Here is a 60948-nt window from a genome sequence, read left to right on the forward strand (position 1 = left end):
AGGGCCTAGAACAAGGCAAAGAGCACCTAGGAAAATTCCATACTTTAGCTAAGACTGGCCCTATACACAGTTTAGGCAAAAAGCTTGAATTTTTTTCTGGTATCCAAGGAAACAGAATTAAGGGGACACAGGTGGTAATCCCTCCTAGAATTCACAAAAATTCCTCAAAGCTTTGAATACTAGGTTTGTGTCAAACAAACAAGCTTGGCTAATCAGAGGAAATCAGCAACTCCAATTAGATAAGATGAAATAAATGTTAAAGAACTTTGGGCATGGATGCGAAGTGGAAAGATAAGGGCCATTATTAGATCCTTGTCTCTTCTAAGCCTGAGGAAGAGAGAAGACAGTGATTCTCAAATCCAGGGTCAATATAGAGAAGGTAACATTCTATCTTTGTAATATTTTATGTGACCAGGATTCATTTTGAGCTTATGAATAGTAAACCTTAAGGACAGAGGTAGAGTTATTATTCATAGAAAGGTATAGATTGAAGATAGTTCAGACATGTATTAGGCTATTTCTTTTGATTCTTGAATAGCTGTATTCCCTCAGCAGCTTGCACATAATAGGTGTTGAATAAATAAGTGTTGCATGAACAAATAATGAAAAACATTTTTTTAAAAGATTTTATGTATTTATTTGACAGAGACAGAGACAGCACAAGCAGGGGGAGTGGCAGGGAAAGGGAGAAACAGGCTCCCCGATGAGCAGGGAGCCCTATGAGGCAGGGCTCACATGGGGCTCCATCCCAGGACCCCAGGATCATGACCTGAGCCGAAGGCAGACGCTTAAGTGACTGAGCCACCCAGGCATCCCAATAATGGAAAATTTCTGTGAGTATTAAGCCGTGGGATCATTGAATGCTTTCCTGACCTGAGGCCACCAATAAAGTCTTCTAGGGGGCAGGAGGTGAATCCTTGAGTATACTCACATTGGTGTTAGCTGAACATCATCACTATTATTATATACTTTAATACCCAGAATCAAGGATTCCTTTGTGGAAGGGTTGTGTAGGGATCTCTGTACATCTAAAAATGTGCTAAGCCGCTTGCTAGCAGTGTATATAGAAACCACAGTTTACTTCCAGGGACTAGCTTTTGGGGTGACAGTGTTAAAATTTTCCAATAATTAATTACAAAAATAAACTGAATTTACTGTGGTGGCAATGCAGTGCATTTAAAGTAATTCTAGGAAAACAAAAACAATTGTAATGTAAACAAAGACTTTTCTGGGAAGTAGATCTGGTGTGAAGGCTGAGTTTCTATACATGAAAGAAAAGAAAGCAAGTTTTTATTCCATTTCTTGTCAAAAGATCTTCCTAGTTGGAATTTTTAGACTAGATTGACACAGTCAAGAAGGGCCTACTCTTTCAGAAGATGAACTACTCCTAAATGTTCTAAATTTCTTTCTGCGTAAGTCATGATTTTGTGAAATGGGATATGTTTCTACAAACACAGAATGTTAATTAGAATCATATTTACATGTCTATTCCCAAATCTCATCATTCACTTGTTTAAATAACAATCTCCTTGATGATTACTGCTGAGCCAACTGTTGAATACTTAAAAAAATTATTCCCTTCTTAGTGTTCAACTTTTTTATTATACGGTTGTTATTAATGACAAACCTTGATCATGACAAGCACCCTGTACTTTACTAACAAATTCTTGGTTCATGAGGCTGTGCATATTCCAGAGAAGATGGGATGATTATAAACCCCAAATCCAGCCTTCTAGCCATCCATTCTATTTTTACCTTTATCTACTTTTATTCTATTCTATTAAAAGAGGTGTCAGAATATCTCACTCCTCTGCTCAAAACCCTACAGCAGCCTAAACCCGAAATCCTTACATAGTCTGTACACTCCTGCCTGGCCACATCTTCTATGCCCCTGCACATTGTTCACTCTGCTCCAACCACACTGGCCTTAAATACGCCAGACACACACACACACACACACACACACACACACACACACACACTGCTCAGGACCTTTGCACTTGCTGTTCCCTGTGCATGGAACATTCTTCTCCCAGATATCCTTGTGCTTTGCTCTGCTTTTCCACAACTTCTCTCAAATGTCACCTCCTCAGTATCTAACATCTCCCCTATTTAACACTGTAATATTACTCTCACTCTGGACATTCTGGACCCCTTTCCTCTGTTTTATTTTTTTCTCCTTAGCACTAATCACCATCTAAAATAATATATATTTTACTTTAGTATCTTTCTTATCTGTCCCCTCACTAGAGGATAAGCTCTATGAGAAGAACGATAGTCCTCTGTTTTGTTCCCTGCAGTATCCCCACCATCTAAAAGTGGTAACTAACAAATACACATAGATATTTGTTGAATGAAATGCATGAAGTCAAATAGCACTAATCTCCTGAACCAAGAATAAATAGAAAAAAGGTGAGAAAATATGGAACTTCAATTCATTAGGCTTTACTACTTTGGATCAACTGCTTTTGATACGGTTGGAACACCTGTATAATTTGAAGCTTCTGATTAGCAGATATTTTTCATTTACCCAGAGGTTTCTATCTTCCCACAAAAACTTCCAAAGATGGTGTAATGAGTAGAAAAAATACTGCTTTGTATTTCATCCACTTTCTTTATTCCTTTCTATCACTTTAAAGGCATAATGAGAGAGATTAGAAGTAAAAGCAAAAAAATATAGATAATGTCAAATTGGGCAAACAGTCCCTGAAAAAAAAAAAAAAGGACAGTTGATCTTATCAATGGAAATTATCAAGCATGGCCACAAAGAGGTTTTCTTCAGTGAGGCACCCTACCTGGTTTGGGTTGTTTAAGCCACTTAATTCAAATGAAAATATTTTCCAAAAAAATTATATCGACTAATGGGCTGGAAGGTAATTCTCTTACACAAGGAGGCAGTGTTGCTCAGAAAAACTAAAGATTCTACTTCTTTAGCTAAGTCATGGATATGAATCATCATCATACACCCAAAACCACTACAGAACCAGCATAATTTTCCATATAACTATTTGTTCAACTTCTCCAAAACTCATTACCTTCTGAACGAAAGTTGCTGCAAGAAACCCAACACAAATATATTTATAAAACCCCACTGGAAGGTGCTCTGTTTGAATGTTCACTCAATACAACCTTGTTTCAAATCAGGATTTTGCCTTCCACAGGATCTCTGATAAGATTTTCTTCTGAGAATGCTTTTAAAAGGTAACTTTAAATGAAAAAAGCAGGCCTTTATAGTCTACACATTTTCAAGTGTTAAACTTGTTTCAGCAGGAAGTAGCGTCTTACTTCATTTAAGTTAAGTCTGCACCTAACCGGGGCTTTGTTGTCAGTGCTAGTGTGAGTGCTAAGGATTTCCCTTCTCATGCTCTATCAGTATCTTATTAATTCACTCTTAGAGATAAAGATATTGACAAGGTATGCCATGGAGATTAGAGTTACTGCTGAACAAAGTCACAAATCAACCGGTGTAATGGGTTTTGCTTGTGAAATCAACTCTCAATTATTCCCTATGTGGATTACTATTTGGTACATTTTCTACGTGGAATGTTAATACCAGCCTGGCTTTCTGCTGCTATCAGCATTCTCCCAAATCCACTCAGCCCACTCCCAGCTGATGGGTACTTCTCAAACTAAAGTCATTATAAATACCACCCGCTTAAAGCCAATCATAATTAGGAAGGAAAATCCACTACAGGATAATAATGCAACACATTCCAAGACCAAACAAACTACTCAAAGTTTTAAATAATTAGCACCACAATCACTCCTGTTTCCTATGATACTGGTTGCTAATAGAATTGTACCTTTTTTTTAAGACATGATATTTCTTAGGCATACTCCTTTTATTTTTTTTTCTTTGTTTCATGCTTTTATTTAAATTCCAGTTAGTTAACATAGAGTGTAATATTAGTTTTAGGAGTAGAATTCAGTGATTCATCACTTACATATAACACCCCACACTCATCACAACAAGTGCCCTCCTTAATCCCCATCACCCATTTAGCCCATCCCCCCCCCATTTAGGCCAACCTTCCGTTTGTTCTCTATAGCTAAGAGTCTGTTTTATGATTTGCCTCTCTCTTTTTTCCCCCCATGTTCATCTGTTTTGTTTTTTAATTCCACATATGAGTGAAATCATACGGTATTTATCTTTCTCCGACTGACTTATTTCACCTAGCATAATACACTCTACCTCCATCCACATCATTGCAAATGGCAAGATTTCATTCTTTTTGATGGCTAAGTAATATTCCAGTGTGTGTGTGTGTGTGTGTGTGTGTGTGTATCTCACATTGTCTTTATCCATTCATCAGTCGTTGGACATTTGGGCTCTTTCCATAGTTTGGCTATTGTTGATAAGGCTACTATAAACATCCGGGTGCATGTATCCCTTTGAATTAGTATTTTTGTATCCTTTGGGTAAATTCCTAGTGGTGTGATTGCTGGATCATAGGGTAGTTCTATTTTTAACTTTTTGAGGAACCTCCATACTGTTTTCCAGAGTGACTGCACCAGTTTGCATTCCCACCAACAGTGTAAGAGGGTTCCCCTTTCTCTGCATCCTGGCCAACATCAGCTGTTTCTTGTATTATTAATTTTAGCCATTCTGACAGGTGTGAGGTAATATCACATTGTAGTTTTGATTTGTATTTCCATGATGATCAGTGATGTTGAGCATATTTTCATGTGTCTGTTAGCCATCTGGATGTTTTCTTTAGAAAAGGTATCTATTCATGTCTTCTGCCCATTTTTTAACTGGATTATTTGTTTTTGGGGTGTTGAGTTTTATAAGTTCTTCATAGATTTTGGAAGCTAACCATTTATCAGATATGTCATTTGCAAATATCTTCTCCCATTCTGGTTGCCTTTTAGTTTGTTGATTATTTCCCTCGCTGTGCAGAAGCTTTTTATCCCGATGAAGTCCCGAGAGTTCCTGTTTGCCTTTGTTTCCCTTGTTAGGCATAAACCTGAAGGCTTAATTCAGGACCCTGGATGACCCAATGACTTGCATTTTGACAAGTTGATTCGGAGAAGAACAGATGTGTTTAGAGCTCTCCCTGGATTCTTAGGAATAAATCCAAGGAGCACTCTTCCAATCATTACTTATTTCCTCTTCAATTCTCTCCTCTATTCCAAATCAAGGTTGACATGTGTTTTAATTTGACAAAAAGTTGATTACAGGAAACTTTTCCAATCTCAGGATAATCTGGGCATGCCTTAGTATTAAAAAGCAGGATTTTTCAAAAAATTGAACAGTCAAGAGAGTACAAAATCCATTGGGGCCAGTTATAATATTTTTTTTCTATTACACATGAATAAGAGAGCTTAAATAGGTGCTCTTGAGTAACAATAAAGATAAGGAAATGGGGTGTTTACAAGGAGACCCAATACTTAGTTTCAACATATAAATCACTAGAATTTAAGGAATGAGCCAGTGAGTACAAGAACATCTTAGTGACTATTATATGAGCCCAAGTTGGGCACTCCAGGTTTTGTTAGAGAATATTATCATTGCCCTTTGTGCCACAAACCATCAATAAACGTATATCTGAAAAAAATGTGTTCCTGACCATAACTGCAACATTATTTGCACTCCAGTTTCTTTCCAAAAATATGATTTTATACACGTTGCTGCCAAACTCACTTTGGCAGCTCACCAACCAGAAATATTTAATAAGAGTTGCCTCCCAAATATGCCATGCATTTATTTCTCTAGATCAGTGATTTTTCACTTTTTAAAGGCAAAGATTGCTTTCTTCAAAGTAAATCATATTTAGAACCCCAACTTTTAAATAAATAAAATAGGGTAGTTCTATTGAAATGGGGGTGGAGGCTCAGAGCCCTTTCCCACACACCACTGACAGACCCCCCAGTAAAACCTCTGTGCCACCCTAAAGCCCTGAGTGGTTTGAATCCATTGAATCCAAGATGGATATTCTCAATCTTCTTGTTGTATCAAACCAAACCATCAGAGGGATATACATCTGAACAATGATTTGGGTCTTTATAGAATTAATTTTCCAAAACTGCATCAAATTTATTCAAATTGCATTGAGTTACCTTATTTTCAAATTAATTTGGATATACTTAAAAAGTAAGCCCTACAATAAGAGTCGTGTTTAGTATAATGGTCAAAGGTGTAGATTTCAGAGCTAGACTGACCAGGTTTCAAATCACAGACCTACCATTTATGAATTGCATGATCTCATGCAAATTACTTGACCTCCTTGTGCCTTTGCTTTCTCATCCTTGAAAAGGAGTTGAGGGCAATAACAGTACCTACCAGAGAATGCTGTGAGGACTACATAAAACAATTAGAAAAGCACTATTTTTGAAGCACCATGGAGAATTATTTTCTTTAGCCGTCAGCATTAAGAAAGTGTATCTTTCACCCTAAACTGTATATTTTTATTATGAAAGTATTGCGATTCTTATAAATGACTATGAATTCTTTGTTGTGGCCAAATATAAGGATGTGTCTCCACTTCTCCTTCAGGGCTCATGGGAGGCACAATTAGCCACTCACACACTGAAATCATACAAAGCCTCAGAATATTTTGTGAATAATCTAGGTAACTACTTCTACTCCTACTCCTACTACTACTACTACTACTAAGTCAAAGCTGTCATGTAAGTGAAACGTACTACTCTCCCCATGCTGCAAGTACTCTTTCCATTAAACCACCTTGCATTCCAGGTCAAAGGAAGAGCAACACCAGAGAAATGAATATGGAACATGCTTATGAAATAAAAGAAGTCAGCCTAAGTTTTTATTTTTCAAAAATTAATATTAACATACTATGTACCAGGTACTTTGAAATATGAACTGTTAATACTAAATAATATAAACCTCATGATAGCCCTTTTGAGGTAGATATGATTATCCCTATTTTACGTATAAGAGAAGTGAGGCAGAGAGAAGTTGAGAAACTTCCCAAGATCACACAGCTAGTAAATGGTAACACAGGCAGTCCGACTGCAAAGGACAGCATTTAATCACCTTGTGGTGAAGCCTTTCTTTGGAATAAGGAAGAGAGAATGTCAGAGCTGGACTTTAAGAGGATTAACCGGAGGGCAGAAAGTAGAATGAACTAGGAGAGCTGAGCAGTGACATTTATTATTATGTGCTGAACACTGATTATGTGCCAGGCATTCTACTGAGTACATATATTCTGTCAGCTAATTCTCACAACAAGCCTTTGAGGCCAACACAATTGTGTTCCCCACTTTACAGGGAAGGTAACTAAGGGTCAGGGAGGTTCAGCAATGACACATAGACAGGAAGTGGCAGAGCTAGGACTCAAACCTAGTTCTGCTTGACTCCAAACCTATGTTCTTAACTGCTCACAAAATATGACTTTATGGGGCACCTGGATGGTGCAGTCAGTTGAGCGTCCAACTCTTGGTTTCAGCTCATGTCATAATCTCGGGGTTGTGAGATCGGGCCCCGTGTCAGGCTCCGCTCTCTCTCTCTCTCTCCCTCTGCCCCTCCTGTTCATACACACACTCTCTCTAAAGTAAATAAATAAATCTTTAAAAAAATATGACTTTATATGCCATATGTGAAAAATAATAGGAATTAAGAAGGAAAACTGATGTAAGATATACTGCAAAGGAGGAATCCATAGAGTTTAGACTGTTGTAACATTATCAAAGAAGGAGGAAGGGTTAGAGATGACTAAGGTTTAAAGTGTGAGTAACTTGGAGAAGAGTGACACTGATCAAAGAGATGGAGAAGTCAGGAAGAGCCAGCCTCTGAGAGCCAGGTAAGTTCATACTTAGACAATACTCATTCCAGAGCAGGAAAACCGTGTGTGGGATAGAGTTGTCATTTTCACACTAGCTCACGCTGCTCATCCATCAGATTTTTCTAATACCCATGCAGAGGCTGGACTGGAACTCCTGATTTTTGCTTCTCCAAACAGATTTCTCTGATCTCTTTTACTTTGTGAACAATGAGCATGATTTTAAAAGTCGAGTAAGAAGGAAAAAAATTTTAAGTTGTTGGTTTCTTAAAGAACAGGTTGGTCTATTTCTTCAGGAGTTACTAGTCTGTGTTTAACTTTTTTTTTTTTAAAGATTTTATTTATTTATTTGACAGAGAGAGACACAGCTAGAGAGAGAGCACAAGCAGGGGGAGTGGAAGAGGAGAAGCAGGCTTCCCACCGAGCAGGGAGTCCGATGCGGGGCTCGATCCCAGGACACTGGGATCATGACCTGAGCTGAAGGCAGACGCTTAACGACTGAGCCACCCAGGCGCCCCTGTGTTTAACTTTTAAGTGACCAACAAAACCTCTGCACAACAGTCACCAATATCTTTTTTTAAAGATTTGTTTATTTGAGTGGGAGAGAAAGAGAGAGCGAGCATGCACATGAACAGGGGGAGGGACTGAGGGAAAGGGAGAGAGAATCCCAAGCAGACTCCATGCTGAGCATGGAGCCTGACACAGGGCTCAGATGCTTAATCAACTAAATGACCCAGGTGCCCCAATAGTCACCAATATTTTGGGGTGAGATATACAAGGAACATCTTAATAGGCAATGCCATCTTAGCAGAAATAGGAGTTCCACCTTTTTGTGAAAACTTCTGTTTCTTCTACACACATTATCACCACCACCACCACAAAAAGATAGAAGAATTGTTCTGAGAAAAAAATTCTCAGTTGATAAAAATGTCAGGTTTTGGCTATTAATTAGTTGTGTGACCTAGACAAGTAATGTGACTTTTCTGTTCTCACCTCCTTCTTCTATAAACTAAGGAGGTTGTTTAGATTCAGTTTAGCTCAGACTTAACTAACATTAAGGGACCCGATAGTAGGATTCTTTCCCACACTTTATATTCCTTTATTCAAGAAGGTAGAAAGAGGGACTAAAGGTCTGGAGCCTAAACAGAACATTAGAGCTGAATGTGCTGCTACAGTTCAATTCATGCAATTCCCTTAATTTATAAACCAAGAAAATGAGGCACAGAGTTTGGATCCAGCTCGGTAGCCATGAAGTCCGATCCAGAACCAAAATCCTGATTCCCAGTCTTAAGTTTTTCCCAGTACACCCCAGTGTCTTTTCTAACCAACTGGCTGATTTAGAAATATTTGCCTTGGATCCAAGAACTCAGAATGAGTTGGAAAAAAAAAAAAAAACCCAAAATACAAAGCCTCCCTGACCAGAGAGAGATTTATGTATTAGACTTAAGGTCCTTATAAAATGAAATCCCATAACACTTTAACTGCAATATAAAAGTATGAGACTGTGTTATGTGCTTTTTATAAAGCAGTATAATGGTTCAAGCCTCAGACAGAACTTCTGGTCTTGCGACTACAAACACAGTGTAACCTGGAAAAGTCACTCTGAAGTCTCAACTCCTAAGACCACAAAATGGAGGTGATAGTATCCTCCTACTTAGGGAATGCCCTTGGTCAAGTCTGCATTTGCTCCCCATATTGACTCAGCTGCTGGAGGAGCAAAGAGGAAAAAAGATGTCCTGAATACGATAGACAGGAAAGAAAGTGGGTGACAGAGAGGGTGCCAGCCAAGTCCTCCACCCACATCCCAGATCCCCATCTTCAATTCCCCCTCTCTTTACCACTGGCCCTAAAAGGATACAGAAATAGAGGAACAGCAAATACAAAATCCAAACACAGAAACTGAAGTGAGAGTCAGCTTGTCACTGCCTGAGGAGCTATGGGCAGAAGTACACCCTGCCCACCCCAAGGGCTGGCTCTGCTTACACCTCTGTGGTGGGTTGCCAGGTGTAACACAACCATCTGGGAATTATCTTGGAATTCCTTAGAGATAAGCACTCAATGAACACAGACAAAAAACCCAACAAATAAAACAACTTCATTGTTTTTATAAATCAGAGTCTTTATACCTTCCAAATAAGAGCGAAAATGAAAAGATGAAATTCACCACATGCCTCCTTTGAGGCAAATCCAACCTGGAACATAAAATAGCCACCCCTCTGAACATAAAGGAGCATGCCTCGTCTGACACTGGATCTTCAAGTCTTCTTTGGGGTCCTTTTCTGAATGATGGACCTTCTGCTATTCACAATTCCAGGCCAAACGTGCTTAGAACAACTCTTACTCCAAAATGAATTTCTTTAAAAAAAAAAAACACCACCACACACTAATATTCATTCACTAAGAAGTATTTATGAAGCGGCTCCAATATGCCAGGCAAGTTCTGAGTGCTAGGGAGTGCAGTGGAGGAAACAGACAAAAGTCCTGTGCTCGTGGAGCTTACGTTCTGGTTGGAATCTCTCCCTCTTTGTTTGCAAAGTGCCTAATTTCATAGATGTTTGTTGAATGAATAAATGATAAAGAATATTTGGGGTAACCTGTGAGACTCAAGTAGATTACTGTATAAAGATGAGTAGTGAGCCACATAAAACTTAAAATGTATATATATTTTAATCAATCCTTAAATTTCATCTCCATTCCCCTTCAACTCTCCTTTTTCTTATTGGCTAGACTGTAACAAAATAAAATGGAGGTAATTCCTAGGAAGTGTTTCTCCCAAGGCCCTGAGTTAAAATATCAACAAAGGAAAAAAGAAGCTCTTACAAACAGAAAAGAAGGGAGAGCCTACTAATGATCACCCTCATTCTGTGAAGTCCTACATTTAGACACTCACACTTCTATGCTGAGCATCAATTTTTTTATTGAAGAATAGTTGACATACCATATTATATTAGTTTCAGGTGTCCAATGTACAACATGGTGATTTGATACTCATATACATTATGAGATGACCACCATAACAAGTGTAGTTACCATCTGTCCCAAACAAAGTTGTTGCATATTAGTGACTTTATTTTCTGCTGTACATTAAATCTTCATGTCTTATTTTATAACTAGAAGATTGTACATTTTAATCCCCTTCACCTATTTTGTCTATCCCTCTATCTCCAAGCATCAAATTTTTAGAAATCCAATGACATAGCATCTCAAAACCAATACTAAAATAAGTAATAATCTGGCTGAAAACTTACTTCAAGGAGGTTCGGAGATGACCCTCTACAGGATGGCCTTTGCGGTTCCATGTTGGTTTAGGTTCGTCTGAACCCAGCAGAGTACTGCTGACTTCCAGTCAGTGGCGACTTCATTTTCATAGTGTCCTGGGTGGTGCAACCTATGGAGGGATGGGTCAGACAAACCCAGGTGTCTCATAATATAGTCAGGCACAAAGCGTGTCCTTTGCCTCTGGGCAGTAAAGTTATGAGTTTAAAAGGTTATGAGGGAAATCACCTCCAGCATCAAGGAATGGCAACAAATACGGAAACATAGACATCAAAGCCAAGGTGATTATTAAAACAAATCTCCAAAGAAAGAAATGCCATCATTGGATGAAGCCACCCCTCACCCTCCCCTTCTAAGGTAACTAGATGAAAGAAGAGAGATATTTATTATTATATCAAAAAGTTAAAAAATAACAAAATACCAGAACACCATGATCACATAACGTTTGGTAGCATAACAATGCTACCTTCACCTCAGTGTAGCCTCTCCTTAGAAGGAAAGCCTACAATAAAAGGAACGAACTCGGCTTTCTTTGCCATCCCTCTTGAGCAAAGTACCATTTATATTACTATCAGTTACATCCATATCCAAAGAAAATAGCAGAAGTCAAACAAAAGTTTTCAAATAATTCTAAGGACATACAGGTTAAAAGAAATCATATATATATATTTATATTTGTTATATATGATATATAATTACATATATATAATTACATACATATATATATATATATAACATGAACAAGAATAGAAAATGACATTACAAGGTCAAGAGTACAAGCTACCTCCATCTGATGATGGTAGCAAGAGGTGGATTCAAATCTTGATTCCCCTCTTGGGTCATCCTGTAAGAAGGATAACTTTACTACTGGTAATGAGAAAGCAGTCAGAAGTAGTTCTCTGTTTAGAAGAACGTAAGTAATGATGAGCAATAACTCTAATATGTATATTGAAAGAACATGTTCAAAACCATGGTGACTTTTGTGAAATGTCCCTCGTCAGCTGAAATGTTCTGTGTGAGAAAGGCTTGGGCAGGAGATGGATGGTGGTGGAGATGCAGATGTGAAAGAAGGAGAGAAGGCATGTGTGCTACTTTATGTGTTTCTGTTGACGCCTCCTCTTCACCTCCATCCTCTATGTATGGCAAGGCCCCGAATCTCTGTGTTGAAGGAAGGAACAACATGCAAAGGGAGAATGAGAATATGATCAGGATTAGAGGAAGAACAGTTTCTCCCTTGAGCACTGGTTCTATGAAAAGATCTGTATAAGCTGGTGAGAAATATTGCAGAATGTGGCAGAGATGGACACTTAGGAAAGGAAGTCCACCATTCTAAATTTCAGTCCTGACACGTGATAAAATACAGTCACTGTACCTCCATGCACCCACCCACCTGGATTTTATTCACATAAATGCATACAGGAAGGTTGGAATGGCAGACGTCAGAAGGTGTTCATGAAAAAGATGACTAAGACAACACCTTGCCAGTGACCCGAAAGCCAATGTTTAAGATGGATAGGCTGTGTCCCAAACACTCTGACAGGAAGGAAGAGTGGCTTCCAAGAGTTCTTTCAGATGATTTAGAAAATGCATAAAGATTGTTCACCTTTGGACACAGGCATAATCATCACTGGCATTTTACTGACTAAAAAGAGCCACTATAGACCCAAGAAGACAATCTAATACATCTGGTAATAAATGTACACTCATGAGTAAAATATTAAGTAAAACAAAAGATACAAAAAATACAACAAAGTGATAATAAAGATGTCTTGAAAGGTACCACTATTTTTATATTAAACTACTGGGGTGTTTTAAAGTGTGAACTTTTTTTCTTTTCTTCTTTTGTGTCTTTTCATTTTTCTTCTACCTACCTCCAACCATTTTCCCAATTCAAGGACATAGAAATTTATGTGTTTATTGGCTCTGAGTAGCTTTTAGGCAAAGTGGAAAGTAGAAGAGGCCTTCAAATCTTTCATTACTCTTCTAGGACCTTGGGAGAACATAGTAGTTTTAGGAGGGAGATGAAAGTCTCTATGCTAAACATGAAAAAGTGTCTTGGCCAGAAATAAAAAGGAAAGAGGATTTTCACAGGTAGAGATCTCCCTTGTTCCACATTGGTGGTTGAGGGAAGAAGAGAATGTGAGTGGAGGAGGTCTGCAGGTTCTGAGAGCAAAGCAAACCTAGTCCTACTTCTTGCCAGCATACTAGTCCAGCAGCAAGACCCACAGAGGAAAGGGCTGCCTGCTGTATCTAACCTTGTGGGAATACAACGACCTTAGTACAAAATTTCAAGCTATTTTTCAGTAGGTAAAGGTAAGCAGAGCATCCCCACAAGTGAGGAATAAATCAAGGTTCTTGGCTTGGAAGCAAACTACACCTGGTTTGAGCAAAAAAGAATGTATTACCGTCAAGAAAAATGGAATTCATTGGAAGGTTATGGGGAAGTTCAAAGAATCAAAAGCAATCTGGGAGCACCTCGTTTCAGAAAGCGGAAGACTGAGGTAAATTTGGAGGCCTGGATAACAGGAAGTATGGGCTTCCTCCAGGGTGCTGACAGCGAGTGAGTCAGCTATAATCTTTTCTCATCCTCGAGTCACTCCTCGCAAAATTTAAGCTCCTGGAGAAAATGAAGGAAGCTTCCTCAGATCCTTTGTTCAACTTTCAGCTAAGGAGGGTCTGACAGCGTGTTTGATCATTGTAGGCAATTGTAGGCATTGGGGAAGTGTTAACACCCCAAAGAAAGACAAGGTGTTATTACCAAAAAATGGAAGAAGGAAAGAATGGAGGCTGGGCAGTCATAAACAGTATATTCCCGCTACAGATGGCCCTTAAGATACACAAAAATCTCATATGCTTGATTACTGCTTAAAACATTATTCATGTGTGATAATCAATTGGAAGAAGTTGGAGCTCATTTTGACTGAGCATTCAATACATCCTGTCACTTCCCTGCTTACAACCATTTATTGACTCTGTTCTTTCCAATAAAGTTCCAAATTCCTTCCTGTTCTTCTAGTCCTTGCAACTTCCTCCAGCTTCATCTTTAATTCTCTTCCTTCCCTGAACCTTACGTCCCCGTAATACTATGAGACTTACAGTTCCTTGAACACATTATCCTATTTCATATCTGTGAGTCTTTACATGTTCCACACCCTCTGCTCTGAATTGCCTTCCCTATTCCTTGTCTGCCTGGAGAACTCGCTCACCTTATTCAAACATTTCCTCTTTAGGAATGCCTCTCTGATGCCTTCTTATTCCTATCACCCTTCCCCCCCACTACTTCTCTTCTTCATTTTGGTACTCCTACTATACATCTTGCACATGTTTCTATTTTTAAATTTATTCTCCTGTGTTGTAATTCTTTGTGTATGTGTTTATCTCCCCTACAGATCTATGAGCTTTTTGGGGGGTAGGCTCTGAATAGATGGTTGTTGAATGAACTAATGAACTTTCCAATCAGACACCAATATTCACCAAGGACCCACTCTGCCACAGAAGGCATTAACAGAGAGTCATGCAGCATATCACCTAAAGGAGTAAGTCTCTAGTAGGTGTATGCCGACCATCAGTAGGCAGAGAAAAGTGGTCTAGGTAGGACAAAAGGTTTTTATTAGAATCTCCAAATATTCATTCTTCCTTAATCCCCATGTCCACTTGCAAGCATAGGACACCACTTTCTGCCTACTTTATTTGCTTTATTTACTTTTGCAAATTTTTACTTATCTTCATTTCACATTGGTAGTGGTAAAGTGTATACTCCAAAATATTATCATCTTTTTACTTAATTAGTGAAACACTTGGTTTCATATAGTGGATCGTTTTATAGTGTAGCCCCTAAGAATATGGGTACAGGAGCCAGATTGCCTGCATGTGGATCCTGGTTCTGGTCCAATGACTCTGGGCAAGAGATTTAATTTCTCTGTGCCTCAAATGTCTAATCTATAAAAATGAGGCTTACTATAGTACCCAACGCATGGAACTGTTGAGAGGATTAAATGAGTCATAGATGTAAAGCACTTAGAACACTGCTTGGCATGTGAACAGTGCTAAATAAATGTTAGCTGCCATTATTATTGCAATAAAATGTACTTCCTACCATATTACCACAATTTTTTGGTCAGTAAAATAATATAGTAAATGAGAAGTATAATAACAGAATGCACGTAACCATGAGTTTGTTTTCATCATCGTAAGATTCAGGTTCTTGGTGAAGTAATTATCAGGACATAAGAAACAATTCAAAACCACTGTAATTGAGAATGACCCTTAAGGAATTGATAAATAAGTGGGGGCAGAGAATAAACACAAATCCAAATCCACTCAGGGATAGTTGAATATGCTTTCTTGCATAAGAGCTTAGTAATTGGAAAATAATCAAATATGAGTCTAAAGGAGTTACTTAATTTGAGTGGCCAAAAAAAGAAGGGGGCTGCCTTTTAGTTTGGAAGGAAGGCAGGAAAAAGTCTCAACCTTTCTGAAAAACTATTTTTTTGCCCCACTTAACAAGGAAGGCAGGAAAAAGTCTCAACCTTTCTGAAAAACTATTTTTTTGCCCCACTTAACTTAACTAGAACTAATTAATGAATCTAGTTGGTTCATGAGTCATTATTTACATTTTCAGTCAGTCTCATTTCCTAGGATCAGCGCTACAAGATTTATTAATCAGCCACGTATCAGAGTCTACTCATTTACTCCAAAACTGACTTTCATTAAAGGGAATTTACGTAATTTGCCTACTCACCTAAGTCCGTAAGTCCAGTTGAAGCTGGTGCTAGATAAAACTGGTTTTCCTGGTTTTCTAAGCATGCTGGTCGCTCAGTAAAAATGATATAAATGAGATATGTTTCCAAATGGTCACTTTGTTTATATGGGAAGATGTTTGAAAATCCAAACTTATTTCTGTAGTTTTTATTACAAATTGATATTTTTGTGGTCATGAAAATAAGCACTGGCTTTAAGGTCCAGGGTCAAAGCTGAGTGATCTTAATGATAATTAAGCCTTAAGAATCCTGAAATCACTGAAATATATTTTCCTCTTCCCTAATCTCTTAGGGTTTAGCTTTGCTGGGATGTATATTAATGAGTGAAATGAGATTACTGGCTACAGAAAAGTAACTGTGTTATTTCAGTACATTTGGAACAATATGTGAGGATGCCTTGGAGGATGAGAGGGACATGTCACCTTGGAAAATGCCTTAGTCAAATGGAATTTGGAATCTAAGAGGCTTCCACTGATGATGGTAAAGCAATAATAATGAATAGTCTTTGTTTTCAGTTAGCTAAAATCTCACCCTATGACCTCACCTCTACTACCTCAACAGGTCAGAAATTCTCTCGGTTTCCCATACTGAAACCTACACATCTATGTAAAATTGCACCCACCCTTTCTCACTTTCCCTTTTCCTATCTAAGGTTGGTCCTCTTCCTGTGCTCTGGATCCCATCCCAAGTGCCTTCTCTCATGTGTTCACTTCCTAATGCCCTCTGTACTGGATCCTTTGCATCAGCTTCCAAACATACTCAGTCTCTTCACCTCTGAAACATTCTCCTTCAACCCTACCTCCTCCCCCTACTACCACCCTGTCACTGTCCTCCCCTCCACAAACAAACTGAGAAAGGATTTGTCTACTCTGTCTTCCTTTTCTCACTACACACTGCTTTTCAGACCCACTTCAATCTAACTTCCATTTGCACTCCCTTGAAAGGACTGTCACTAAGTCACCAATGGTCTCTAGGTTGTTAAACCCAATGGACATTTTAGTCCTCACCTTACTTCATCTCTCAGCAACATTCAACATGTTGATGATTCTTCTTATCTCTTGGGTTCTATTCTGTCACATACTCCTTGTTTTTCTTCTACTATTCTTCCTCGGTCTCTTTTGCCAAGTTATCCTCCTCTATTCAACATTTAACTGTTGGAGTTCTTCAAAGGGCAGTCCTAGACCTACTGTTCTTCTCATGCTATATCCTCTCGAGTTGGTTACATGCATATTGATGCCCTCAATTAATATCTATACAACAATGACTCCTAAATTTCTACTTCTATCTCAGACTTCTTGGGGCACCAGGCTATTTGTCCAACTACCTAGTTGATAATTCCAGCTAGATGTTTAAAAAGTACCTCACGTTTGAAACATGCAAAATCAAAGTCAGGGCCTCTCCTCTACCCTGACAACCTGGTCCTTTCTTGACTTTTCCCTGCCTCACCATCCCTTCATTTTCTAGGTCAGACATGTAGAATCACCCTTGACTTTCTTCTCCCTCATCTCCCATATTTGGTGTTTCAGGATGGTAAACTGTTCTCTCTCTGTGCTCTCAGAATTGCTACCAAAGCTCCAAAGCTGAAGACAACAGGCATCAAGGAACTTCCATCATCTAAAGATACCCAGTGGGTTAATGAGATGCAGCAGAACTGGTTTTGCTTTCCCAAGCATCAGTCTCCTTTTCTTCTCTCTTCTCCCCTGCATTGTGTGTGTGTGTGTGTGCACGTGTGTGCCTATGTGCACACACGTATACTAGAGGAACATAAAGGGAGTCCCTGGGGGCAAATGATGTGCCTCTTCCCCTCCCACAAGCCAAGTTAGAAAATCCAAATTAATTGTAAAGACAAGAAAAAGCCTTCAGGAAAAAGATACAAGCATCTCATTGCTAATTGGACATCTACTAAGGCAATAGACTTGCTCTCAGCAGAAAAACAAGAATTGGAGAACAAAGAGAAGTAGCACCAGTTGGGGTGGCAAGATGTTCAGATTTCCCAGAAGGCACCAGAGAAGAAAGCCACACTTGAAGAAATTGCTGGTATCTTCCCAAGAGGGCCACACCCAAGTGAGGGGACCCCAACACCAAGAGGCTGTGGGGTACAATGTTCATAGCAGCAATGTCCGCAATAGCCAAACTGTGGAAAGAGCCGAGATGCCCTTCAACAGATGAATGGATAAAGAAGATGTGGTCCATATATACAATGGAATATTACTCAGCCATCAGAAAAGATGAATACCCAACTTTTACATCAACATGGATGGGACTGGAGGAGATTATGCTAAGTGAAATAAGTCAAGCAGAGAAAGTCAATTATCATATGGTTTCACTTATTTGTGGAACATAAGGAATAACATGGAAGACATTAGGAGAAGGAAGGGAAAAATGGGCGGGGGGAATTGGAGGGAGAGATGAACCATGAGAGACTATGGACTCTGAGAAACAAATAGGGTTTTAGAGGGGAGGGGTGAAGGGGGATTGTTTAGCCTGGTGATGGCTATTAAGGAGGGCACGTACTGCATGGAGCACTGGGTGTTATATGAAAACAATGGATAGTGGATCACTACATCAAAAACTAATGATGTATTGTATGGTGACTAACATAACATAATAAAATAAAAAAAAAAGAGGCTGTGGGGTACATTGCTAAGGTAAGATATCAAAAGAGGTGACTCCTCCCACATCAGAGAACTATACAGAGGCCCCTGCAGGGCGTGTCTTTTTTCAGCTATGTCAAGTGCATTAGGTTCGTCCTCATTTTGTACAATGCTAGAAGGCACAGTCTTCTAACAGTTCAAATGGTAAACCTTCTTTTAGCAGCTCAAATTTTAAAGCTCCCCATGAATGGTTTGAATGTAAAATTTTATTCCTGAGAAAAATTTTTTATTCCTGAGAAAGAAACCGGGAAGATAAATCAATCATTCTCCTGGTCTCTAGACCAACAATTTTGTAATTGTGTCAACCAAATAATTTTCAATTTATTACCTCACCTCAGGGAATCATAAAGATAATTTTTCCCACTTTCTATAATTGGGAACCCCTGAGGTAAGTCTCCCTAGTTTAATTACATATATGGGAAACAATACATCAAATGTTTATATTTTTTTAGCTTAAATTCATTTTGCCGGGGCCCCTGAGTGCCTTTGGCTCAGGTTATGATCCCAGGGTCCTGGGATCGAGCCCCATGTTGGGACTCCTTGCTCCGCTAGGAGCCTGCTTCTCCCTCTCCCCCATGCTTGTGCTCTCTCTTGCTATCTCTATTTCTTTCTCTCAAATAAATGATAAAATCTTTAAAAAAGAACTCATTTTGCCAAAATTGTATCAAGCTCTACCATATGTGCAAGAGAAAACACGTTGAAGTAGTTCAATGTAAAACAAATATTGCTCTTACATTCACTACTTCAAACTTCGTGAGTCTGACTCTTTTAAAGGATCCACACTGCACTTCATCAAGTGCTTTGTTCCTGATCATTCACTGTAGTCAAGAAAAGAAAATGAGTTATATGCAGATGTATGAGGTTGTGTTCATTTAATAATTTACTCTAAAAATATGGATCTAAAGGCATGACTCATGATTAGTTGAAAGAGCAATGGCCTAAGAATTATAATTTGTGGTTTAATCTGGATGCTATTTTTTATCTCTTTGAATTACCATTTTCCCATTGGAAAAATGGTGATAATTCCTACCTTGCATCTATTTATAAGAATTTTAGAAGGTGTGAGATGATATATTGGAAACATTTTGAAAATCTCTAATGTTAAATGTATCATTATTTGTCATATTTTTAAGTAGATTTGGTTTTTGTTTACAGAAATACTACCAACGAATATCAGAGAGCTAAATGGTTCCTTCTATTACACACCTTTTTCAGAATTTCTCAACACATATAGAGCCACAGCAAGATAGTATTTGTGATCCTTAATTACCTTAAAAAGCAAAATATAATAAAACAAAAAGCATGGAAGAAATAAGACTGGTAACTTTCCGTTAGCCCAAAATTTATTTTAGAAATGTTAACTTCACCACGAACTATTCACCTTCAGTCTTGAGTGTATTTCATATGGATGATTTAAATTTTTGATATTCTGGTTTCCAATGACAAATTCTGCATTTTGACAAGTTTTGATGAAGTCTATTCATTCTAGACAATTTATGCAAACCTAACTTGAATACTTGATTTTGACTTTATCCCCTTGAGTTCCTAGAACTGCCCTGATTAAATTTTAAAATATAATTACAGGTAGCACATTGAGTCAGTCAGTTAGTCAGAGAAATCTGAGCTCTGAATGCCTACTTCCTGCAGTGCACTGCATGAAGTGCTCTGGAGGAGGGCGGGGGTGGATGGGAACAGTCATCCATGGAATGATTTGAGGATTATTATTAAAACAACAGATCACCAAGTACAAAGTACTCAAGTAGGAACTATACATAAAAGTTCAAGGAATGAAGGGTAAAGGAAGCACATTGCCTGCTTTAATTGCCTGTCCTATATATTTAGCAAATGTGTTTGGTGGTTGTTAGTAGTCATCTCTTGCTGGCATCCCAAGGAAACAAATTAAACAATGTTGCTCCACCTGACATATGGGCAGCCTGGGTTGGTGGAGAGCAGTTCTCTAATTTCTTTTTTTTTTTTTTAAAGATTTTATTTACTTGACAGAGAGAGACACAGAGAGAGAGGGAACACAAGCAGGGGGAGTGGGAGAGGGAGAAGCAGGCTTCCCGCTGAGCAGAGAGCCCGATGTGGGGCTCGATCCCAGGACCCTGGGATCCTGACCTGAGCCGAAGGCAGACGCTTAACGACTGAGCCACCCAGGTGCCCCTCTAATTTCTTTTATCTGGTAATACTTCAACAGCTTTGTTAAATGAAGGGTCAGGCAGAGCTGATGAGATTTTTTTTAATAATTTTTAAATTTTGGAATAATTTTAGATTTGTGAAAATGTTGCAAAAATAATACAGAGAGTTCCTATACACCCTCATCCAGTTTTCCCTAATCTTAACCTTTTACTTTGACATACCACATTTCTCAAAACTAAGAACCAACAGTGACACATTACTATTACTAAACTTTGGACTTCATTCAGCGTTCAATTTTCTGCTAATGTCTTTTTCCAGTTCCAGGATTTAATCCATATACCACGTTGCAAAGAGACTTTAACGTCTTTTGGCTGAGATTTAAAAATCAGCCATTTGGGGGCAATGAAGGTAATCATTTCAGAATATTAACGTGAGGAGTAATAAAAATAAATCAAGAGTCTAAGAGCCACCTGAGCAAACCACAGTGTCAGGTTCTTAACTAACTTTAGCAAGAAGTAAGCATGATCTTATGGTCAGTCATTAGCTCTCTTTTATTTACTTAAAGGCTATGATTGCATCAATATGAGCTTTACCATAATTGCTAGGGTATTCTTTTATATCCATGAGAATTATTCTTTTGGTATCACATAGGGTGGGCACCTACATTTTCCTATATGAAGACACAGATACAGGCTGATTGGGTTTCCAGCTAGGGAAGCTTACCACAGTCACTAGAGAAACAAAACCTTAAATACTCTGCTTATATGAATCAGAAGATAATAATGGGTCAAGACAAGTGGGTCTACAACTGGGGTATGCATCAGGATCACCTAGAGGGCTTATTAAAACACAGATTTCTGAGTCCTGTCCCCAGAGCCTCTGATTCAAAGGGTCTGGGTTAACCCAGGCATCTGCATTTCTAACATGATTTCTGGAGACATGGATGCTCCTGGTCCTGGTACTACACTTTGAAAATCACTTTTGTTGATAGTTGCCTGAGAGAAAAGTAAAGTCATTTTATTCTGACAAGGTATAATATAGATCCCTAGATTAATATGTTGCCTATCAGTCAGATAGGGAATCTGTTAAATCTCATTCCAAATCTGTGCAAGGACTAAGTTGGAAAATAAAACAAAAATATTAGTTTTCCATAATGGTTTTCACCATTTGTCTTCCTTTCAAGGAATGCAATCATTTTTAAAATAACAAAATACTGTTCTTAACAATAGTAAAATATCATTATAAATAAATCTTAAATTTGTGGCCTGAAACAAGGCCTCCGGCTGATCAATAGAAATTAATAGGGGTGAGGGATGTAACACACATCTGCTTCAGCAGTGTTTCTTAAACTTTAACATCTTTATGAATCATCTAGGGGTCTTTTAGTTCATCTTGGGATGGACCCTGTGATTCTGCATTTTTATCAAGCTTCTAGGTGATGCCATTGCTGCTGGCCCACTTTTGCAAAGTTTTAGCAAATACAAGGTATTCTAGCATCCAGGGATCCCTGGAGAACATTGGAACTTTTTAGCATGTCTCTGTCATAGAAAAAGTGCCATTAACTAAGGCAAATTTTAGAATATATCAATCTGTATCCTGAACTCTAAGCTTTAGAATAAAGAAGGGATAATTATAGGGAAACTAAATTAATAATATCTCCCTGGAGTATAACTGGAACATGGTGGAACTTTTGGAATCTGATCACTTACTGAGGGGTCTTTTATTCCTAAGCTCCACCTTTTCAGCCTAGTATCAATCTAGTAAGAATGACATAGGAAAAAAATACATAGGATAAGAGCATAATCCAATTTTGCAATTTCTGCCCATATCACTATTGTTAATGCCGATCTCATAAACAAATCTTCAGTTCCTCAGACCGATCATCCATCTCCTTACCTCTCTCTATTCCAGAGGTCCTTCTGGCTCTTGTGATCAAGTTTCAAGAAAGCTACTGACATTTGTTATTTCCCCTAAATGAAGCTTAGCAATTTTTCAATTTTTGTGAAAGCAAAGACCAACATTATATAAGATCTTATCCCTACTAGAGTGTAAAAAGATAAATAAGGTGTCTTTTCTTTCTTTTTTTTTTTTAAGATTTGTTTATTTATTTGAGAGAGCATGCACATGTGAGCAGGGGAGGGGCAGAGGAAGAGGGAGAGAAAGATAATCTCAAGCAGACTCCCTGCTGGGTGCAGAGCCCAACTTGGGGCTTGATCTCACAACCCTGAGATCATGACCTGAGTTGAAACCATGACTTGGACACTTAAACAACCGAGCCACCCAGGCACCCCAAGGTGTCTTTTATTTCTATTTGATCTGGTTGCTACAGAAAAAAAAAAAGGAAACTTCAGAAAAATTGAAAAGGTTTGTTGATTGCCTCAGGAGAAGAGAGACCATGAGAACACATTCTCTTCCACGGTGGATCAGAAAAGAAAAACACTTCAGTCAAAAGCAACAAATGGTACAAACATTGGCTCCCTCAAGATGCTGCCTTATGATCCATCCTATGGTGGGTTGGTAGCTTATATCCTGCGCAAATTAAGAGGGCGGAGGAACCCCAAAAAAGCAGTCCTTGGACTGCCTCTGTAAGTAGACCAAATATATTCAAGTCTTCTGATAACGTTGCTCTTGCTAACTAATGGTGGCAACGGAAAAGTAAGCCAACTTTCAGGGGTCCACAGATAAAGGAAAGGCCCTCATCACACACAACTCCCCTAAACCCCTGCTTCCAGTCCCTGCATTGTCATCAGTAATGGGGGTTGGGGGGTAGGGGAGGTGGGAGAAAGTCCCCATCCAGTGAAAATCAGAATTTTGGGAAACTTTTCTCTACCACTGTAAGCTTGACAGCTTACCAGTACCAGTATTTGAAGACTTCTGATGAGATTAGCAGTGATTTTAACAAATGTGATTTTTTGATGTTGTATAATGAAATGTGTCAACTTTTGGAAGATATGCATAACTCAGTGAACCAATAGTTTTCAAATGACCAATAAATGTACAATAAATGTATAATGTTACAAAGTCATGCGTGGGTAAAAGATCCATTCAAAATGCAAGACAGACCTATAGATTTTAATGTGATAGGGTACATATAGTCTGTTGATATGATTTCAGATTACACAGTACAATGAACCTTTAGGAAACTTAACACTTCTCAATTTTTGGTGTAATATCAAAGACGAATATCCATAGTTAACTGAAAAAGCACTTAAATACTCCCTTTTTCAGCCACATACATGTTTGAGGCCACATTTTCTTTATATACCTCAACCAAAACAGTATGTCACAACTGGTTAAATGCAGAAGTAGGTACAAATCCAGCTATTTCCTATTAAGCCAGACATAAAAGAAATTTGCAAAGCATGTAAAAAATGTCACTCTTCTCACTAATTTTTTTTTTGTTTTGGAAAATACAGTCATTTCCATAGAGTGTCTATATTATCATAAAATGAGTTTATTGTTACTATTTTTAGATAAATACATATTTAATTTGTTCTCAGTTTTAATTTCTACATGGTATATATTGATATAATCTGAATAAATAAAACCTCTTTGGGGTTCTCAATAATTTTTAAGAGTGTACAGGGGTTCTGAGACAAAAAGTTTAAGACTTGCTACTCTAAGCTAAGGACTATGCTTCATTACTTTTCATTTTATTTTATTTTTTAAAATTTTTATTTAAATTCTAGTTAGTTAACATACAGTGTACCTTTCTTTTCTTTTATTCATTTGAGAGAGGGAGCAGGGGGAGGGGCAGAGGGAGACAGAGAGAGAGTCTTAAGCAGACTCTGCGCTGAGCGTGGAGCCCAACACGGGGTTCCATCTCACAACCCTAAGATCATGACCTGAGCTGAAACCAAAAATTGGACACTTAACTGACTGCACCACCCAGGAGCCCCTTTCATTTTAAATACTGTGTCTCTAATAATTGCCCAAAATGTTTGTTATATTTTATGTTTGTGAAATGTATAGTAGAGAATATTTTATTTCACATAGTAATTCTTTCTAAGGTTATGGAAAATTAAAACATAAATATGGAGAAAAATTAAACAGTATTGGCTGAAAACAAAAGAAACAAATATTTGTGTCTTTAGTCTGGGTGATCTAATCACTATATATAGGTTAATTTTCATGGAAATTATATCCTCAGCTACCAACAAGGGACTTACAAATACACCTAATCTGGCTCTTAGAAGACATGAGAAAGTGTAATTCTAAATTTGGTCTTGACTATACAACAAAGTAGCAGTCATAGAAGCTTTTACACTTTTTGGATTTGCTTGTGTACTGGTTTGTCTTTCCCAATGAAGTTCTTTGATGACAGGGAGTGGTTTCTTTTTGACTGCTATAGCCAGAGGATCTGGCATAAAGTATGACTTAATAAATATGTGTTGAATGAATGAATCAACAGAAAAAATTCTTAGACACATAAAAGCCATTCCAGGTTGTTATTTAAGTTGTATTTATGGTTACTCCATTATCAGAAACATAAGCCAGAGACACCATATACATTCCAAAGATATAAATAAAAGCTCCTTTGATGAACTCAACCAATCAGAAATCATTTTAGGAGATAATATTTTAGTGAAACTGAAATGTGATTGTGGTGTTGCTTTCCCTGGTCAGGTAGGAGTCAAGAATATGTATCAGCAGAGGTGCCTGTCTGGCTCCTTTGATAGGGCATGCGACTCTTGATCTCAGCGTCATGAGTTCAAGCTTCACATTGGGCTTGGAGCCTACTTAATTCAAAAAATTAAATTAAATTAAATTAAATTAAATTAAATTAAAATAAAGTAAAAGTGTATCCCCAGACAAGACACATGTGGAACTATATACACTATGGAAATATTAACAGGCAGAAAAAAATCTGTTTATCCAAGCAGCTCACCTTACTGCTAAGGATCAAGCTACTTGGAAAATATAGCAAAAACTGCCCTTGTATCCTATAGCATCATGACCAAATTTAAAATATGCTGGAAAAAGTTAAATGCCACCGGGAATGATGAGAAAATATTCCAAAGTCACAATCTGAAGACTTATTTCTGGAAGAAAACTTTTGGTTTCCTAATATATTTCTGGTTTCTGGAAAGGCCAGCGTATGCATTATGTCTCTTTCATAGTGTGGAGTATACAAAGATGACAGTATTCATCATATGATTACTCTTCAGGTTTTTTTTTTAAAGATTTTTATTTATTTATTTGAGAGAGAGAATGAGAGACAGAGAGCACGAGAGGGACGAGGATCAGAGGGAGAAGCAGACCCCCCGCCGAGCAGGGAGCCCGATGTGGGACTCGATCCCGGGACTCCAGGATCATGACCTGAGCCGAAGGCAGTTGCTAAACCAACTGAGCCACCCAGGTGCCCCTACTCTTCAGGTTTTTAATATTTGAAAAGTTTTCATGTTTGAGTCATTAATTCATTTTCCGGTAGGAGGGGGTGTGACCCTAACATCTCCCAAAATTGTACTGATTCTATTCTTCTTGACTTTAACTTCTTTCAAAGGAGAGCGGCTATTGTGAGAGTCCTATTGACACTATAAATCCCTGTAATAACTTTTCAACCTACTTTCTGGGTCAGTAAAGCCTGAGAAACAAACCTCATTAATGACTTAGATAACTTAAAGTATAGAACAAACAAAAAAGAGAACTCTCAAAATTCCTTGAGATAAGTAGTTGAAGTGCCAAAAACAGCTCTCGGGTACCTATGAAACATCCACAGATGAGAGACTAGCTCTGTAATAGGTCTATTGTTCTTGTCAAAAGAAAATTCTGAGAGCTTTATTTGATATGAACATTCTATTGAGCAAGAAACAAAACTGTTCACACACCAACAGGGAGACTTCAAGCTAAAAGGGGTTAGGAGCTCAGCTTTTAGCAGCTACAGCTCAGTTTATAAATCATGAATGAGTAGTACATTGGGAGTTTTTAAAAATTGTGATTGGTTACTAAAAACTTAGTCTTTTCAGCGTAGTAGCACTGTGCAAGCTTAATTGTATGTGGCTGATTGGCTAGGAAGCTATAAAGTGACATTGACCTGAAAAAAGCTTAAGTTTTGTTTTAGGTCAATCAATATTTTGTGGAAATCAGGATAGTTCAAGTTTTGGTTACATGACTATGAGTGCTGGTCTAGGCATATTTTCAAACTGTGGTCTTCATGTTGGTTTTTCTTTAACAGTTCTTACCAATAAATTATATGGCATAATTCAAGTTCAGGAAGCATTAATTTACTTTGTGTTTGTCAAAGGTTTATACCACATTGTAAATAAAACATCTTCCGACCCCCAAACTGGTGCCCCTTGTTCTTATGCAATGGATTCATATTTTGTGCCTTTGGAATAGTTTTTGTGATATAAAGAGCTTAAGTCATATTGTAAAATGATAGACCCAATATTCTGAACAGAACTTTGGTCATTTATTAGTTTGGATCATTGAATTCATCTGGCATCGAAGAGTTGTATTTCAGGGTATCTCATATGTCAGAACTAAAACAAGCAAAAAAAAATTTATTAAATATTTAAAATAAGTGTTTCATTTTAAAATAACATATACTCTATTGGGAATGTGCCCTAAAAATAGCAGACAATGAAGCAATTAGTGGGACAAAGCAAATGGCTGAAATGGACATTGAGTTAAGAAGCACTCTACACTGACCACTATTCAATACACACACTAGAATTGTGCTTCAACTTCTTCTAAACTGTAAGCTACTTGAGGCAATTATGTCTCTCTTTCTCCACAATGTTTGGCATAATCTCTTATACCTAGAATTATAAAAACAGCTTGTTAGCATTTATTGGATGTGTTTCTACATGGCAGTATAATTAACCCCATTTACAGATCAAGAAATTGAGGCTCACTGAGATTATGTGATTTAATTGAGATTTTATAGCATCTAGGTGACTGAGTAAAGGTCTGAACACAGACCTGAACATAGAGCCCACTGTTTCCATCATATTCATTCACACTGTTCATTTATTGAGTAGCTTAAATATATATTTGCTGAATTGACCAATGATTTTGTGACTTCTTCAGAGGAAAGATTTTATTCTGATCACAGAAATCCTCTCATTCAACTTACACAACTGTTATTACAAATAAGCCATGAAGGAAAAATAGGAAGTCTCTATGTTAAACAGCTATGGTCTCATTTGTATGGTACCGCTGAATAAATTTAAGACAGTTAATTAAATCCATTTCAGGATTATTTTGTGTTTTTATGAGGCAAGGGTATATTAAATGTAGGGAGATATAATATTAAGACTAGAAGATACTTCCAAAATATTTTTTCAGTCTATATTTTTTTGATAAAGGCTGGTTTGTCTCCTCTTGCTTCCCCCTCCTCCTCGTTTTTGATCTGGTTATTCCTCTTTAAATAAGAGGCATAATATTTTATGGCTTATTGCAGCCAAACCCATGTGTCAGGGATTTTAAAGCTCAACATTTTTTCCTTTCTATTGTATTGCATAAGTCAGATCCAGTTTTGTATCTAAGGATGATGGTTTTAGTTTTCTAATCACAATTTTGGACTCACGGCTTCATAGCAGGTTTTGATGGAGTTTGTATTCTGGAGAATGCAGTTTTGATGTTTTCAATATCCTGTTTAAAAGAACTTAAATGGGTAAAAAATGCAGTATGGACACCACACTGCTGGATTATCAAAACACTCAATGTCAATACTGAAACACATTATTTCAAATTAAGGCAGTTTCTAACAATAAACCAAAAGGAATTCTTTTGTCTCTGGAGGACATTTTCATAAAATTAAAATGAGGAATACAGAAAAATTTAACCATTGGGTAAACACTTTCTTCACTTGGCTTCTATGACACTCCCTTCATTTTCCTTTCTCATTCTCTTTTACTTGGTCCTCCTTTTCTCTTCAGCTCTTTATGTAGGACTGTTCCAGTGATAAGTCCTTGGTCCTCTTCTCTTTTTCAGTTCTTTATCCACACTCACTATAATGATTTGAAATACTATCTATATGCCAACAACTCCTAAATTTTTATCTCTAGTCCATACCTTTCTCTCCTACTGCAGAATCATACGTCCTACCTGAAAACAACGATCAGTTGACTACTAAGTGTCTCAAACTCAATTATTTCCAGAACTGAAATCTTAATCTTACCCTTCAAATTTGCTCTACCTGAAGTCTCTCTCATCTCAACTGATGGTAACCACATCCTTCCAGTTGCTTAGTTCAAAAGTCTTGGGGTCATCCTCGACTTCTCTCTCTCATGCACTTCATTCAATCATCAGGAACTCCACCTTGCAAAAGAATCTGATCACTTCTCACCACCTTCCTTAGAACCACTCTAGTTGAAGCCATTGTCATTTCTCCCCTCCTTTCACTTTCCTTCCCCTAAATAAAGTCTATTCTCCAAAGAAGAGCCTGAATGATGCTTCAAAATGTAAGTCAAATCATGTTGTTTCTTTTCTCAAAATCCTCCAGGAGATGTGCATCTCACATAAAATAAAAGCCTAAGTTCTTACAAAATCCTACACAATCTGTTACGTCTAAACCCTTCCCCCACCTACTCTCCTCCTTTCTCATATTACTCCTAGCTTCCATGGTGTTACACAAACATACCATTCTTGCTCTAGACTACGAGTCTTGGAATTGTATGTTTCTGTCGCTTGGGCAGCTTTTCTCCTAGAAACCAGCTTTACTCAGATGAGCAGTTCTTCCCTCAAATAACTGCATAGTTTACCCATTACCTCTTTCAAATCTTTGCTTAATTTAACTTTTTCAATGAAGGCTACTCTGACAATCCTATTTAAAAGGTGCAACCTGCCCCTTTACCCTCTCATCTTTCTTTATCCTATTCTATTTTCTCCATGCCTTGTGTTACTTTCTAGCTCACCATACTATCTGTGTGCTCATTTCAGGTCTTCTTCCAGTAGGACATAAACTTTATACAGCAAAGGCTGTTTTGTTCCAATATTTTGAGGGCTTGCCCCATAGTAGATGCTCAATAAAGGATTCTACAAACTCATCATTTCAGTATTCTTACAGCTAGGCAAACCCCCTAAACTTTTCTCAAAGCTAAATTTCACCTTTTTTTTTTTTTTAAGATTTTATTTTACTTGAGAGACAGACTGAGAGAGAATGAGCAGAGGGAGGAGCAGAGAGGGAAGCCGACTCCCGGTTGAGCAGGGGACGAATGAGTGGCTCGATCCTGGAATTCCGGGATCATGGCCTGAGCTGAAGGCAGACGCTTAACGACTGAGCCACCCAGGCACCTCTAAATTCCTCCACCTTCTTAAATGGCTAAAGATCACAGAGTAGTAGTCCACCTTTAAGAACTTCCTGACCCCGGAAGTAAAAGATTAAGTAAGGTAGTCACAGGGGTAAGCTATTTCCGTTTCCGTACAGACGCCTAGAAGCAAACACCATGGCGAAAGCCGGGGATAAGAGCGGCAGCCGGGGAAAGAAAAGCCTGAAACGGAAAGCGACCGCCGAAGAACCTCAGGAGGCTGCAGCCGCTGAGGATGGGGCGCCGGAAAGCGGGGTCCAACTCCCGAAAGCGGCTGCCTTCCCCCCGGGTTTCAGCATTTCGGAAATTAAGAACAAACAACGGCGACACTTAATGTTCACGCGGTGGAAACAGCAGCAGCGTAAGGTAGGACGGGGCGGAGGTGGCAGGGCGCATGCGCCGCGTCATTTATGCGCGTGTGTGGCAGTGGGGCGGGGAATAGCACTTGCGTGGTCGCTCCTGGCCTGGCGTCGTGGAGACGGTAATTAATCTAGACGAGTGAGGCGGATGTTCTTGTGTCCTGGTCCCCTCGCACTGTTTTGGAGACTTTCTCTAGGTTCAGCTTTTTGCCTGAGCGTCAAGGTTTCTCTTCCTTTCTAGCCCCTTTCTAGGTCCCCCCCCAGAATGAAAGCGAGAAGTCCCGCTCTCCTAGCAGTGAAAATACCCCTCCTGACCTGGAAGGCGAAATTCTCCCATCTCTGTGCTTCGCCTAGTCCATGTAACTTTGGTTGATTCCTAGAATCTGTAAAACGGGCACTGCATAAACCCAAAGTGATGCTTCTCTGATTCCTAGACAGCAACTCTTACCGAAATTCTGTGAAGTTTCTAGTAATTGTATTTACAACGTTCCTTCAGACTGTTCTAGGAGATAAATATGAGGAGATAAATAAAGCTCAAGGTCACAGTGCTTATTTGTGGCTAAATTGAAGTTGGAAGCAAGCATTTGTTTATTTTTGTACGTCATAAAAGTTACACACATAATATTCTTTTTACTTGCCTGTCTCCTCTTACTAGATTTTTTTGAGGCCGTGGATTGAGCCTTATTCATTATAAGCGCCAAAGTGCTATTGGAGTACATAGAGAATCTAACTCATTCTAGGTGAGCGCGTTTGCGGGAAGGGTCTCCTAGAAGACTTCTTGACACCATAATCTGAAACTTGATGGGTGGAGGGTAGATAGGCACTGGGGATGGGGGGAGAGTACTTTGTATTGTGTGTTAAGCATTCTGTTTAGAAATCTCCGGAAGGTACAGATTTACAGTACAATTGTAATTCACCTTGCAAGTTCTTAATAATTTTAAAAGCATATTTTGATTATAAGATTTTTGGAAAACTAATGGTGGTTCATTGGAAGCAATCTGAAAACGTATCTCCCATTGTCATTTATTTTTAGTACTTTCCAAAAGAAACAAGCAGCATAGCCATGGATTTCTTTAGAACGCAACTTGTTAGGAATGCAAAATAAAACAAAAACTTCTTAACTTATTTAAGTATACGTTTTACATTTTTACTTAAATTGAGACTTTATAGTAAAAGATAAAGCTAGTAAAACTTTAAATATTCAGACTTGCCAATTTAGATTTTTTTTTTCAATTTAGATTTTTTTGAAGGAGCAAGATCTTTATTTTTTATTGATTGGCCGGCTTATTTGGTTTACAATAACTTAGGTATGAAAATCTGTGTCAGGATATTTACTACATTACAAAATTGCTCAGTTTAAGTATTCATAGCATTAGTAATGTATAGTTTCAGTATGTGTTTGTGATATAACTGGTGGTTTCTCAATATTGTTCTTTGCTTTAAACTTTTTAGGAAAAGTTGGCAATTAAGAAAAAACTTAAGAAAGAGAGAGAAGCTCTTGGTGACAAGGTAAATAAAATTTTTAGCCATCTGCTTTTTGTCTTATATTGAGGAATGCTTCCTGATATTTATGTTGTATCATTTTCTTTTAAATTTATTATAAAATATTCCCAGTGTATAAAAGATGTGAAAATAAAATAGTATAACAAACCCATTTCTATTCTTCACTCAGCTTAGAAACAGTGTGTTAGCAAATAATATTCAAAGTCTTTTGGATGCTTCTTCCTGATTGCTTTCCCCTCCAAAAATAACCACTTATGAAATTGCCATGTTTTGTTCCCATGCACTTCTTTTTTTGTGTCCCTAAACAATGAAGACAATAGTGGTGTTTTGCATTTTTTTCAAAATTTCACATAAATGGTATGTCTGCTTCATCGTGCTTATTTTACTTAATTTTATGTGTTTGAGAGACAGAAACTCATCTTCCTGACTTTGGGAATGGGGAAGCTCCCCAGTCTAGGCCTTGCCAGACTTGCCAGTATTAGACTGTTTTGACTTGCAGAATCCTATCAAGTAACGTTAGTCTCTTAACTCTCAGTAATCAGTCAATTACAGCAAATATGCCAATCACCATTTGGAAATTTCACCATTCTTGTTTTTTGGACTGAAAGATGACTTCCTAGAACTGCCTCCTTTAAGAAATTTCTTTTAAAACTTAATATTTGTTCATAGAATATAATAAAAAAATCCTAGTTTATCAGATCATACTTCTTCATATCTCTGCTAGCATACATATGTTTTGAATTTGTTTTAGTCAGTGTATGCTTACAATTCTTTGTTCCTGCTCCTTAGCATTTCATTTACACAACTTTTTGGTCTAAGCTGAGTATGTATGTTGCCAATGCTAACAGTATTCCATTATGTTAAAGTGTCGTAGTCATTACCCTCTTGTTGGATATTTGCTCTATTTGCTGTTCATGTCCCCTAATAATAGTGACACTGTATATTTCTTTATATAAATTGTTCCTCCCTTTCATTCCTTACCATAAATGCCTCAAACTAGAATTACTAGTTCAGCAGATTAGATTTGTAGCTTTTGTTATTTATTTCTGAATAGCTTTCTGGAAGTATTGGAAAGGTAGATATACCTTTGTACAGCCAATCCTTGAACACATGGCAGTTGGGTTGCAGACCATCTCCACTCCTGCACAGTTGAAAGTCCCCAAAACTTAACTACTAATACCCTACTATTGATCTGAAGTCTTAATGATAACATAAATAATCAATTAACACATATTTTATATGTTTATTATATACTGCATGCTTACTATAAAATAAGCTAGAGAAAAGAAAATGTTATTCAGAAAATTATAAGAGAAAATACATTTATAGTCTTGCACTGTAAAAAATTTGCATGTAAGAGGGCCTGCACAGTTCAAATCCATGTTGTTTTAGGGTCAACTGTAATTTTTTTCATTCTGTTTAATAAACTTTTTAGTGGATAATTATTTTAATTCCACTTTCTTCTTTCAGCTACTTCTGCATGGTTTTAAGTCATTTCATTCAGTTAGCAGTTCTTCTAGGATGTTTATGTTTCTGCTCAGTTAAAAACCTCTTACTCAGTATTATTATTAGGATTGATGTAGCAGTGGAAGTGAGGAACAGATTCAGTTTTTGGATTATTTGCAAATTTCTGTTATTCTTCCCCAATCAGAATGCAAAATTATTAATGTAAATTGCTTCTAAAACTTAATCTTTTTTTCTTTTATTTAGGCTCCACCAAAGCCTATACCAAAGACCATTGACAACCAGAGAGTATATGATGAAACTGTAGTAGACCCTAATGATGAAGAGGTAATGTTACAGTCTTAAATAAATTTGGATGGCCACATTTGATAAATCATTTGTTCATATATTGATACTTAAAGTACTGGCTGGTGAAGTTGTATAATGGACTGATTCAGCTATAATGTTGGCATATTATTTGCTATAGATTATTTCATAATTGAATTTCTCAAATGTTCTAGAAAAAGGCAATGATTACTTATTTTCTAGAAATGTATATTTTATGCCTAGGTAAACTTTTTGTCATTTAGTATCTTGTGTAGAGCTTCTGTTGTTTTTAATATCATTCGAAAAGCATTCCTCATACTATAGATTTTTGTAGTATTAGACATTTTGATTTAAGGATAACATTTGGTGGTACTTCCTGTGTCCTCATAAAACTCTTCGCTTCAAGATAATATCCACTTGTCACTTTTCACATTTTGCTTTTAAATAGTTGGTGACAGTACAGTGAGAGAATCAGTGTTTTTAAACTTTTTTTTTTTGTAAGCAAATTTGGTTTTGGTTATATTTGCTCTCAAACAGTACTGTTAGTGACATTCTTTAACATTTCCTGATATAGTCATTCATTCAATCAGTCTGTCAATCTTCCAGCAAATGTTTGATTGCCTGCCATGTATTGGGATCTGTTTTAGGGACTTGGGACCCACCAGTGCACCAAACACTCTGCCATATATACACACAAAATATCAGCCCACCTGAAACTTACATTCTAGGGAGAGAGACAAACAGTGAACATAATAAAATAAATTATGTGTTAGGAGGGTGAAAGAGGGGGCCTGGGTGGCTCAGTCAGTTAAGCGTCCAACTTGATTTCGGCTCAGGTCATGATCTCAGGGTCGTGAGATCGAGCCCCAAGTCAGACTCTGTGCTCAGCGGGGTGTCTGTTTGAGATTTTCTTTCTTCCTCTCCTCCTGCATGCATGTGCTCGCTCTCTCTCCTCCTAAAATAAATAAATCTTAAAAAAAAATTGGGTAAAGTAGATTCAGGACTACCTGAAGTAGAGAGAGTTTGCAATTTTATATATATAGGAGTATGTGTGTATGTACGTTTTATTTAGTTTGACATAATTTCAGACTTAATAGAAAAGTGGGAATTCATGTATGCCCTTCACCTAGATTTCCTAAATACTAAATTGTACACACATGCTTTTCTTCTGTATTCTGTCTGCAATGCTTGAGAGTAAATGGCAGCCCTGAAGCCTGTTTACTCCTATATAATTTAGTGGATTTTACTTATAAACAAGTGGGTTTTTCTTAAACACAGGGTATAGTTATCAAAATCACAGAATTAACATTGATTATTATCTAGTCTAGACATCTTATTTCAGATGTCTACAGTTGTCCAAATGGCGTCATTTTTAGCAAAAGAAAAATCCAGCTCATGCATTTTATTCCATTATAATGACTTTAACCTCCCTTAATTTGGAACGGTTCCTCAGACTTTCTTTGCTTTTAATGTCCAGGTATTTTTTGGAATGTCACTTAATAAGAGTTTAGTAATTGCTCATGATTATGTTCATTTTATATACTTTTCTTTTTAATCAGTTGTTTGTTCATGTCTATCGCCCATTCTGTTGGTTAGGGTTACAGTTCTATATAATGATGGTCAGAGTAGGCTTCATTGAGAAGATGACCTTTTAGCAAAAACTTGAAGGATGTAAAGAAATTAGCCATTTTTGATAATAAATAGTAAATCAATAAAGAAATTGGCTTCCTTGCTGTTCTTCAAAAACATACTAAACATGCTCCTCCTGCCTTAGAGCTTTTGCATTAACTGTTTATGCACTAGTTTTTACACTGGCCATTCCTTGGAAACAAGTGGGGCAGAACTGCAAGGAGGCCAGTATGCTGAAATATAGTGGGCAAGAGAGAGGATTCTAGAAGAGGTGCCAGGGAAAGTATTGGGAAGAGCAGAAGGCAGAGCAGTGGCTTTGTTGACCATCGTGAGGACTTAGGCTTTTATACTTAGTGAAATGAGCCTTTGGATGGTTTTGTACAGAGGAATGATATGCTCACACTTAGTTTTTAATAGTAATTGGTTGCTGTCTGAGAATGTAATTAGAGAGGCAAATAGATACTTAGGAAGCTAGTGAAGTAATCCAAGAAAGAGATTATGATGATGATGACTTGGGCTATTGGGCTATAGCGATTACAATGAGTGTTGAGAATCAATTTGATTTGGGTTTTTTCCCCAGATATATTTTGAAATTAGAGCCACTAGAATTTCTTGGTAGATTGGAAATGGGATATGAGAGAAAGAGGATTCAAAGATGGTATTGAGGTTTTTAGCCTGAGCAGTTGGAAGGATAGAAGGATGGAATTGTCATTGACGAGATATGGAAGAGGTCTTGGCTAGAGCTAAATTGGAAATCATAGGTATTTAGAGGCTACATATATGTAAAAAATTCCTAAATATTTACTTAGGGGAGAATTTGTTGGGTCATGAAGTGTGTAAATGTTCAACTTTACATGATGGTGCCAAAATGTTTTCCAAAGTAGTGGTATCATTTTTCACTTGCATAGAATAAGGGTAGTATTTCTGGTCATCTACATTCTGACCAATACTTCTACATTCTGACCAGTACTTTGCCTAGTATAAAGGACTATCTCATTGTGGTTTGAGATTGCATTTCCCTGATTCCTAATGTGGTTGAGCATCTTTTTCATGTATGCACTGTGTTTTTGCTAAAGTTATGCCAGCTCATGTCTTTTGCCCAATTTTCTATCCTATAGTATGTTTTACTGATTTGTAGAACTTCTTTTTATATTTTGGATACTAACCTTTTATTAAGTATCTTCCAATTTGTGGATGCTCTTTTTACTTTTTCTGTGCTGTCTTTTGGTGAATAAAAGTCCTTAATATTTAGTCGAGTTTAAGGTTTTTTAATATTTAATGTTTTTTTGGTCTTATTTAAGAAATCTTTATCCTGTGATATGTTCTCATATTATTTTTCCTAAAAAAAATTGAAGAGTTGATTTTCACATTTATGTACGTAATCACCAGGAATCGATTTTTTTGTTTGGCATGAGAAAGAAAACCAATTTCTTTCTTTCTTCCCCTGCCCCTTTTCCTACCCCCACCATATGTAACCAGTTTCCCCAGCACCATTTTTGCAATAGTACAACCTTTCCCACTGAATTATAATGCCGTGTCATAAATCAAGTATCCATATATACTTGGCCTTTTTCTGGACTATTGGTCAGTTTGTTGCTGTATGACTTCTTTATTTTCTTAATTATTTATCTTCATGGTAAGTTTTGATATCTGTTAGAGCAGAATGCCCCTCTCCACCCCCATCCTTTAATCTCTCTCTTCAGGAATGTTCTCTCTCTAAAACTTTGGTCTAGCATATAAAATTATAAATTGTATTAAAGCAGATAACTTAGGGGTTTTATTTATATATTGCTTTTTTTAGATAGGTCTTCTTACTGAAAATGCATTTCAATGAATATAGTTTTCTTCATGCAAGTTTTATACATAAATTTTGTTAGAGCTATTGCTGTGTATCTTGTGTTTTTTATTAGTGTAAATCGCATCTCTGAAAATTGTTTTATTTGCTGATTTATAAAAATGCCATTGATTTTTGGATTGTGATCTTCTAAACAGTTTACCTAAATTCGTTGCTAATAATTTGTTTAAATATCGTTTTCATTTCATGTTTAGCTAATCATTTCTGCAAATAACTCTCAGTCCATTAATAATTTATTTCTTTTGTGCTGACTAGAACCTCCAGCATGTCAAATAAATAGAAATAGCAATAGTGTTATCTGTGCCGTGTTCCTAATTTTAAAGAGAATACTTCTAACATGTCATCATTAATGTTTATCTTTAATGGTAGATTGTCCTTATGAGTTAAGAAAATCCATTTATTCTTTTCTTGCTGGCGGGGTTGTTTGTTTTATCATGAATGAATGTAAAATGTTATCAGATACTTTTTCTGCAAATATTGAGATAATGATGTACTTTTTCTGCAAATACTGAGATGAGTATGCAGTTTTTCTCCTTTATTGTATTAATGTAGGAAATGAAATAGATTCTCTAATGTTAAATCTCTTTTGCATCCTTGGGATAAATTCAATTTAATTAAGATGTTTTATCCTTTACACATTGTTTTGGTTTGTCAGAACTTTGTTTGGAATATGTGTATCTGTGTATATAAGGGAGACTGCAGTAATGTTCCTTTCCATTCTTAATATTATCTATTTGGGCTTTTCACCAGAGATAAAATGTTTTGTTAACTCTTTTCAAACTACTTTTTTGATCATCTCTATTTGAAACTTTGTTTTCTAATTTATTTATATCTCACCTTATCTTTATCATTTATTTCCTATTACTCTCTTGAGTTTATTCTTTTTATTTGATTATTTTTCAACTTCCTTTCTATAATGAGCAATTAAGGCCACAAAATTCCCTCTAAGTACCACTTTTGGTATATCCCACAAGCTTTAAGATGTGTGTCCTTCCTTATTGTTCAAATCTTGGTATCTCTTATAATGAAAGATTTGTTGATTTCTTCTTGTAATTTCATGTTTTTGGTTTTGCTTTTGTTTTGTTTTTGCGTGGTGTATTTTATTTCATTAGTTTTTCCCCTGATCCTTGTATTTCTTTTCTTCTACTTACCTAAGGTTTCATTTATTCTTCTTTTTCTAGTTTCTTAAAATGGAAGCTTACGTTACTAATTTTATACTTTTCTTTCTTTTTAATATAATCAACATAAAGCTATGGTTTTCCTCCTAAGCACTGCGTTAGCCACAGCCCATACATTTTGATATGTTTGTTGTGTTTTCATTTTCATTCTGTTCAAGATATTTTCTAATTTCTCTTGGGATTTCTTCTTTGGTTCATTGATTATCAAGAAGTGTGTTGCTCAATTTCCAAATACTTGAGGATTTCCCAGATATATTTCTGCTATTGATTTCTAATCCAGTTTTATTGTGGTTCTGGAATATACTCTGTTTGGTTTTAGTCCTTTTCAAGTAAAGAGACTGTTCTGTGTTCTAGGGCAAGATCTGTTCTGGAGAATGTTCTGTGTTCCTTTGGAAAACATGTATATTCTGCTGTTTTGAAGTGGATTGTTAAGATAGTTATTTTAAGTTGGTTGATTGTGTTGTTCATATTTTCTATATACTTGCTGAATTTCTAATTCTATCAGTTACTGAAAGAGGAATATTGAAATCTCTAATTATAATTTTCGAATTATTCATTTCTTCCATTCCTTTCAGTTTTGCTTCAAGTCTTTTTGGGGGTTCTTTTGTTAGGTACATACCTATTTTTAAATGTTTTTGTTTTTACTTTTCTTCAGGTATGTGTCCACTTATAATTACTGTATCTTCCTAATGTATTGACTAGTAATCCAGTGTCCCTTATTGTCCCGTCCCTTAAATTGTTCACTGCAGCATTTCTTTTCTTAATGTCTATTTTGTCTCATGTACACGTAGCCATCTAAACTCTCTTATGGTTACTGTTCTCATGGTATATCTTTTTTCATGCTTTTACTTTTAACCAGTTTGTATCTTTGAATTTAAAATGTCACTTACAGCATATGGTTGGATATTGCTCTTTCATTCAGTCTGACAATTAGTATTTAATGTTAATTATTGATGTAGTTATATTTAATTCTGCCATTTTGCTTTTTTTTCAACATATTTTATATCTTTGTTTTTATTCTGTTCCTCCTTGACTGCTTTCTTTTATATTAAAAAATATTTTTTAGTATGCTATTTTAATTCCTCTTAATCTTTTGAATTATATATTTAGGGTTCTTTTAGCAGTTTCCCTAGGAATTACAGCATACTTTATCACAATCTACTTCAAGTAAATACAGACACGATGCTGGTAAAGTATAGCAGGTTTTACACCAGTGTAGCTTTGTTTCCTCCACTCTTGTTTATGGTATTGTCATATATACAACATCTGTCTATGTTATAAATGCAGTGTTATACTTTCTGCTTTAAATAATCTCATTTAAAAGAAAAAGAAATTAAGAGTGTACACACACACACACAAAGTCTTTTGTGGTTACCTTTGTATTTACCATTTATAGTGCTGTTCTTTCTTTTCCTTGGATCTGAGTTACCATCTGGTGTCATTTTCTTTCAGTTTGTAGAATCTCCTTATGTTTTTGTTTTTATAACAGATCTAATAGCTGATTATCTCATTTTTGTTTATTTAAAAATACGCTTATTTTACCTTCAGTTTTGAAAGAATTTTGCAAATTACAGAATTCTTGGTTGACTTTTTTTTTTTTCTTTTAGTATTTGGAACATATTCCATTACATTTTGACCTTCATAATTTCTGATGAGACATCAGCCATTTTAATAGTTGTTCACCTACACATGGTTTTTCTTATTTCTTTCAAAATGTTCTGTTTTTGGCTCTTAGCAGTTTGACTTTGATGTGTTTAGGTTATTGTTCTTTTTATCCTATTTGGGGTTTGTTGAGCTTGTAGCTGTATGTTAAGAATTTTTCACCTATTATTTCTTCAAATATTTTTTTCTACCTTCTCTTTCCTTCAAAGACTTCCTTTTTTTTTTTTTTTTAAGATTTATTTATTTATTTATTTATTTGAGAGAGAGAGAAGGATCGGGGGAGAGGGAGAAGCAGGCTCCCCGATGAATGTGGGTCTTGATCCCAGGACCCTGGGATCATGACCTGAGCCGAAGGCAGACGCTTAATGGACTGAGCCACCCAGGCGCCCCAGAGAATTCCTTTTCACACACTACTGAAATGGTTAACATTGTCCTACAAGTTTCTTCAGTTTTGCTCCTTTTTTAATGATTGTTTTCTCTGTTCTTCAGATTGGATATTTATTAATCTAATTTCAAATTCATTGATTCTTTTGCCATCTTAGATCCACATTAAGCTCCTCTTTTCTCTTAATTTCTTGAATAGATTTATTATGGCTACTTTGAAATTTTCACTAAATTCAACATCTAGGCCCAGTCAGAGACAGTTTTTATTGGCTGCTTCTTTCCTGATTATGGGTCATACTAAATACCTAAGTTTTTGGCCAAAAGCTGGACATTTTAGACAACATATTACAGTAGTTCTGGACTGTTTTATTTTTTGAGTTATTGATTTTTTTGTTCTAGTAACTTGCCTAGATTTAAACTGTGTAATGAATCTGTCTCCCCATCAGTAGCACTGTCAATGCAAAATGAACAAATCTTTTAGAATTTCTTAAAAAAAATAGAGAAAGAGAGAGAGAAAGGAAAGCAAGCAGGCGAGCCCAGTTGAGGACAGCTGCTCAGGATATACAGTCTTGACAAAGAAGAGAGTACTCTGGAGAAGGAACATCTAATACAGGGTTATATATATTTTTTGTTACATCGAGAGTTACAGAGCATCATGACAAAGGACATTTCAGAAAATTACAAACTTTATCTTATGCTTTTAGTATGTGCAAGGTTGCAGGCTTTGGAGGTATGGGAATGGAATTTAGGGAGATTTTTACTCATCTTTAGTTTAAAGTGTTCTTTTAGAAAGTTATTTGTTAACAGAGTAGATATACAGTGTGTGTTTGGGGCAGAAATAGAGCCCATGCTTTGAAGTTTGGTGAAGTCATTTTAACCTTGGTAAAAGCTGGCTTCCTTGGGAGCCCAGGAGCAGGGCCCACAAACATTAAAAGTTGAATTTCCTTTAACAGCAATGTGTGTCTCTACTTGTTTTTTTTATTGTTATTTTTAACCTGCCTCCCTAGAGATCGTCTCTGTGTTTGTATGGCTTAATGGTAAGCCAGTGGTTTGGGCAGAGATTGTGTTGAGGTACCTTGAGCCTCTCAACTTCTATCAGCTGAGCTGGGTGTGGGTTGAGGATTGCATTCAAAGTTGCAGCCAGTTCTCAAGTCTCCTTCGCCTTTCATGTGAATTGGTTTCTTAGAACTCTTTCATGTGTAGTTCAGCTGTCAGCCAGGGATTTGTGGAGATTATCTCAGCCCCTCTGTGGCTCTTTCACTTCCTTAGCTCTCCTTTACATTTCTGGTTGGTCCACACCTACCCTGAACTGGCCCAGTAACCTTGGACTAGCAAAGCAATGGTTTTCAAATCCACCTCTCCCCAATCCAATCCACCACCCTTGGATTCAAGATTGCTGGTTCTTGCCTACCATCAGACCTAAAGTTGATAAAGTTACTATTTTCACAGCCATGTTGATGGAAGAAATGGAATAGTTCTAAATAAGATTCCTGATGTCCTTGCCCCTAGCCCTAGCCATTTTTCAAGAATGAACATGGCTCAGGGCACCTGAGTGGTTCATTTGGTTAAGCACCCAACTCTTGATTTCAGCTCAGGTCATGATCTCAGGGTTGTGAGATCGAGTCCTGTGTTGGGTTCTGCTCTCAGCACGGAGTCTGCTGGGGATTGTCTCCCACTTCCTCTGCCCTTCCCCCTGCTCACACACTCTTCTCTCTCTCAAATAAATAAATAATCTTCAGAAGAATAAACACAGCTCAGTTTGTGTCTTGAAATTGTTTTTTGACAATTTTTTCCAGTTTTATACTTGTATTCTACAAATAGAAAATCACTCAGCCTATTCATGTTGCCATTAATATAAGTCCTTCTTGGCTTTCTTTAAATCCCCTATCAGCTAGGAAGGTAGTCAGTGTCATAGAATCCTGCTGGAGCTACTTTTAGAATTTTGGCCTAGTAGAGTATTTGTTTGATATAAGATTATATTTTTTTCTGTTCACAGGTTGCTTATGATGAAGCTACAGATGAATTTGCTTCTTACTTCAACAGACAAACTTCTCCCAAGATTCTCATCACAACATCAGATAGACCTCATGGGGTAAACATATCAATCAGTATAGTTATTGAATTCTTAATTTTCTTACATTACTTAGACTATTTAAAAGAATTCCTTTCAGAAGATCTGAGTTAAATTATTAGTAATTGCCATAGATAATACCTGTGAATAAGCTAAATAAAATTAATACTGTGATAATGATACGGCTTCTCGAAGCATGATTCTTCAGGATGGAGTTTATCAGCCTCAGCACTGTTAGCATTCTGGGCTGCATCGTTTTTTATCATGGGGGTGGTCCTGTTCCTTATAGGATGTTTAGGAGCATGCCTGGCCTCTGCCCACTAGATACCACTACCCACCACCCCTACCACTACCACCAGTTAGAACCATTTTTGCCAAGTGTCCTCCTGTGGGGCATAATCACCCCCAGTTGAGAACCACTGCTTTAGGATGATCAGCTTTTGATAAAGGATTAAATACTGTTCAGATATCATTCCTTCCCTACCCTTGCCCTTTATTAATAACACGTATATTAATCATTGCTTTTTTCTTTATAAGTGTATTCCACATAAGACTTACTCCTTTTCACCTTTGAGGATTTCTGTTATTTTGTTTTGCAGAGAACAGTACGACTCTGTGAACAGCTCTCCACAGTTATACCAAACTCACATGTTTATTACAGAAGAGGACTGGCTCTGAAAAAAATTATTCCACAGTGCATTTCAAGAGATTTCACAGATCTGATCGTTATTAATGAAGATCGTAAAACACCAAGTATCCTTTCTTAAAGAAGTTTTCCTGTCTCACCTTCACCCCCTTTTAAAATATATTTGAAAGAATAAGGAAATGTTTTCTATAACTTTAAGAACATAATTTTTTAAGCTAGAAAATTACGTATCTAAGATTCTATGAACTTTCTTTTCATTTAGCAAATATTCATCAAGTAAATGCTATAGGCAAGACATTACTTTAATCCTTAGTAAAAGTTGCAGAGATAAACAAGAGCTTCAGGGAGTTCATAATCTAGTAGGAGAGAATAGGTAAGCAAACTAACAAAAATGGAGAGTGGATAGTACAATTAAAGAGAGAAATACAGTGCACACTCTGGTAAAATCTGCCCTGGGGATATTAGGGAGGAAGGACTTGACAGAAAAGATGCTTAAGCTCAGTCAAGGTGAATATGGGTGAGTGAGGTAAATAAGGTGGAAGAAGAGTGCCCAGTGTGGATATATTATTTGTAAAGGCAGATGGAGCTGACCCAATTGGGGATCTGCAAGTAGTTAGATATGGCTAGATTTTATGTTACCAGGGGTGATATCACAGGATTACATTTTTGAGGTAGATATTTGAGCCCATATTATGTATTTGCTACTGTTTCAGATGCCAAGAATACTCTATCCTTTTTTCTGTGAGTCTCAGATCTGAGGTGACTGTGTCACATGAACCCAGGGTATTTTTGTCCTGTTTGGAGATGGAAGAGCACATAAAGATGCCTAGGTTTGTTTTTGTTGTTGCTGCTGTTTTACTTATTTATCGAATGGTGCCTGTGAGCTCATTAATGTAATTTAATTTTTTTAAGATTTATTTATTTTTAGAGAGCACATGAAGCAGGGGAAGGAGCAGAGGCAGTGGGGCTCGACCCTAGGATCCTGAGATCATGACCTGAGCGAAAATTAAGTTAGCAGCTTAATTGACTAAGCCACCCAGGCTCCCCTGTGAGCTCATTCATTTTGAAGATGATCATTTCAATGGGTCAAACTATTAAAATTATTAAGGATTCATAAAAAATAGGGACAGGACTTTGCTGCTGCCAGAATAACTTTTTTTTTTTTAAATCAATGAACATTGCTTTTTTTTTTTTTTTATAATAGTTTAAAAGCTATGTTTTAAAAACCTAAATAACTTTTAGGGCCTTATTATTTTCAATATAAGTTAAAGACATTATCCACTTGTACAGGTTACTTTCCAGAGACTAAAATAGGCTAAAACTAGCTTTCTAATGTGATGTTTTGTTGGCCATATTATAATTTGGCTTGGATTGTGGGTTAATGTACCAAAATAACTAAAATCTCTTGAATACTTAACTATTCCAGAAGAGATGTTTTTAATGTAGTTTCTGCTTTCTTAAAACTGTTTCCCAAAATAAAGTGGCAAGGTCTGTGTTCCTCTCTTATTTTCTGGCAGTTAAAAAATCATTACCATTTTAAGGCTGCTGGCAGGCATTCATCAGTTCAGTAAACATTGTATCCTTGTTTTAGTTGAGGTATTTTATATAGGTTCGTAAGTTTCACTTATACCATCTATTGCCTTTAGACTTAGGTTCTCTTTTCCTTACAAAATTGTATTGTCTTTTTACCCAAAATATATTAATATTTTTCTGGTTACCATATTGGACACCTTCAGATCATTAAGGTGCCATCAGTACATAGACCAAATTTATATTAAGGAAATAACTAGACTAATTAACCCAAGTGTGAGATTATATTCCTATACACATAAATATATATGCACACACACATATGCATGTGTTAGGTATCCCATGATTGTGAGTATAGAATTATGTAGTTTTTAAAAGTCCTAATGAATAGAATTTTTATAAGTATAGTCCTGCCTGGATGTTGATTTTTTTTTTAAGATTTTATTTATTTGAGAGAGAGAGATAGTGACAGAGATAGTGAGAAAGAGCACAAGCGGGAAGGAGAGGGAGAAGCAGGCTCCAGCGGGAGCCTGACGTGGGGCTCGATCCCAGGATGCTGGGATCATGACCTGAGCCGAAGGCAGACGCTTAACTGACTGAGCCATCCAGGTGCCCCTGGATGTTGATTTTTATAATTTCAAAGGTACTTCATTTTCTTTTCTAATTGATATGTAGTAATGAAGTCGATGGCAAAGTGTTGGTGGAAGAAGCTAGGAAAGCAGACCTCCTAAATTGCTTTTGTGTTCTCTTAACAGAGAATGGTCTTTAAGACTAGTAAGGACATTGGTAAGGGGCATTGGAAGTCCATCTTGGTTAAAAAGATTTTAAGATAAGGCCTAGAAACCGAATAAGGTCAGATATCCTGGCTTCAAAGAATATCTGCACAAACTTGTAAATGAGACTTTGCTAACTCTGAGGAAGATACGAGACAGGCAAATGGAAGGAGGAGGGGGAGAGGACTGCCGGTTAGTATTTGCCATGATCCAGAAAAAACATGCAGAATAATTAAAGGGAGAATAATTTGTAGGCACATAATAGGAATGGCAGTGTGATTCCTAGAGACTTAACATGGGCTTACAAATAATAAGTCATGATTCCTAATGGTAACACTTGGAGAAAAGTTGAAAGAATTGAGGATATTCGGCCTGTGGGAAATTAGAATATGGGGGCATGACAAGATACTGGAAGGGCTGCTGTAAAGGAGTAGTGCCAAATGGTGGAAATTTATGGAGATATAAACTTGATTTCCTCTAGAAAAGAGCTTTGTCAACTATGTAAACTATAGTATAGTGGCTTTGGGTCAGGCAGATGTGATGTCAAATACACTTCATTACTTGCTGCTTTGTAATTTTTGTCAAGTTTCTTAGCTACTCGGTTTTCTCCTATCTTAAAGTAAGAAATAACAGCTAAATCTTTAGGGTTCCCACAAAGATCACATTAAGTGTATTATGTTTCCAAGGCTTAATGCCTGGTCTGTTGTAGGCATTTTAGTAAATGTTATAGGGGAAAGCATGCAAGTTTTTTCTAGAGAGACCTACATCCTCTATTCAGTATTTCTAAATGGAAATTGAGCTAGATAAGTCTTTGTGCTATACTTTTGGTGGCTTGTAGGCTGTTTTGCATTCTTGGCCTTTGGGTACTAAAAGTCAGTTTTACCTCAGTCTTCATAGCAGAATGCCTCTATGCATTAGGGCTTGTGCACAGGTGTAATCCCACCCAGTAAGATCTGCCACCTAGCTCTGAAATTGGGGCTAATCTGCCTAACCCTTCTGAACCTCTTTTCCTTGTTACTGAAATAGGGATAATGACCCCTATTCTTCATGGTTTATGTTAGGAATTAGCAATAACATAAGTAGTAAAGCTTTTTGTACATTGCAGGTACTTAGGAACTGATAATTTTGGATTTTGTAGTTTTCTTTTGACAGAAACCACAATTTAGTGGGAATGTTCTAGGAAGGAGTCAAGTCTTGATTTAGGTTGGAGGAAATTACCTTTATGTTCTTAGTATCCTGAGATTTCATGGTTTTTTTCAGTGTGCAAATGATCCAGAAATACTTTTGGTTATACCTCATGAAATTGAACCTGTGGTGAATTTTTGAGAAGTAGGAAAGAATTCAAATAATACTGATTATCTGCTATGTGGTAGGCATTAGTATTTATTAGAAACAAATCTGTCTTCCAAGAGTTAACAGATTAGTTGGGAAGAAAGTCGTTTACATGATTATAAGTCAAATAAGTGACAGGTGCTAAAGTAACAGTGACAGCTGAGATTTAAAGCTTAATTTTAACTGTGTAAAAAGAGGTGGCATTTGAAGTAGGCCTCAACAGTACTGCCCTTCTTGGTCAAGCTTGCCTCAGTCCCAGCACGGTGAGCCCCTTCCCCAGAAGACCAGCACCATGTCTCCTGACCAAAGAGTTCTGCAGGGCTTCAGATCTAGTGGAAGTAGTATCAGGTCTCATTTAACAAACAGATCAGAGCACACCTAGTTAAAACTCACCAGATTCTGGCCAAGGACCAAACACCGCCCACTGCAGGCAAGGAGAGCCTCTGCAGACAGCTGGCCTGAAGGACAGAGCAGCCAGAACACAAGGTAGAGCACACACAGCACACACCAGGGACACTTCCTAAAGTGCCAGGCCCTGGGCCCTATAGGACCTCTACTTCCTAAAGCCATTACTCTTTGGAGCAGGAAACATAACGAGCTTTTCTAACACAGAAGAAGGCAGAGAGACTTTGACAAAATGCCAGATGGAGAAATTTATCCCAAATGAAAGAAGAAGATAATGTCACAGCCAGAGATCTAAGCAAAACAGATACAAGTAACATGTCTGCTAGAGAATTTCAAGCAACAACCAAGGATATTCGTTGGGCTTGAGAAAAGAATGAAAGATTTCAAGGAGGCCCTTACCACAGAGATAAAAGAGTTAAGAGTCAGAAACGAAAAATGCAATGACTGAGATTGGAAACAGGCTAGATACAGTGAACATAAGGCTAGGAGAAGCAGAGGAATGAATAAGTGATATAGAAGACAAAATAACAGAAAATAAGCTGAACAAAAGAATTACGGAACATGAGAACAGATTTAGGGAATTCAGTGACTCCATCAAATATAACAATACTCATAAGAGTACCAGAAGAAGAGAGAAAAGGGGGCAGAAAATCTGAGGAAATAATAGTTGAAAACTTCCCTAATTTGGGGAAGGGAATAGACATCCACATCCAGGAGGCACAGAGAACTCCCATCAAAATCAACAAAAGCAGGCCATCACCAAGATACACTGTAGTTAAAATTTCAAAATATAGTTATTAAAAAATCTTAAAAAAAAAACCAGTAAGACAAAAGAAGTCCCTAACTTACAAGAGAAGACCCAAAAGGCTAGCTGCAGATTTCTCAACAAACTTGGCAAGCTGGAAGGCAGTGGCATGGTGTATTCAAAGGGCTGAATGGGAAAAATCTGCAGCCAAGAATGTTCTATCCAGCAAGGCTACCATCCAGAATAGAAGGAGAGAGAGTTTCCCAAACAAAAACTAATGGAGTTTGTGACCACTGAACCAGTCCTGCAAGAAGTATTAAAGGACTCTTGGGAGTAGAAAAATCTCCAGAAACAATGACAAAACAAGTAATAAAATGGCACTAAATACATATTTATTAGTAATTACTCTGAATGTAAATGGACGAAATGCTCCAATCAGAATGGATAGAGAAGACCCATCTATATGCTGCCCATTTTAAACTAAAGAGACCCATTTTAAACTAAAGATACATGCCAATTGAAAGGGGATGGAGAAGCAAAATGGATGTAAAAAAAAAAAGCTGGAGTATCAATGCTTATATCAGACTTATAAACTAGACTTCAAAGACTTAACGAGATGCAGAAGAGCACTGTATCATAATAAAGGGGACAGTTGAACAAGATCTAACAATTGTAAATACGCACCCAAAATGGGGGCACCTGGATATATAAAACAATAACAAACATAAAGGCACTCAATAAGTGGGTCTTAATAGATGAGTTAAATAATGCAGGTATTTGAAATAGCATGAACAAAAAATACATAATAGCATTAATATGTATGGTGTGTAAGAGATTGTGTGCCCACCAGTTAGGAAACATAGGCATAAGGGAGACAGATTAGAAAGGTGATTTGGGGCCACATGAGAGCTGTACTGGTATCTTTTGTTTTGTAGATGAGCAGTCGTGAGAGTAGTTTGAAATTAGCTACAGCTGTCAAGACTCAGGGTGTATCTAGTTTGCTTTTCATTTAGCATGAGAAACCATGGTAGACAAAATGACAGTTGCATCCCATACCTTATTACATATCAACTTGATTTACAGTCTATTAGAAAATGTACTTGGAATGGTGAGAGAGGTCAGACCAACTAGGATACTGTTTTAATGTAGGTGAAAAATCTCAAGGACCTCAACTAAGAGAATAGCAGTAAGGGTAAAGAGGAGGCTATGGAAGTCCTTAATTTGAGGGTAAAAGCAGTAAATAGGATTTGGTAAGAAAGGGAGGAGGAAGTTGAAGATAACCCATGGGCTAATGGGAGAATGTTGATGCCTTTATAAAAAGATGGCAACATTTGTTTTGTAAAACTGTGTGCAGATAATTTGGAATAGTCTGATTCTGATCCTTTTAAGGTTCAGTATTTGGAAGAATCAAGTTGTGTTACAAAGACTTGAGGAATGTTATATAAGGTAGCTGCATTCCAGACTTTTAAAGCCCTTGGGCTGCTAACCCTACCAGTTGTAGGTATACTTCATTTATAGTTTAGTATGTATGCCAGAAGTCTGTTTGTGGTAGACAATCAGTAAATGGTTATTAATTAGTTGATTTTAATTTGTGGCACAGTAATCCCAAGAATAAGAGCTTGTCTTTCGAGAAACACTAATAACTTTGATTTCAAAAAGAGCTTAGGAGTCTCTAGTCTTATGGGACAGTATTCAAAGCTGACAGCATATACTAACCCTACGAATGTATAAAAAATATACAAATGTGTTTATGTATGAACGTGCATTTTTAGGGTTATAAGGCCTCTGAACATGGAGGTAAACTTTTTGTTTGTAATGCTAAAATTACGCTAGAATCCCATCTTATTACTGTTAGGGTAGTGGACATAAGCTCTTTTTGCCTAGTTTTGTTGAATACCCAACGTACCCTCTTGAGGGTGATGAGTCATTTATCATATGGTGAAGAGAAAAAGTGGGAGTACTATAGGTTAATCTTTTTTTGAAATACTGGGTTGACTTATGGGGCTTTAGTTTTGAGTATGGTAAGAAACTGTTAACCCAGAGGCATACATGTACCTACCTATTCACCTAGCTACAAATTTTATGAGCCTTTGGACATACAGACCAGTTATTTATACAATTTAAGATTTAAATTACAGCGTTCAATGTGTTCTTAGCTTTATGAACAGATGGATTAATTCTAAGTCACTTGCCAAATGGCCCAACTGCTCATTTTAAAATGAGCAGTGTTCGTTTGCGTAAAGAAATTAAGGTAAGTTTTATTCATTCCTTGATTGGCATTGGTTTCCTTGCAGTATATGCTTAGTTAACTCTGTAACTTACAGATCGAATTGCTTTTATAATGGCATTTGTCCTTCTGCTTAAAGCAAGTTTTATCTACTGGCAATTTTCTTATGAGATTGTAATTGAGTTATGGCAGACAGGCAATAGCCTTCATTACTATGAAACCGGTTACTTTTCTAGTAGGACTTTTTGGTACAGTCACTGTATGTTAAAATAATTTTAGATGTATTTCATGAGATTGATAAGTCATCTGTGGTAGTTTGTCATTAAGAAAGATACCTTTAAAATTTTTCAGTTTGCCACATAAATTCTGAAACTTGAACTTACAGTATCAGGATATAGATTAATTCCTTATTGTGATATTTTTCATCATTTTTCCAGAGAAGAGGCAAGGACCCTACAGAACACATACCTGAAATAATTTTGAATAACTTTACAACGAGACTGGGTCATTCTGTTGGGCGTATGTTTGCATCTCTCTTTCCCCATAATCCTCAGTTTATTGGGAGGCAAGTTGCCACATTCCACAATCAACGGGACTATATCTTCTTCAGATTTCATAGGTGAGGAAGGTACTTTAACTCCTTAGACTTTGACTTAAATCATGAAATATATTTTCAATGTAAACATGTTTTCTAATGTATTGTGACAAGTATTCTAGATAAGAAATAAATTATCTTTTGAACTCTATCACGTTAAAGAAATTACATTTGATTCATTCAGACTGTTTTCCCTTAATTCTTTCATTTATCTTTGAAGGTACATATTCAAGAGTGAAAAGAAAGTGGGAATTCAGGAACTTGGACCACGTTTTACCTTAAAATTAAGATCTCTTCAGAAAGGAACCTTTGATTCTAAATATGGAGAGTATGAATGGGTCCATAAGGTATGTGCCTTATTTCAAAAGCCATTTAGATCATTTTAAAAGAATGGAATGAGGAGGAAACCATGTACTTTATGCTTTGAGTGCTTATATCTCAAGCTATGCTCCTGACCTCCATAAGCTTGAAAAAACCAATCTCTAATAGGGTATTTTGCACTGGTGATGAACCCTGGTTCATTTGAATTATTCTAAAGATCAGTGGTCCTCAAAGTGGACCAGCAGCATCACCTAGGAACCTGTTAGGAAGACAAATTGTTGGCCCACAGACCTACCCAATCAGCATCTTAGGGAGTGGGGCCCAGCACTCCATTTATAAGCCAGTGTTACGATTCTGCTGTATGTTTGAAAACTTTTGCTATAGAGGTTTTATAAAGTTTGTAGATTTTAAATCAGAAATGAAAACTTCAATATTTTAAAACCCGTCTCTTTTCTAGTAAGCAGTAGTTTACTTAGGTATTTTTACTTCAGAATTTTACATGTATATTATACACCTACATATTAGAACAGTAACTTCTAATACCTTTATTAGACCTAGACTATTCAGTCTCTGAAATGGACCCAAAAGGGTTTTTTTTTTAAGCATTGTTACCTATAAATTGTTTACTTTTTTTTCCTAATTTTCAGCCCCGGGAAATGGATACAAGTAGAAGAAAATTCCATTTATAGAAGTACTGAAGGAATAGTATTGAATTGTGCTAAACAGGCCAATCTTGGATTTATGACAGAAGACCCTTTTCAAAATGTCATTTACTGGTTTCATAAACCTTTTCATGTCTGGACAAAATATCAAGTGCCATGAATTACCATTCACCGTCTATGTAGCAAATACAAATAAAAGTCATTTTGGTGAATTAGAAGTTGCAGTTTAAGTTTCCTAAAAGTTCTCTTATTTCTAGGTACTTGTAAGTTGGAATCAAGATTCAAACTAACTTTTCCATGTGTACTTTCATGGAACACGTGGCCTGGAGAGAAAATACAGTCCTTGGTAGATACTAACCCATTGGTTTTCTACCAGCCTAATCTTGGATCTGGCACATAACTTTAATTCTGTTTCCTGCATGAATACATACTGGGAGGCCAGGTTTCTGGGATGTTTTAGTATTTCCTTAAGCCTTTCAGAATGGTAAAAATTTTAAAGCAAAATGGTTTACCAAGGACCTAACAGCTGCAAATTACTGAAGCTAAACTTTGGTTCCTTTTTTCTTGATACTTTGTACCTCATTACATTGTACTATAGTATTCCACTCAAGAAATGTTTAAAAGTCTGAAATTTTTCTTAGCATTTTCTAATGGAATCCCTATGTCCAGTCTTTACTGTCCTTATTAGGAATGCAATCTTTTAAGAAGTAATTAACTCTTAGGTGGAATGGTAATAACCCTACACAAGAGTTTATTAGAAATATTTATTATTAAAACAAAGTTAATCCTGCAAATAACTCATGAGTAGGAACTAGTACTAGTAGCTTCCTCCTGACCTTGAAAGAATACAGAAGTCTGCAACTTACCTTTAATTCCCTATAGTCTTTCAAATAAATGTATGGCATAAAATTATGTGAGATGAGTTGGTAGGAGAAAACACTAAAACTTAACCCCTTCTTAATGACAATGGGAAACTGTCACATATCTTAGGTATTCAAAATAAATTAATACATAGTCTATTTAATACCAGTAATTAACCAAAAAACTTTTACACTGAGTATTTTATTGTATGCTGCTGCCAGTATATATAAAATAATTACCCTTGTGAAATAGAAATTTATGAAAATTCAGAGAGGTAGATGTTAAGGACTGACAAAAGTAGAAGTTTATATAGTATGGCACGTGTTACAGGGATAATAAGCTTTTGTACAGGCTTCAAATTTAGTTCTCCTTTGAATATTCACTGGTTCATGAAAAGTGGTTTAGAAAACCTGAAATGGAAAAGAAAGAGTGAATTAGGGTACGGTACCAAAGCACAATAGTTTTTTCTGAAAAGTAATACACTTCTATTACTTTAAGGGTATTTATTTGCATATAAGCTTATAAAGTGCTTTCAATTAAACTAAGCCTGTTTTATTTTTTAAAAAGATTTATTTATTTGAGAGACAGCCAGCGCTGGTGTGTGCACAACTGGGGGCAGGGGCACGGGAGAAAATATCCAAGCAGACTTCCGACTTGGGGCTCGATCTCAGGACCAATGAGATCAGGATGACTGAGCCACCCGGGTGCCCCAAACTAAGCCTGTTTTGTTTTGTTTTTTAAAAAGCAGACATATCGCAGGGTTTCTAGGGGGAAAAAATGAGAAACAGGAGATTTCTGTGATGTATAAAATGTAACTTCCTCTTAATTTTCACAACCATTCTGAAGTACAAATCACTTCTGGTTTATAAACAACAGACTTAAAGATTAACTTGCCAGGATCACTCCGAAAGATACTCTATGTCCTAATTAAAAAAAGTTAATGTAAAACTCTCTTAAGTTCTGAAAAATCTGAACATCCCTAGAAAACGAGCAGTTAGCACTGATGAGAGCAGTTTGGCTTTATCTACTACGGTAAAAGATGCAATCCCACTTCTATTTACCTAGATAAACCTACACTTAAAGAGAGACTTGTACACAGATATTGACTATAGTGGTGTTTTAACAGCAAAGAACTAGAAATAGCCTAAATGTAACTCAATAGGGGAATAGATAAACCAGGATTTATACATATTGTTGAATACTATACAGCAGTTAAAACAATTTACATGGATCAACACAAATCTCAAAAATAATACAGTAGTTATTCCTAAAAAACAGTAAGTTATCTATATGGAAAGGTAGAAAAAGTATATCTTTTTAAAATTTTTTGATACATGGTTCTCTACTTGAAAATTTCTGATATTCTATAACAAAAATGTTCAAGAAGCTTAAACAGAATCAGTGGTGAAAAAACAAAATGTCTAACCTCAGTTAACATCTGAATTAATACAAATTTAAAAAACTAGATAGGCAGAAAATGAGGGTTGTTTAGCAAGAGCTCAACAAAAAAGCATTCTCAAGGTCCAGGTGGAAAGTTTGCTCCTAGTTATCAAGTGTTATTAAATTTCAAATGTCATTCCTTATTGAATAATTTTACTTTTATTTTTTTAAAGATTTTATTTATTTATTTTTAAAGATTTTTATTTATTTATTTATTTATTTGACAGAGAGAGAGAGAGAGACAGTGAGAGAGAGAGAGACAGTGAGAGAGGGAACACAAGCAGGGGGAGTGGGAGAGGGAGAAACAGGCTTCCCACTGAGCAGGGAGCCCAATGCGGAGCTCGATCCCAGGACCCTGGGATCATGACCTGAACCGAAGGCAGATGCTTAACAACTGAGCCACCCAGGCGCCCCAAGATTTTATTTGAGAGAGAGAGTTTTAAGCCAGGGGGAAGAGAGCAGAGAGGAACAAGCAGACTCCACCCAACACGGGGCTCTTTCCCACAACCCTGAGCTCATAACCTGAGCCAAAATCAAGAGTCAGAAGCTTCCAACTGAGCCACCCAGGCCCCCCTAAATAATTTTACTTTAGAAATCGATCTTAAGGAAACAGGTAAACTACATAGGAGTACCAAGATATTTGCCTCAGTGTAGCTTCAAACTTGGAAACCTCAATATTTAATGATGCCCTCAATATTTAATGATGTTTAAGTTATAACCATTGAAAATCTCGTTTACAAAGAATTTTCATGAAGAAAATTCAAGTGTTTTTTTAAAAGCAGAATAAAAACTGTACATATTGTGATCCTCATTGTCTGTAAACCTGCCCATAAATATTTCTTACTCTTAAAAGGAAATCTAATCTATTAACAGTGATTGTTTCTAGGTGTGCTGATCATGGTAATTTCTATTTTCCTTGTACTCTACTACTAAATTATCTACGTTGTCTTAATTTAAATTATCAAAACTATGTATTTTTAAGACTAACTTGTAGATTCTTTGCATCCAGGCCATTTCACTGTGGGCCACCCAGGACCACCAGCATCAATATAACCTGGGAGTCTGTAAGAAATGCTTCACCCCTAGAATTCAGACCTATTGAGAATTTGCTTCTGAACAAGGTGATTTGTAGATACATTCAAGTTTGAGAAGAAATGCTTTTACATCCAAATGTCCTTTTCCTGGACCAAGGTGTTTCAAATCATACCTACAAACTTGTTTTATTATACTGCCAGGATTAGTAGCAATTATTTTACTCTGAAATCTGGGTTCTTATCCTAGTTATATTTATAACTTTGAGCAAGTCATTTAAACACCTATCTGTAGACTCTTGTAAAATGAAACTGTTAACAGCCAGATAAGAAGCCAGGCTTCTTAACAGTATTTTATATCAAATGAAAATAAACCTCTTTGTAAAGTGAATACAACGGGAACAGAGGTTAAAGAATCTTTAATAAGCCATAAAAATAAGAAATTTCCAAAAACTGCCATGAAGAATTAATATTGCTAGAGGCAAAGAACTATTAACTACTCAAAATGAACGTGTTAAGCTGTTAAAAAGAATGACTTCCTCATGGGAAACCTATTACTCAAAGGTGGTTTCTGGTGTTTCAAAATCTTAACCAATTGAACCATTTTATTTACTGGAAACATGCTGACTTCCTGGATACTACCAAATCTACAAAGCTTAATGAGGGAGGGCACAACTATGTAACATGGTATTTTAGGAAGCAGCTTCCTGAACTTTGAGGAGTTAGAATGTTTGTAAAGGGTGTGTGCCACACATTTTTTTTTTTTTAAAACACTATTATTTTAAGGTTGCTTCTCATAGGTCAGTACGGGTGAGTAAACCCTCTGACTAAAGTACCGTGTATTTATAAAAGGTGTAGCACCCTTGGATTACATTTTAAATTCTCCACAGCATGTTTTTTGGTCACAACTCTCTTGGATTAACATTATATACTTTTGCACACATTGACATTTGATCTGGAAGGTACAGATTAATATATAGACACATGTCTTAAACCAGCAAATTCTTTAGTTTCTTAATCTTCTGAAATCAAATCCGCTGCCTGCCACCATGAACTCATACACTTCATTTCTCTCGTTCTATCTTTACTTTACAAGAATAAAGAGTAAAACCTGTTATTCCCCACTACAAATGTCAGTTTATTCAATGATCTCTTGATTTTCTCTTACATTCCCAACTCCCAATTCTTTGCTATGCTGCGTTATAGCCGGGTTCTATTAGAGAAAAGATCAGGATTAATCCAAATCAGTTGGTAGTATTTAAAAGTCATCCCATAAACACTGCAGATTTTTTTAAAACTGTCTAAATATTAAAACAACTTACCATCCAAAGATTCATTTTACTACAAAAAGGAACAGACTTTTTGGGGTCTGAAGGGATTCGTACTTGAAGATACACCAGTTAGCAGGGGGTCGTGTTGGGCATTCTGCAGACAGAATTGTTTCAAATCTGCAGCTGCCTGGGAAACCTGTATAAGACAAAAGGAGAGGGTAGTGGGAAGAGGCGAGAATGTTTTTTTAAATTTTATTTTGTTATGTTAATCACCATACATCATTAGTTTTTGATGGTAGTGTTCCATGATTCATTGTTTGCGTATAACACCCAGTGCTCCATTCAATACATGCCCTCTTTAATACCCATTACCAGGCTAACCCATCCCTCATCCCCCTCCCCTCTAGAACCCTCAGTTTGTTTCTCGGAGTCCATAGTCTCTCATGGTCCGTCTCCCCCTCCGATTTCCCCCCTTCATTTTTCCCTTCCTATGATCTTTTTTTTTCTTTTTACGTGCTATGGTGAGCACTGTGAATTGTGTAAGACTGATGAATCACAGCGAGAATGTTTTAATGAAGGTTTCCTCAAATCTTTGAAATACCTGCAATAAATACTTCTCTCCCTTTTTTTTAAAGATTCTGAGCCACCCGGGCGCCCCTATAAACACTTCTCTTAAGTCAAAAGATATATACTAATTGAAGGTCAACAGTCATATATATACTGAGCTCACACTCAAAACACTACATGTACAGAGGACTAGTTTATGTTTTCTTTTGCTTGCTTATTAAAAGCATCAAATGATTCAGTACATCTGCAAAATAAAACCTATCTTGCTAGTTTATTAATAAATAATCTTCAGAGGTATCCCACCTTCAGAGCCTCAACATATTTTTTACTAAAAGCCATACACTCGATACAAAAGGCGTTAAAATTCTAGCCAACTATTACTTTGTCTTGAAAGCAATATTATTGGAAAAATGCTACTGTGAATGAACATTATGTTCTAAATCTGAACCATTCAGTTCATTGTTTTGGTATTATGTACCATTGCTGTTTAAGGTTACGAAACTGAACAATGACAGCTTTCTGCTTAGTGTCATGCGACTGAAAGGCTGATAGCAAACTTCAAATTATTTTAATAACTTCACTGAGCAGCCTGCCTTTAAAAAGCAGTGTATTTGCTTAAATGTGATTTTAACAATTTTCATATACAATGCCACTCAAACAGGACTTAAGGAATTAAGTATCACTTAAATGTCTACTATTTATATACTGATAAGGTGATGTAGAATACCAAAATAAAGAACCGAATGGTTCAGATGTAGAACATGAATAACTAAAAGATGTACCAAATGAATACAATATCCTCAGTCTTGAGGTTTAGGAAGATGGGAAAAATAATCATTTATTTTCAGTTTCAACTATCCCCAAGGAGGGTGAGAGCAGGTGTCCAGTCCGGCTGGGCATTTGCCTGTGAAAGGGAGGTAAGAGCATCACAAATACTCTCTATAAGAAGAAATCCTGCAGATTACTGCTGTATCCCAGACATTTACCTGGTAAAAGGATACATGATCCTGAAATGAATCTCAAGTCTTGAAATCTATTTGTATATTTGGGTTATACAACAGTCCAGAGTAATTGAGTTCCATAGGTTTATTTAGCAACTGTATAAAGTATTATGTAAATACCTGATAACCAAGTGCTACAAAAAATGGCCACCCTGTTTACCCACCAAAAGAAGGCGTAGCTAAAGTGGGGGGTATGCATGGCATCATTTTGCACAATCTTAAAACTTGGTTTCATTCACATTAACTAGCAGTAAGGATAAAGTATTAACTTTCTGTCTAAAAGGGAGGCAGGCTCCAACTTAACTAATTCCCTTTCACAAACTTCTCAAGCACTAGTATGTGCCAAATATATTCTAGGCACTGAGAATACCTAAGAACAGCCAGGTCCTTGTTACGGAGGTGACAGTTCAGAGGAAAATACAGACAAGGAGCTCTTTGGAAAAAAGAGTGGTTAGATCGTGCCTTAAGGGAAGGTGTCTCTGGGGAGGTGATATTTAAACTTGAGATCTCAAAGACAAGAGAACCAGCCAGGTAACTATCAGTGAGAAACCAATCAGAATTCTAAGTAGTGGGGAGAACTAAGACAAAGACTCTAAAACTCAAACAAGCTGCTAGCCCCTAAAGCATTGTAATAATCACCATCCAGGAGGTTGAAACCCTATAATCCTGGCATAATTATTACTGCCCTCTTTAACTCTCAAAACTGTCCTGGGTTGGTGAAACAACGTATGGTCACCCTACATATGGTAGAGTTTGTCAAGCATTTGTGAACATTTCTATCAACTGTACTCAAAGGTTTAACAGTAAACTTGTGCTAGTTTAAAAATAAAAGAACACCCAAAAAAAGCATCTAGCATAGTCATGGATAAAATAGGCACACAAAATAAAATCGAACTAACCATATTTTACAACAGATTTAAAGAAAAGCTCATTTAAAAGTCCCAAGGTGGGATGCCCTCCCTTCCTTGCTACAGCCCCTAGCAGGAAATAGAGAACTCTAAAACCAAATCACCTATGGTAGCTTTAAGGCTCCTGACCAGAAGCCTCCTGAAGAAATGAAGTATAGGGAACAGGCATCACTCTGGAGAGTTACTGCAGTAGCTGGGGTTTTCATGGTAAAACCCTCAAGTACTTTAGTCTGAGGACTTCCATCTCATTTTCTTTTGAGACAAGGGCTAAGTACCCCCACTGAACACTTACTGCTTTCAACCAACCTTTTTTTTTCTTTTGCCTCCCATACCCCCGCATTTTTTTCTTTCCTGAGCCACTCCAACTATGGTAAAGGCACACCTGAATGATAACGTAATGGTTGGTTAAGAAACAAATTTCAGAGTTAAATCCAGCCAAGAGTGACCATAAACCACTGGGATGAAGTAAGTATCTGGATATGAGAGAAATGGACTCCAAACAGCAATGGAGTCTACAGCACTTAAGGCCAGGAAGGGAGGGGAATCCCACACCAAAACTGATGGGAATTTCCCTTCTGTCCTGAGGTGACCACAACTGAGTAAGCTAGGTCCCTGACATTTCTATTTAAGGAAATAGGTAAATGGGAGACTGTCTTACTCCACAGAACATTTCAGGGAGAAGTAAAGACTAGCCTGATGAGTACACAATCAAGTCATCTTGGAAACTGGCTGTTTCTTTCAACGGAGTGCATGATTTATATTCTTCTGTTTCTTTTTTTTTTAATTACAAGAAGAGTTTCACTTGTAAGCTGACCTGTGCCAGAAAGAAGCCAATCCATTTAGGATTTTAAAAATCAGGAGAAACTTGGAATAGCATGTGAATGTCAGGTTATCCTACCAACATACACAAAAGGTTTTTTTCCCCCAAAGTAAACGCCCAAGGTCAGTGTTAACCAGTCGGCAAAACAAATAAAACTTGACCACCCTGTTCACTAAGATAGAGCAGACCAGCAGATATTCCCAAGGTCATATCCCAGCAAACTGTGCCAAATAGGTATGCAATGCACGCTTTGTACGAGGTTGTACAGGGCACCAGTGGTAACCTTAGAGAACGTTTTGAAAACAAACATGCTTTTTTGACCTAAAGTTTGCGTTTGCAAAAATTCGTTTTCAAGTATGTGTTCGGTGGATAAGAGCTGGCGGTAAGAATCTAGTACTAAAAGGAGTGGGTTTGGGAACGTTCTGACATGAAAAGAAAATTGGTTCTGTTCTGAATTAAAACTCAGATACAACTGTCTAGTGAAAAGAAAGGGTGGAGTCTGGTAAGCTGAGGACTGGAAGGGTGCGGACGGCGCGCGGAGGAGCAGCTGTTGCCCAAGCCAGCCACGGAGTCACTGCGGAGGGAGAGAGAGACAAGGGCGAACGGAATGCGGAAAGCCGCAGTCCAGCCCCGGGACCAGCCGCCTTGGAAAGCCCTGGCCGCGGAAGGGCGCACTAACCGGCCCCCCAAACCACAGCGCCGACCCGCGCCCCTACTTCTCTAAAGTTGGCCGCTCCCGGATCCTCGCCGCCGAGCGCGCGCCCTCCCCAAGGGAAGCGGGAGCCGGACGCGAGTGCAGCCAGTGTCAGCCACCTCGGCCTCCCGATCCCACCCTCCGCCTCCGCCCTCCCCTCCCCCTCGGCCGCCCGCCCCCGCTCACCTTCACGCGGTTGAGCCCGGCTTCCAGCCGGAGCTGTTGAACCACTTTCTTCATAGCGGCGACGCTGGAGGAACCAGACATGGCGCTCTCAGGAGCGGGCAGATTCGTCCGTGCGTGGATCCGTCGGTTCGTGGGTCCGCTGGGCCAGACGGTGGGGCAGCGCGGCGGGGGGCGGGGCTCGGAACTTTGTCTCTTAAGTTTCCGGTTCTTTGCCCAGCGGCTCCACCCGCGGCACGCATGCGCGCTCCTCCTCCGCGTTCAGTTCCAGCTCCTCACCCCGGAGGGGAGCGGAGGCGGAGGGAGGGGGAGAAGGGAGTGAGAAGGGGCGGAGCGGACTGTGGGCTGAGTAGCTGCGGGACGCGAGCGCGACCGGACGCCAGTCTTCTCCTTCCTCTCCCGAGAGGCCGACTTTGGAAAGGTAAAAAAGAAAAAAAAAGCTTGTCATTAGCCGCCAAGACCCGAGGGGGACCCTGAAGAGGACTGGTGAGGGAAGTCAGGTGCTTGAGGGAGTTTATAAAAGGCGTGGTGGCAGGCTGACAAGGAGGTTCTAGCTTTCCTGAACGGCGTTGGTGGCAGAAGTTGAGGGAAGAGAAGGACCCAGCCGATGTGTATAGGAGCCAGAAGTACCGGGCGCGAGTCACTGACACCCTACCCTGTCTCCTTAGAGACGTGTCTCTAAGTGACTCGAGTTTGT

The 60948-nt window shown here is 37.3% G+C and overlaps 2 protein-coding genes across 2 annotated transcripts; one reads left to right on the forward strand and one right to left on the reverse strand.

Moving 5' to 3' along the window:
* Positions 1-29947: 29947 nt before the first annotated feature.
* RPF1 (ribosome production factor 1 homolog) lies at positions 29948-51720 on the forward strand. Its single transcript, XM_021690321.2, has 9 exons — positions 29948-30194; positions 31640-31696; positions 33401-33481; positions 42165-42260; positions 42839-42992; positions 49839-49921; positions 50335-50516; positions 50713-50839; positions 51461-51720. Exons 1-9 carry the CDS (start codon positions 29967-29969, stop codon positions 51500-51502), a joined length of 1050 nt encoding a protein of 349 aa, XP_021545996.1. The 5' UTR covers positions 29948-29966; the 3' UTR covers positions 51503-51720.
* Positions 51721-52508: 788 nt separating this feature from the next.
* On the reverse strand, positions 52509-60428 carry GNG5 (G protein subunit gamma 5). The gene is made up of 3 exons (XM_021690320.1): positions 60255-60428; positions 56130-56274; positions 52509-52746 (listed from the first exon to the last, which is right to left on the reverse strand). Exons 1-2 carry the CDS (start codon positions 60333-60335, stop codon positions 56149-56151), a joined length of 207 nt encoding a protein of 68 aa, XP_021545995.1. The 5' UTR covers positions 60336-60428; the 3' UTR covers positions 52509-52746; positions 56130-56148.
* Positions 60429-60948: the final 520 nt, after the last annotated feature.

Source organism: Neomonachus schauinslandi, chromosome 4 (assembly GCF_002201575.2).
Source record: "Neomonachus schauinslandi chromosome 4, ASM220157v2, whole genome shotgun sequence".
NCBI classification, from domain to species: domain Eukaryota; kingdom Metazoa; phylum Chordata; class Mammalia; order Carnivora; family Phocidae; genus Neomonachus; species Neomonachus schauinslandi.

Excerpts from the sequence above, each read along its gene's own strand:
- RPF1 (XM_021690321.2), top strand. The coding sequence starts at position 29,967 with ATGGCGAAAGCCGGGGATAAGAGCGGCAGCCGGGGAAAGAAAAGCCTG. Across the intron at positions 30,195-31,639 it reads GGAAACAGCAGCAGCGTAAG|GAAAAGTTGGCAATTAAGAA; the intron begins GTAGGACGGGGC and ends TAAACTTTTTAG. Across the intron at positions 42,261-42,838 it reads CATCAGATAGACCTCATGGG|AGAACAGTACGACTCTGTGA; the intron begins GTAAACATATCA and ends TTTGTTTTGCAG.
- GNG5 (XM_021690320.1), bottom strand. The coding sequence starts at position 60,335 with ATGTCTGGTTCCTCCAGCGTCGCCGCTATGAAGAAAGTGGTTCAACAG. Across the intron at positions 56,275-60,254 it reads CCGGGCTCAACCGCGTGAAG|GTTTCCCAGGCAGCTGCAGA; the intron begins GTGAGCGGGGGC and ends TGTCTTATACAG.